Consider the following 72,089-nt stretch of genomic DNA (forward strand, 5'->3'; position numbering starts at 1 on the left):
TTCATTATAATACATACCAATCCTTTGATCGGATTCTGGTCTTTCATCCATTTTGTTAATTCTTCAGTTTACGTAAGTACATATGTCTGTCTTGCCTTTGTTTGACTCATTATTGGTTTGTATTTTTTTTTTTATATTACATTTGATTTTACCTGCAGCATCCATTTTATTCTTTATCAGATAAACCAATTACAGTCATTGCAATTCAACATCCGATCTGCTTTTATCTATTTTGACTTTGTGGATTTTGTTTTTTTTTTTAGTGTTGGTTGAATGGTAGATGGATCGTTAGCAATGGTTAACGGATGGAAAAAGTCTTTCTGAGTATGGGTTTTAGGGGGGTTTTAGAAAATAAGATATTATGTCCAATTCCTCTTATCGGTTTATGTTGCCCAGAGAGAGAGAGAGAGAGCCGATTGTCAATCCACTCAGTTAGGAAAAGAGTATAGATATTTTTCTGTTGGTTAATACAGTAACTCGCATGTTGAACTCGATGAATTCTAATAAGTTTTTCGCCAGAAAATCATGAGCCCTAGAAGTGTCGGCTATCAGAAGAGATGGGTTCTGATTAACCTCTGTTTTCAGACAGTAGTCATCCTATAGATGGTGACGCCTGCCTATTTAGTTATGATACAAAGAGTAGGGCCATAAAAAAGGTAGATCATTTAAAAGGGAGATGGAAGGCCCAGCATTACGTGATATCCAGGGTTAAAATAGCTGAAAGAGCTAAGCTGTGAATGTAAGCGGATGGTAGACCTTGTCATAGGTAGGAATCCTCAAGGTAAGACCTAAACCTCTGTAGTTTTTCACCAAGACATCCTTAAATGTTTGGATCTCTCTCTCAGAGATTAAGTAACCATGGCAATGGTAGCAAGTAGGCATGTCACAGTTATCTTTAAAATTGGGAAAATATTCATATAAAACCATAGCAGGAAGGACTAACTTGTATACAGCATCCTGACTTCAGCTTCAAAATTTTACGATCGACATGGTTGAGCATCTAGGAGACAAAAGGGTTATGGCAGTAAGACATCATCCAATTGGGTTAAGAAGTGAAAGAAGGGTTCACGTTTGGAGCAGCTCCTTGTGAAAACTGAGATATATTTCAATTTCAGGAAGTGTAAAATGGAGGATTCTACCCCTCTTAGAGTGCCATCAAACAGGGGAGCCCCATGCAATATCAATGATAAACAGAAAATAAATCATGACATTTACAGATGAGATCATCTCATCTGTATCACATCTGGGAAATGTTAAGCTGCCACTGTGAAACAAAAAAAAAAATCGAAAATGCCTACACAGGGAAGAGATGGAGCTCCCATAATCCTTCGCTGGCAGGAACCTTAAGCATGTCATATCAATCTTGCTGATGAAACACCTTCATTATTTATCTCTGCGATATCTTCTTTATATTTCAGAAATAATCAATGTTGCTGAAACAGCTGCTGATAAAGCAATGGAAAAGTTTGCTAAAGTTCACGTGCATAGCAATCTCTGTATGTTCAACATGTGCTTCCACTCAGATTGATGAAATTTCCACCTGTTTCTACTTTTCTTTTTCTTCTTTTTTTTTTCTTGCAAAATATCATAGCATCGTTTTGTACATCCTGTGTGATACTACCTGAAATTTCTGTGTATAGTTATTTGTGTATGATCCCATGTCTATACTTTCATGGCATATATATAAGTTCATGTATATTACTTCCTGTATTTCGCCTGCCATTTTCTTTTTACTTCTAGCTGTCACCGGCTGGAGATGGAAGAACATTACTTAAAGATAGTTTATACACAACCCCAGCCATACTTTGTATATCACTTGCTGTAATCTCCACGTCAGTACTGGCACAGTCCATCTCACCATACCGTAACTGCCAACAATCCACCCATCAACATTAGTAAAGTCCCTGTTTGCAGTATATATTCCCACAGCTGCTCCTGTGGCTTAGCCTACCCACTTACACTCCTCTGCATTTTTTTATTTTATATATCTTTGCACACTCTCACTTCCCTGTAACAGTCATGTTCACCTTGCTATGAGCCCTTGACAATAGCTCACGATGGCTGCAACTCACAGCACTCTTCCTTCACAAAACACTGTGTTTGCCACAGTATAAAAGTTGATATTATATCAACTTAACACCTCTTCCACTTACCATCCATGGCTGTCACTTGTTTTTAGCTCAGTTACAACACTACCAGCATACCCTGTCCACTACCAACATCATCCCCACCATCCATCTACAGCAACTCCCTGAGTTGCTGTGGCTTCACATTTGCTACAGCAGATCCACCGATGGCTGTGAGCTATCATCAACCCCACAACAAGCATAATTAGTTGTATTCATTAAGTACACCGCCCTTCACACCAACATTTACACCCTATCCCCTGTTTCACTTTTTTTTTTCTTCTTTCTTCTCTAGATGGCCTATTTCACATTGATTTCTGATTCATAGGTGATCTCCTGTTTTGAATTGTATTTGATTTATCTCTTGATCAGATGTTTCCTTGTGCTTGCATGTTAACCAAGACTCTTTGTGCTTCATTTCCTATGTACTATATCATCCAATCGAATGGCATCCACATTTATTCTTGATCCATCATCAACATTCTTCCACCAGCTGTTGTCACCAGCTGAAATGAAGACCTTCACTGCTGCACCTAAAAATTCATATTTCCCCAACACCATGTACCTCACTTTTTTTTATTTATCACAAACTGCCTTCATTACTGAAAGGGGTTGCTTGCAGCAACCTGGACATAATCTGTCCCTCAGCACATCTCTCCATTGAATATACCTCTATATGTATATATATGTACATATACCTATACATTGATATATATATATTTTTATGTGAATATACCTATATATATGTATGTATATATATGTATGTATATATATGCATGTAAGTATATAGATATCTTTTCCATCCTTTTATCATTTCCATCATTTAATTTTCATATATATATGATTTTCCCTTTTACTAACCTGGTTGTTTTACAGGAAATATGGAAAAGATATCATCACTTAGCGTTGTACACTTGATTTTATCCATTGTAATAGTTAGATTGGAATAAAAATTTACATTTCCTGCTTTAGGTAGAATGAATGAGCATTGTAAAATCATGATTTGCTTGTTTTCATGCATTTTTTTTTCATTTCTCAAATTCCCACAATGGTGAAACACGAATGGCACATGCACCATCTCATAAAAGGTAAGTTAATTCTAAGTTGATGATTTACACCAACGGCCATAGTCGGGGTGTAAACAAGACTTAGTATTCTTATCTTTTATGAAATAATACTGGATCTACATTGGATCCTCTTTCAAAAATCATCATATTCTTCAAATATTTCACCTTTTATCAGAGTTTAACTTAGAATTAATTCAATATATATACCAATGGCCATAGTCAGGGTATGTTGAGAGTTAATTCCATTTTAAACTCTATAAAAGCACAAAATATGTTTCATTCTTCACCTGAGTTTAAATATAGATTATTATATGATACATTCAATGACCATAGTCAAGGATGTATTATATCTTCAATCTTATTTCAATTCATGTAAAGAATGAAATACAATTTTCAAAATCTAATTTCAAAATTTAAATTCATTCATCATTCAGGGTAGAACTGCATCATATTTTCAAAACTTCCTTTTTAAAATTCCAAGTGTTTCTTCTTCTTCATCAGATCTTATTCAAATCCAATTCTATCTCACTTCAAGATTCAAGAATTCAATTTCAAAGACCAATTTGACTTTGAAATTTCAAAATCATTTCATATTCGAAACTTCAAATTTCCAACTCAAATCAAAATCCAAATTCAAAGTTCAATTTAACTTTGAAATTATCTCCTGATTTCAAAAACCAAGTTCATCCCCTTATCTTCAATCAAGGTTTAGATTCAAATCTCAAGTTTAAATTTGGGTTTCTAAAACCCAGATCCGTCTTTAAAGGTCCTATTTGGACTTTTCATAAACCAAATCCAAAATCAAATCCTAATCTCAACTTGGATCCAGATTTCCAAGTATAAATTCCATTCCACTTTGGATTTCCCATCACCATTTAGGATCCGAAACCTTATTCCACTTTTTTTTATCTCCAATCACAGATCCAAAATTCATCCAGATCCTCATTCTACCATTGGATCTCAGATTCAGATCCAAATTCCAATTCTTGGGATCCAGAATCCAACTCTGCTTTGGATCTCAGATTCAGATCCAAATTCCAAAAATTCTTAGGATCCAAATCCTTATCCCATTTTGGATCTCCCATCACGAATCCAAATTCCATCCAAATTCTTATTACACTTTTTTTGGATCTCCAATCATAGGTCCAAATTTCTTTTAGGGTCCAGATCCTCATTCTATCATTGGATCTCAGATTCAGATCCAAATTCCAATTCTCAAGATCCAGAAACCAATTCTACATTGGATCTCAGACTTCAGATCCAAATCCATTCTAGGGTCCAAAATCCAATTCTACTTTGGGTCTCAGACTTCAGATCCAATTCCATCTCGGGATCCAGAGTCCAACCCTATCTTGGATCTCAGATTTCGGATCAAAATACCATCTTGGATTCCAAACCTTGGATCCAATTCCATTCAAAATTCCAAAATCCAAATTTCACTTTAATTCCAACTCTTAAAATCAATTCCATTTCATTCCAGATTTCAAACCAAGTTCTCATTTCAGATCCTAAATTCAAAGCTCAAACTTTGAACTCTATTCAGAATCGAGATCTTGGATTCGGATTACATCTTGAAATTCCAAATCAATTCCATTTCCCAAATTTTATTCAGATTTCCCAATTCTATCTTTTCCTTCTAATTCAATTCCATTCTTTTCATTTCTATTCTGATTCAAAGTCCATTTATAAACTTTGAAATTTTCATTTCTTCTCTTTTATCTCAAAACTTCAAAATCACTTTCCAAAATCCAGATTTATTTTCCCGAGCTCTTGATTATTCTAAAAACTTAGAACTTTAATCTTAAGTTCTAAGTTAGAAAAACATTTCTTCACTTTATCAGATTCACTTGGAAATTCTTCAAAACATTTTCAAAAAGAGCATACATCTTTGCATATTGCACAAGCATGATTCATTGTGCATTTAAACTTAGGGCAAATTCTTAGCAAAGCAAAAGGCATAAAATTCGACCCTTGGTTCGATTACCCCTGGTAAAGGCGCCAGGAACGGTCGAACCTCGAACCGACGAGCGGATCCCGTCTCCCAGTTTTCCCGCAAATATTTCAAAAACGGAGGCGAGTTATTTCAAAAAAATTCAAAATTAAGGTCAAGTGAAAACCCGCAAAAGAATTCCTCTTTTCTCTTTCTTTCTTTTCTCTTCTCTCTTTCTTTTCTTTCTTTTATTTTACTCCCTTCAAAAAGGAGGAAAATAGAGGTTAGAAAAGGGAAGGAGAGGGAAGAGAAAGAAACCACGAGAGGAAAATTTTTGCGATGATCACAGTGTTGTTAATGCACGTACACATTGCTTACGTATATAGACAACTCCTACTAGTTTCATACGAACAAAATTACTGATCATGTTGCATTGTGAGAATTCATTGCGCATTTGTTTGATGTCCTCCAGGAGTGATTGACTAAGTTTTCGCCCAACTTCGTCGGTGGATGTTCTACTGAAATGAATAAGGACATTGCAATGAACGATATGGAAATTACATTATATAGTACACAACACAAAATCGCAAAAAACGGCATGAAAGAGACGGATTTTGTTGAAAATAGAAACGATGTGAAGACAATATACGCATGATTCACCATTGTTGGTCGTGTAGTTGTCTTCGTCTGCCTCACCGACCACAATTTTCTACGTTCGGGGGAGGAAGTCCAGGTTTATGAAGGAACCGTCGGTTTGATTGTTGCTGGTTCACGAAGTAGAAGATAATCACACCGTCCAGTACTTGTGCGACTATTTATGACCCAAAAGATCTACTGCTCAACCAACATGATCAATGAATAATGTACGACAAATCCAAAATTTATGGTCATCGGTTGGAATTGCGTAATTCTACTATATATTCGCTGCATAGCGAGTTGTGGTTATCGCGAAAAGCGATTTGTGTTGTAATACTCGGCCTTTGTAAATGGTGTTAGTCAACACCGAATTGCGGTGTTAAACGATACTAGTATAAAGCGATAATGAACGTTTGTTGATAAAAACCTGAGGGATCTGAACGATCCAACGTTAAGAACTCCAAAGCGATTGTGAGAAATTGTGGAGTACCACTCACACTTGCACTTCCACTGTTAAAGCGAACAAAGCTCCCCCTGTAAGAGATGAAGAGGTTTACTTACCTCTTAAGAAATGAAGTGAGGAAGAGAAAAGACACATTGATTAGCCTTTTATTTACAACATATGGCTAAAAGTTTTCACAAGATAACAATTAGAGGTGTTGGGAACACGAAAGAATTGATGGAGAAGAAGTTGAATCGACGCTACGTCATAGATTTACCAACCAACGTTGGTAAATTGACTGAAATTGCTTCTTTGTTCCATTGTTGATCTCTCTTCGTCCAGGAATGGCGTCGTTGAAATGTAAGCTTCGATTAGTACTTATCGCTTGGAGCTGCGTAAGTAGACTTCGTATTGGCTGCATAGCCAGTTGTGATTATCGCGGGAAAGCGATTGTGCTGTCAACTGGACAGGAATCTCGTGTGGGCTATTAGTTTAGTTGTCATGCCTCTTTGCATGACCCAATTTCAATATTGTCGGATTTGTTATGAGTTTATAGTGATTTGTCATCGACGACTTGCAGTCTGTGCTTGTATTTTTGCTTAAATCGATAGATAGCGATTTGTGGCTTATGCAGGAAGTCAATTCATGACATCACTGAATGGCGATTTTTTGGTTATCGTTGAATAGCGATATTTGGCATCGCAGCATAATGATTTGGGGGTATTGTTCGACTGTCAATCTAAGCGGGAAGCGAAGGGTTGTTCAAGTAAGTTTTTTTGGGGCATTGATCAAGGTTGCGCTTCATTTTATGATCTAAGTAGGATTTCACCTGCGCAGTGATAGCTTAATCAGATCATAAAATGAATCGCAACCTTGATCAATGCCCCATAAAAACTTACTTGAACAACCTTTCTCAGCCCGCTTAGATTGACATTCGAACAATACCCTCAAATCACTATGCTGCGATGCCACATATCGCTATTCAACGATAACCACAAATCGTCATTCAGTGATGTCATGAATCGACTTCCAGCAAAAGCCACAAATCGATATCTATCGATTTAAGCAAATACAAGCACGGACCGCAAGTCGTCGATGACAAATCACTATAAACTCGTAACAAATCCGACATTGTTGAAATCGGGTCATGCAAAGAGGCATGACAACTAAACTAATAGCCCACACGTGATTCTTGTGTCTCATACCCATCTGTCGAATGCATCAGAGCCTATCATGATAGAAAAAATATAAGACACTGCATTAAGTTTCACAAGAAATGCATACCTCCTCACCACATTGATTACATACCAATAGACTTGTAAAACTGAAGCGATCCTTGCTGAAAATCTGGTCGGGAGAAATGGAGGTTTCAACGTTTGCTGGTGCTTCTATAGGGTATTGCTGCATGTTGGACATTACATGAGTTAGATATTGACAAGCTTCATGTAATGGGAAGCAATATAATGTTTTACATACCTGTTCATTCGAAGGGCTTTGTTGTTTTTTATTACAGGGTGGTTGTTTCTTTGTCCTTTTCTTGCCAACCAATTCTAGTGCACCCTTTGCCCTCCGACGGCTGCGATCAGAAGCAGGTTTTCTTTTGATACCCTGCGCTTCATGAATATGTCCATTATAATCTACAATGTTCACTACTGACTTGTTGAAGATAATGTTTACGCTTCGGCGCAACTTCTCAGGAGTGTCAAGCGAAACATGGTTTTCACCTATGTTGTTCGATCCCATTATCTTCGACTGGCATTCATTCACTGCAACGGACTTAAGGTGAATTGACTCCACGTTTTCAAGTAACTCCATTGCAGCTTTTCTCACAGATACATAGCCTTCTTCACTTCTCGATGCCAAATCAGCAACATGCATGAATGACCTACACAGTTGTTGGTAACAAGAGGCTATGTGGCACTTCTGGTCAACACCAGATTTACTCGCATTGTCCATAACGAGCATTTCAATCTTTGCGCGTCTCTTCCATCTTCGCATTACGTAAGACTCAGGTATTTCTTGTATCTTCTCTTGATTGAGTGCCTTTAATGCATGACAGCATAGAATACCTTTGAATTCATACATTTTGCACGAACATTCAATTCTTCTATTGTCAACATTGTACGTGACATGTGCTTCTTGCCTTTCGTGATGGTTTTCGCCCTGCCATAAAATATGGTATTTGTGCATATTCTCGGTTTGCACGAGTCCTTCTATTTTGCAATTCATGACATGTAACACCTCTTTCTTGATCCATTCAAATACAGTTAGTGTATACAGAGTTGCAGGTCGCATCAATATTTTTATGCCAAGAGTTAGAGGTCGTGTATTGAAGCATTTCACGTCTTGTTCAAGCTCACTCTGTCTTAGACTGTCTATAAATAAATCATATTGTTCCATGAAACGAAATATTGTTAAACATGAATATAGGGTTTTCTTCAGCGTGGCATGCATAGATTCAGCTCTTTGTGTGCTTATCATACCTGCACAAAAGTATTGTCTTCCATATGCCAATGCCCACTTCTCTTTTTCTACATATAAATTTTGTAACCACAGACAGTCAATAAGGTCGTATGTCTTAATCATTTGCTCCCAATCTGACTTAAAGGTGACCTCATCTACGCTATGAAGTACACACCTTATAAACTTTTTGTCAAACCCTGTATTCTGATTAAATATATGTCCTATATTCCTTGCTGCATTTTGAAAGATATGTCACAAACATAGGCGATGATGTGCATCTGGCCACACATGAAGCACTGCAGCCGCAATTGCGTGATCACCATCTGTAAGTACAGTTTCAGGATGCTTCCCATTCATTGCCTGTGTAAATACTCTGAACAACCACTCAAAGCTTTCCTTGGTCTGGTCATACAAAAACGCCCCGCCTAATATACAACTTTGTGCGTAATGGTTCACTCCAACAAACTGCGCAAATGATCACTGTTCAGTATTAATCTTTACTGTAGTATCAAACACAAGCACATCATTGAAGCATTCATAATCTACTCTTGACTTTGAATCTGCCCAAAACATATTCACAGCATATCCATCTTCGTCCACTTGCATTGCACTAAAGAAACCATGTTCATTGCTTGATTTATTTTGTAAGTAATGAACCAAAGAACATATTTCTTTGTTCTTCATGTTTTTTGTCCTCTTCCTTCTCAAGTGGTTTCTTAGATCCAAAGATGTGAATGGCACATTTTCGCGACCACCATCTATGCGGGTAAACAAATTGTATGTCTTCCTTGGTGCAATATCGACGCTATCGGCTATTTCATCCATTGCAGCATGCGCTACAGTTACTTTACGATGTGACCTTAGCATAGGAGTCATAAATGATGCAGATAACTCATGATTATGATCACTGATTAAAGTACGCACGACAAATTTTTCATTCGGATGTCTTCTCAAAACCATTCTCGCTTGACATCCACATCTTGATTCTAGCATGCTCCTTGTTGGATTTCCCATTGATTTCTTTCAACCTTGCTTGGAACAAACATATGTTTTTCTAACCACGATACCATGTGCATTTTTTGACTAGGAAAACCTTCTCACACTGAAGCCAACTTTTAAGGCATAATCATTGTAAAATTATATGCAGCTTCCTCATTATTAAACTGCATTCCTTCTACAAGAACAGAGTCAAGTGTAATTCCATGTACATTCCCAGTTCCTACGCTTTTATTGTGTGTACTGACATAAAAATGTGTCTCATTATTGACTTGCATTTCTTCTATTGTAACATTCAAGTCAAGTGTACTTCCATGTACATTCCGAGTGCCTACACTTTTATTATGTGTACTGTCATGGTAGTCTACCTCATTATTGAATTGCATTTCTTCTACTGGAACATTCAAGTCAAGAGTGGGTCTAATGACTGCACCCTTCTTTTCATGTGCATCATTAGTGCAGATGTTCAATTTTTCGGTTGCATCAATAGTATAGATATTCAATTCTCCAGATCTTTCGATTGATTGAGCTACATCATCTTTATTACAACCTGATGATAAGCTCAACAATGTTTTAAGCAATATGTCAATTTGTGTTTGCAGCAAAATAGCAAACAAATCGATATTAACTAACAAAAATGTATCTCACAAAAACGGAAGTATGTTACTAATACAGGGGTTTGAGATACAATGCATATAATGAGTTAATGTAGGATACCTGATGGGGTAGAGGCCCTTCCTAGCATTTGTAAACAAGCATTCTTGTCAACAGGTCCTAGCGCCTTACAAATATCGATAAGTTTTCAATCATCGAAAGAACAAGATCTACCTACAATAAACAAACAATGCCTTAATTGCACACAACACGACATGCCTTCTTCCTCGATAGCATGATGAGATGGAAAGCTACTCACGCCGCCTTAATGGCACTGGTTGGAATGTTTGTGAATCATTATTTTCTTCCATAATGCCTACCAGCAACGAAAAAGAAGAGAAGATAGTGGAATGTTTTGTAAGCAATATATCAATTTGTGTTAGCAAGCGTATATGTTTACTACGGTTTAATCAGGATGCATATAACAACGGATACCGATAAGGTTAAGTAAGTCAAAGCAACGATTTAATGAATGACAGTACCAAAGCAAGTGTGGTTTGATGTTTGCTTATACTGAGCATCAAGTTGTCGCTTACCATGCCAATTGTAATACACATGTCGTACATGTGTGTTGACGATAACGCTCTTATTACATCCACTAGGCTCAAAAGCAAGTCCAATAGAAGTCGCTGAGAGAGCAGCGACATGCCTGCGAAAATCGCCCCCCCCCCCCCCCCATGCAAGTAACGATGTGTTTCTGCACGCACACGTTTTCAAAGTCTGTGTACAAATATCTTAGAAATACATATTACATAACATATAATATCTTATAAATCGATATACATATCGATTTGTAAGATATTGAAAATCGATACGGCAGTTCAGCATAATAACTTACAACTCGACAATCAAAACCATACTATCTAAAAGGTCGATAAATATATCGCACAATAAATTACAAATCGATAAGAAAGAAATTGAGCATAATAGCAAACAAATTGATACAATGCATGTAATGAGTTAATGTAGGATACCTGATGGGGTAGAGGCCCTTCCTAGCATTTGTAAACAAGCATTCTTGTCAACAGGTCCCAACGTCTTACAAATATCGATAAGTTTTCAACCATCGTAAGAACATGATCTACCTGCAATAACCAAACAATGCCTTAATGGCACACCAAATGACATGCCTTCTTCATCGATAGCATGATGAGATGAAAAGCTACTCACGCTGCCTTAATGGCATTGGTTGGAATGTTTGTGCAGCATTGCTTTCTTCCATAATGCCTAACGACAACAAAAATGAAGAAAAGACACAGGAATGTTTTGTAACACAAGGCAGGCACGAGAAGGCGACAATGTGTTGTAAAACAAGATAAAAAACAAGGCAAAAAACTCGACTGGAGACGAAGGCAAAGTTTGTGTTGATAATGGGAGCTATTGTTACAGCAGATGGCGCAGGAGTTTAATGAATAGGGAACGTCTCCACTTTAAATAGTTAACATCAAACTTTCTGGATGGAGGACTTTTTTGTTCGTTTCTCGAACCGGAGTTTCAGTACTCTTGAATAGAGGATATTTTTGTCATTTCCTCAAACTTTCTGGATAGAGGACTTTTTTGTCCTTTTCTCGAACGATCGTTTCACAGCTTTTGAATGGAGGATATTTTTGTCATTTCCTCGAACCGTCATTTCAGGGCAAGAAAAGCAAGTAAGGGTGATTAAGTCTTTGCAACAGCACCAGAGTCCGATGCAAAGGTATGTCAACATACACGGGCATACGAGCCCCATGTGCATCAATACCTGGTGCTCATTCGACCCCCCGAACACAGACGTGGGATTCAGTGAATCATCGAGGGCGAACATACACCACCCTCCCCCTATATGCTGATGAAACGACAAGGTTCAATTAAAGTAACGTTCCTGATCATTTCTAGGTTTGTGCCCCAAAACACTTGGAAGTTGACCAAGTCCAAGAGCTTCATAATGCACGTCAGCGTGCTTGCTTATATAAGCCCTAGGAAGGACGAAATTTTGGGCAAGCCCAGCAGCTTTTTGTTGATTTTTTCCTTCTCTGAACTGAACTACTATTTCGTTATTTGCAAGAAAGGGGCAAAGCAAACCGATGAGAAAAGGAGGCCCACAATTTCTTTACAGATAAATTCTTGTAGGTTTGTCGATCGCCCATCCCTCGACTCGTGTTCGTGGCAATTTGACTTGTGTGGTTTTATAAGTAGGTAGGCCCTGCAAATCCCCGTCAGCCTCTGAACTTTAGACCTACAAGGTTAGCCGCCATGGTATCTGTTTGGTTTCTTCACTCATTTTTTTTTTTCTTTTTCTTTTTCGACAGAGAAAGATGGGGTTAGGCTGACCCCTACCAGTTACACAAGCATACCATTTGGGGTTCGAACTTGCAACTTCCCAACACAAGGTGACGTTCTGTTTTGCATGAATGAATAGTGCGTGCAGTGGTCGCGAAGCTCTCTCTCTCTCTCTCTCTCTCTCTCTCTCTCTCTCTCTCTCTCTCCGGGGTTTCATGTTTTCCATTCATGATGTTGGTTTTAATGCTTGATAATGAAGCTGATTACAGGTTCCATGTCCTTATATTATAATAGGGCAAACCAAAACAAGCAAGAACTAAATAAGTATATTCAACAATGAAAAGGAGATCTAGAGAGAGAGAGAGAGATTCCTCGATAAATCTGTGTTCATTACTATAATGGTTTTCAAGACTAGAGTGATCAACCACTCAGACATCTCTCAAAGACAAGCCTCATTTTGTTTCCCTGAACAGAACATGGCCACGTGTTGATACCACATTTTGCAGAAATATCTGAGGTATGATATGAACATATTCTATGTTTTTTTTTTGACAGAGAAAGTTGGGGTTAGGCAGACCCCTACCAGTTATACAACCATACCATGGTGTTCGAACTTGCAACGTCCCAACAAGCGGAGCCCCCTGTTGATATGCACATTTTATATCTGGATCTATATTTTTATAATGTTTGCTGGAAGTGCAAGGGAGCCCCAGATTTCCTATATAACTAAAAGAGAGAGAGAGAGAGAAGCTCTGTCTCGAGAGAAGGAAAGATTCAAGCAGAAAGAATCAATCAATCAATTTGGCACTATATTTTGTTCACGGTTTTACCCTCGAGAGGCCAAACACGATTGGTTCCTGATGGTACGATATAGGAGAATGAATCAATTAACGAGGCGCTATCATCAATCATAACCTTGTCAAAACCTACACAGTGCGGTTAGAAAACATTCAATATGCACAAATATTTGTTCCATCATATTGCACGTAGGGGTGGCAATTTTTGACACGACCCGCCAACCCGCCTCTTAGGCGAGTTCGGGTTGGGCTTAAGCCAACCCGTTTAATAAACGGGTCGACCCGCGTAACCCGTTTATTAAACAGGTCGGGTTCGGGTTGGGGGTATGCCAACCCGGCTGACCCGTTTAATAAACGGGTTATGCAAGTGGGTCAACCCGCCAACCTGCCAACCCGATCCGTCAACCCGCCAACCTGACCTGCGAACCTGAAAACCCGTTTACCCAACCCAACCCATTTATTAAATGGGTTGGCGGGTCGTGTCGGGTTACCCGTTTATTAAACGGGTCGGGTTCGTGTTTGCCACAGCCGACCCGTTTAATAAACGGGTCGAGTTCGGGTTGAGGTATGCTGACCCGCCAACCCACCAACCCGACCCGATTGCCACCCCTAATTGCACCCGATCCGGACTCCCTACAGCACAACGTTCCTTGATGCCAGAGGGAACCCCCTGGGTCAAGATAATGCAACCCTCGCCATCCAACCATCACGACTCATCCCAAAAGTTTCAGCTTCTCATGGAGAGTTCTGAACTTCTGCAGTGACATTATATAAATGGGTTTAAGCGTTGAAGGTAGCGCCATGACAATATTGACTCTAATGATTACTTGGGATTTGGACCAAAGTTCTATGGGTTAAGAGGCTTCATTTAGTAAATGCATTAGCAAATCCAACGCCATTGGCATTACTGTTTCCACCAGAACTACCGATGATGAAAAATTATGACGTGTATCTATCTAATAATGAAACAGGAAACTGGCTAAAAGTCAAAGTTGTTAATGCTTCTATCATTTGTATAGGGAAAAAAAAACATCCATGCATGCTGAGATCATTTTGATCACCAATTTTACAAATGCAGTCACTGCATGACAGGCGTTTAACCAAGGCCTCCTGCTGGTTGCCTGCGTGGAGGATCAGCCTTGGCACGAGATGGCCTGATTATACGATCAATCAGCCCATATTCCAGAGCCTCTTGAGCATTGAATCGCTTCATTCGACTAAGATCCTTGTGTATCTGCATCATCCAAATACAAGTGTGGATATAGAAGAGTTCAAATTCTAACATAGGTAACATGGAGACAAACAGATTAGTCAAGTGGTAAAAAATAAAGAATATATCCCAACAGTTCATGATAGGGCTGCAGGTTTTAAAAATATTGTGTAAGGTACCTGATACAATAGACGTCAAATCCCTGAACATCTGATGCTGAAAGGTCACTTGATTTTTATTATTTATGATCTATTGTTCAATGTAGTGATTTAGTATTTAATATAAGTGACGACTATGGGAACGGTGAAACCAAGTTACTTGTGCATGTGGAAACCACCAGTCTTGGCAGCAAAACAACAACAGTAAAGTGAAACAATTGAGTGAATTCCCTACTGCATAAGGCAATAGACTCAAGCATAGAGGCATTTACACAAGATGATCAGTGGATCTCTTTTCAGAAGAAAACAGTGTAAGGCCAATCCTGCAACAACCCATGAACTAATACTACCAATGAAGGTTTCTCTCATTCACATCTACATGGTTGGTAAATTCAGTTTCATCTACAAAAACGGTCTTCAATCTCATTCCTTCTCTTAAACTCAATTATGCACTCCAGCAATAGCAGATACCAAAAATTTGACTCAATACAAAACCAAGTCCTCTAATGCCTGAGCCTGAGAAAAACTCAGAAACCACATCAACAACATCATTAACAGGTAATATTACTTCCTCAATGTGAATCCCATTGTTGCTTGACTAGTTCTTGTAAGGCCCATCTAACCATTTTCCAAATCAATCAGATACCACATAGCATTTTGCAACATCAGGCTGCACCAAAACCATGTGTCTTGCACCATTCTTTACCATCCAGCACAGCATGCCATGGCCCCAACGTGCTTGTATCGGAATCAGATCAGGTCATGCTGAACATGAGTGTTTTTGCTCATGCTAACATCGTGGTCGTCTGTTTGCATTTTGGATGAATGCCACGTAGTTTTGTTGACTTTTTAGCTTTTCAAAATACAAATCGGACGGCCACGATGTTGGCATGAGCAAAAACGCTCATGTTCAGCATGATCTGATCTGCTTCCGCTTGTATCATGGTCCTGTCACATGGGACTTGCATCTATTTCTCCTTAACCATTGCTGCCTCTATTTGCCTCAAAACTTTGGCCACCTCCATGACATAACAGAGATTGGGCTGCACCATGATAGAAAAGCAAGGTCTTTTCTCTTGAAGAGAAACATAACCAACAACCACTATGCAGATAATGAGCCATACCACAACAGGTGCATTGGTTCCATTCATCTAACTTCCATTTTCATATTCCAGTTAAAAAGATACATAAGTGCATCACTTGACTACCCACTTAAACTTCGCCGGAACCAATATATGGGAACATCTATACATAATCAAAGGAAGCACTTAGGTGCAGTGGGAAGCCTGCTTCCTGGAAATCGTGTTTTGAACTAGGCAGTGCCTGCTTCCTAAACTGAAGGAAGCAGCCAGGAACTTGGCTAATGATATTATAGATGTGAATTTCATGAGATTGAGGTATCAATATGCCCAAATCAATGGTTTCTTAAATTTATTAACATTTGTTTAACATAGAAAGTACAATACATACTCCTAATGCTTATTTAGATGTGTGAACAAACCTTATAGAACATGCATTAACTTCTTAAATTTATTAACATTTGTTCAACATAGAAAGTACAGTACATAGTCATAACGCTTATTTATGTGTGAGCAAACCTTATAGAACATGCATTAATTTTTGCATAACTTTTTTCTTGCTATTTTTAGTACCTTGAAGTACAAAGTAAGAATATTGTTCACAAAGGTCATTCTTAAATCAAATAAATCATATATAATTACTATTTTTAGATGTTGCAAGTATGTTTTCATTATATTCTTTCACTCAAGTGATCGGATTATGATTACTTTCACCATCACTTTGCACACAAATCCTATTTTTCTTCCCAAATTATTCTTCACCCTCCCCAACCCCTTCCCATTCATTTTTCATTAACGCTCCTCAAATCCTCTTAAAACTTAAATTTATCAGTTGTCACTTCCCGCCCCCAATTCCCATGTTGCTTCTTGCATTGGCAACTATTTACATGCCTCCCTCAAGTGATCTGAAGATTTCTTAATATAACTTATGGATTATGATTACTTTCACCATCGCTTTGCACACAAATCCTATTTTTCTTCCCAATTATTCTTCACCCTCCCCAACCCCTTCCCATTCATTTTTCATTATCGCTCCTCAAATCCTCTTAAAACTTAAATTATCAGTTGTCACTTCCCGCCCCCAATTCCCATGCTGCTTCTTGCATTGGCAACTATTTACATGCCTCCCTCAAACAATCACAATTAGCTTCTTCACTTATTTAGCTTCTCCAGCCAAGTCATCCAGAGAGAGACTGAACTTTTATACATTATTATTGTTTGCCCCACCTCAATGGCAAGCCAGCAAAGAAACAATGTTTCTTATAAAGATTGGTTGTTACGGACTTTAATAATGAAGAGATCTTAAGTATTTGTAATTATTCAGAGAATAGCTTAGTGAAAGTTGTAAGGAAACAAGGTCATCCGAAAATATTTACCAAAACAACAAAGTGGACACTCAAAAGAGTTCCACCAAAGCACCAAAAGAACATACACAATCCATAAAATGAGCTCACAAACAAATACCCACTAAAAGGGCAAACACAAGGAATAAAAATAATACTTTATTGAAAGACTCATGCAAGAAACATACATATTGGGGGGGGGGGGGGGGGGGGGGGGGGGGTTGCCCCTTATTTATACACAAAGTTGGAGCTCCAAAAGGGAGAGTCGTTGGGAGTCCAACCCAACGACTCTAACTAGTCGCATTCCAACTAAAAAACAAAAAGAAACATAACTAAACTAACCTAGTTACTATCCTAGTTATATATATAACACTCTCCCTCAAACTTACGGTTTGATAACCGAAAGTTTGCCTAAGAGAAAGTGAAATCTAGGAGCAACGAGAGGTTTTGTGAAAAAGTCTGTCAATTGATATTTTGAAGTAACATAGGAAAGATCAATGGTGCCACGTAGGTAATCCTTCGTACATAGTGACAGTTCATCTCAATGTGTTGGTTTCGTTTGTGGAAAGTCTGGTTGCTGGCGATGTAGATGAAACTTTTGTTGTCACATCATAGTCGTGATGCTCCATGAATTTGAACGCCTATATCAATCAGCAATCTTCTCAGTCAGACCACTTCCATAGTGGTTGTAGCTATGACTCGGTATCATTTGAATTTTTTTGAGGCCATGCAAAACCTTATTTAACCGAAGAACTTTTCTTTTAGGAATAATTATATCAAGCGGTGACTGCATATATACTTCAACTAATTTTTTATTTAGAAACGCATTCTTGACATCAATTTGATATATAGGTCATTTCTTTACAAAAGCAATGGCTACTACAGTTCTAACTATGGTCATCCAAGCAACTGAAAAAAAGGTTTCCTCATAATCTATTTCATACTTCTGAGAGTATCCCTTGGCAACTAACCTAACTTTGCATATTTCAAGAGTTTCATCACTCTTGGCTTTTATCTTATATACCCATTGACAATTTATGGGTTTCGTTCTTCAGGAAATATCTTGAACAGTCTAAGTATTCGCATTTTCTAAAGCATCAAATTCTACTCTCATGGCTTTTACCCACTCAAAATGTTTCTTGGATTAAGCATATTTTGAGGGTTCTATATAAGAATGTAATAAATGCAATGTAAGCTTGATACTTACGCAAAAATGATTCATAGGACACAAATTTCTCTGGAGGTTTAGATACTCTAGATGACCTTCTAGTTTGTATTTCTAGATAGTTTTCATCATTCGTATATTTTTCTAGGGCACATGAATATTGAATATAGTCCTGATTTTGAGATTGTTCTTTACTTATCTCATTAACATAACATTTTTCTTCACTTACCATATCATTCCTGATATCCTGATCTTCATCAGGATCACCAAACTTTGAAATTAAATCCAATAGAAATGAATACTCAGTTATTTCTTTAGGATTTTCAAATTCAAAGAATTTTTCCTTTTCTAAGAAAGACGCATTTATTGAAACATATAATTTCTTATTTTTAAAATCAAATAATCCATAGCCTTTTTGGTTATTTGCATATCCCAAAAAGACACAAGAAATGGTACGAGGAGAAAGTTTATCATTTTTATCAGTGAAAACAAAACATTTGCACCCAAAAACTCTTAATCTGTAATAATCAGGAGTAAGTTTAAAAAGTTTCTCAACTGATGATATATTTTTCAAGGTGACAGATGGCATTCTGTTAATAAGATAAACTGCACTCAATGTGGTTTCGGCCCAAAACACTTTAGGGACTTAATTTGAAATAAGTAAAGTTCTTGCGGTTTCCATGGTGTCTATATTTTCTTTCAGCCAAGCCATTTTGTTGTTAAGTGAAGGGACAAGTTTTTTTATATGTAATACCATTTGATTCCAAGTAATCTTTAAAATCCTTTTATACAAATTCTCCTTCTCAATTAGTGCGAAAGATAGAGACATCGTTTTGAAATTTATTTTTGACCAATTTGTGAAATATCTGAAAATAAGAAGACTTCAGACTTGTGTTTGAGAAAATAAATCCATGTGTATCTAGTAAAATCATCAACAAAGATGACATAATATGCAAACCCACCCTTAAATACAATAGGTGTTGGACCCCAAATATCTGAATGCACTAACTCAAATGGTTGTGTAGAGACAAAAGCAGAGTTACAGGAAACGCCAAAGAAAGTGGGGAAGCGTGTTTCGGAAGCGCGAAACGTGGCGCTTCTGAAACGCACTGGGAAGCATAAATTTTTTTTTGGAAGCACGGTTCCCCCTTTTTTCATTTTTTTGTATTTTTATTTTTTTTCTCTTTTTTCGCTTCCGGTTCGCTTCCTAGGTCGCTTTCGGTTCACTTCCGAGACAATTCATGATTCGTTTCTAAGTCGCCCCACGCTTCCTAAAAGTTTGAAAGTCCCTCGTTTTCCGCTTCCGCTTCCGCTTCTCGCTCCCGCTCCCGCTTCCTCGAATGGCAACTCTGGACAAAAGTTCTTTCTTGAAATGACAATCTTTTCATTTTGCCAAGAATACAATTTTCACACAAAATTTTCAAGATTACAAAAAAATTTCATATTTAAAAAGTGTTAGATTTTAGATACATTAGAATGGCCAAGTCTTTTATACCATAAATCCAAATCCAGTTTCTGAATATTAAAACAAAAGGTATTCTTAGGTATTTTCAAAAAATCCATGTAGTATAAGCCTCCTTCTCTATAGCCTTTCCCAATCAGCTTCCCTGACTAGCAATCCTGCACTCGACAACCAATAGAAGAAAAAGAAACATTATACCATGGTCAGATAATTGGGAGGCAGACAAAAGATTTAGGTTTAGCTTGGGAATATATCTAATTTTTTTAATACAAAAACCTTTTGAAATATTTTCAAAATTTTTGGTTCCCTTTATCTCAAGGGATGTCCCATAAGCAGTAAAAACATTTAACTCGCTTGAGTTACGACATTCAGATAGAATATCACCATTTGGTGTCATATGAAAATAGGCACCTAAGTTAAGAAGCCAAAGAGACTTACCAGGGTCAAAGATGCTAACAAAAGAGACTGACGCTCTAGTTGATGAAGCTTCTTTGAGTAGTGGTTGAAGAGCCTCTACAAGTCGAGTCAAGGACATTCTTGTGTAGCTTTGAACTCACTTGATTCTTATGCAACCAAGGCTACATTATTCTCATAGGGTTTCTTCAATTTAGGGCAATAAGTCTTGACATGTCCTGGTTCACGGCAATAATAAATAATTTTCTTCTTCTCAAACTCATTGCCTTATTTTTCATAGTTACCATTGTTGGATCTCCCATCATGTGGTGGTTTATAAGAATGGACATAGTTTTCTGGTCTAAACAAGGCTAAGACCGAATTATCATCTCTTTAGATGTCTTCTTTTTTACTCTATTTTCCTCCATACTTAGCTCTTCAATAGTATCCTCAATAAAAGGGATTTTTCCTCTATGAAGAAGAGCCGATTTAGTAGACTCAAATTTCAGTCTTAGACCATTGATGAATTGATAGAAATGTTTTGCATCAATTTGCTTTTAACGGAGTTCTATTTTTTCGAGATAATGCCATTGTGGCTCAAGAAGAGCCAACTCATTCCAAAGGTCAAACAACTCACTAAAGTATTCTCTAATACTTTTTCTCCTTGAGTCATAGTACGTACTTTGTCTTGCAAGTTGCAAATGTGAGCAATATCTTTAAGAGAATACATTCTCTTAAGATAGTCTCATGCTTTATTTGCATGTTCAAATTTAGCTAGACTGGAGCACTTCTTGATATCAACATTACTAATGAGCCAATACATAATCTTGGTATGCCCCATTATTCATTCTTTCCATTTTTTTCTCGTAAGTGACCATAGCCTTGATCTCTTCCGCCTCCATAAGAGGTACTTTTTCTCCTTCTATCTTAATAAGAAATAGTTTGGGTTTCAAATCCGACCCATCCACTAATCTCCATGATCATGCATAATATTCGCATGTCATTCATCTCTATTTATGCATGATCCATGGTAAAAAGTGCATTAAAAACCCATCTTTATTGTTGTTTTTGAGGTTTTGGTTTAAATAGAATTTTCAGAAAAACATCGCATTTTCTGATCCAGCCCTGCGTTTTGAGTGTTTTTATTAGTTTAAAGTTTTCTTAATTGTAGTTTAGTTAGGTTAGGCTTTAATTAACTAATTTTAGTTTGTTTAGGAATATTTAGTTTAGAAAAACACGTTTTCTAAGCAGAGACTATTTTGGAAATTTTTGAACAATCATTAGACACTTTTTAAAAAACATGTTTTTAACCTAATTTTTTGATTTAAATAGGAGATTAAGAGGAGGGGGGTGTCTCCCACCTTGAAATTCACGCCCCCCTCTGTCTCTTCTCTCCTCTTGTTCTACTTTCTTTCTCTCTCCCTCTCTCTCTTTTCCCAGTTGGTTTCTTCTTCTTCTTCTTTCTTCCACTTCTCTTCCTCTTTTTCTTTCTTTCCTTTACCATGTTTCCTCGTCGGTGTCTTCTTCTTCTTCTATCAAGGGGTGCAGTGTGACCCACGCATATCGTGGAGAGGCCGCTCTTCTTCTCAATCCGTCTGTCGGAGGCGAGCCGTTCGGTAAGTCTCTTCTCCCTCGCTTCTTTATTTTTTCATATTTAATTAGAATTCAATTTAGTTAAATGCATCGAGTCTGTTTTAGCATGATTCATTGTTCGTTAAGCGCATATAGATTCGAATAGGACTCATATTAAGATAACATCTAGTTAGTCTTTTTTTTTCTTTGGTGTTTTAGTTTAGTTTTTTTTTATTAGTTGTTTTTTTTAGCAAACACGCAGAGCGAATCTTGATCAGATCTGATCAGGATCGTTGAGCAAACCATCGTGTCCAGTACGATCACGCTAGTCGGCTGGAACCGGAACACCCAAACCGAGCCATTGGAACTAGGTCACATGGTTAAGTTGAACCGTGCATCGGTGAGAACTCAGATTCAGAGCAACCAAACTCAGCTCACACAGGTCTAGCACATACTCGGGCGACATTGCGTGTGTAGTAACGTTTAAAAGAAAAGGAAAAAAAAGAGGGATAAGAGGGTCTTGACGTTTGTCCAGCTGGTGTGTTTGAGTCAAGTAGGCTAGTATTGCATGTAGGTCGGTTTATAAACAGATTTTTTAGTCTGCATTATGGTCGTGTAGTTTATTTATTCATTTAGATGTCATAGTGTCATGGTTAGTAATTCTTGATTTCTTGCACAGTCGGGTATTTCTTTCGTTATTGATAGTTAGTAGCTTTTGTAAGGTTTGTTAATAATTAGTTTGTAGTCATTTTATTGCGGCATTTAGTTAGTTTAGATCATTTTAATCCATAGTGTATGGTTTTCTTGTTTTAAGTTGTTAGTTATTAATGTTAAAGTAGTTAGTAAATTCTTGATTCTTGTAATATCGTTAAGTTGTTAATAGTTGTCATAAATTAGTTCATAATTTGTTAAAGGTTGTTTTGTTATTTCGGCCTCTAGTGTAGTTAGTTTGTTTACCTTGTTTCAATTCTTGTTTGTTGAATTTTGTTGGAGAATCAAATATTAGATTTTGTTTAGTTTGGTCTCTTTTCTGCTGTGTTTTGTGTTTTTATTTTGAAGGAAAATGTACAGACGTGCGGTGAGCCCCTTTTTGAGCCCTCGAAGTACCTTTTGAGGTCCCTTTAGGCCCTCAATAGAGCCCCTCAGAGAGCCCTCAGAAATTCATTTATCAAACCATACAAAAGTGAACAAAGAGGCAAAGAAGGGACAAAAATAACAAAGGATTCGAAGCATTGAAGACCCTTTCTTTTATTTTTAGATTAGGGTTTATTTTACTTTATTCATTTAATTGGGTTTGTAATAAGGTCGTTATTCATTTGTTTAAAGTCCTTCGCAGAGGGTTGCACTCTCTTCCCTTATTCATTCAATTAATTGATTTTGTTGGCAATAAAGTGTAGTTAGATTGTGTGCTTGAATACGAAGTATTTTTTCGTTCCCTGAGATCGACCTGGACTTCACCACTCGTGCGAGCCGGTTTTTATATTTTTTGTGTCGGGCTTTCACTTGATTTTATTCAAAAATATCGTTTTAAAAATCATTTTCCAAAACTTACACCACTCCACAACCCTTTCCCCCATATAATGCTTCATGATTGAAGACCATGTTACAAAGTTTGTGTCAATGAGCATGATGGGTTTTAGGGTGACATTATCATTGTCATCCATGTTTACACGGGCTAAGAAAGAGAATAGAAGATTAAGAGGAAGAAAAAAAGAGAGGAGATAATAAGAAAAGAATCGCGAGCACTCCACCATCAAGAGAGTCTTTCCAATGAAGAGCACGAACACATGAGCACTTTACTACCAAGAAAGCGCCTCTAATGAACAACACGAACACATGAACACTTCACCACCAAGAGGGCACTACAATCTCACAAGCACTTAAATGGATTTTTCAAAAAAGATTTTATCTCTTCCAAATCTTGAGTAGCACTCTTCCCAATACACCAAAAAATCAATTTGATTTCAAAGCTCTGATACCATGTAAAGAAACAAGGTCCTTCGAAGATATTCACCAAAACAACAAAGTGGACACTCAAAAGAGTTTCACCAAAGCACCAAAAGAACATACACAAGTCATAAAACGAGCTCACACACAAACACCCACTAAAGGGGCAAACACAAGGAATGAAAATAATATTTTATTGATCAAGACTCATGCAAGAAACATACATATTGTGGTGGTTTTGCCCCCTATTTATACACAAAATTGGAGCTCCAAAAGGGAGAGTCGTTGGACTCCCGACTCTATGGGTTGACTAGTCTCATCCCAACTAAAAAACAAAAAGGAACCAAACTAAACTAACCTAGTTACTATCCTAGTTATATATATATATAACAAAAGTTTAATACTTTCCTCTGACCACATTGAAATTCCAAACCAATGTGTCAAGCTGGAAGTATATATGAGAACAAAAAAATTAAATGAACTCCATCAAGAGATATAGTATATACTATTTGACTTTGTAAAAAATTCAGACATAGACTGTTAAAACAAAAGCGGAGAGAAATTCAGTGAATTTTTCATCAGAAAGTCTAATGCATGATCTGCCATTCATAAAGGCAATTTGTAGCATAAAGGTGTGCCAAGAAAAGTGTTGTTACAGTTGCACTAGTCGGAAAAAATATTGAAACAAAAGATAAAAATAAAAAAAGATAAAAAAATTTTGCATCATAAGGTAAAAATATATACTATAACTTTATAAAATTGCAGGGAAATAGAACTCATACTTTCTCCATAGGTTGGCCAGTCTTTGCAGCTAGTTCCTGAAACAGATAGTCCCTGATTCTAAGGAGCTCATTGGCTTCATTTCGAATGTCATCGGCCTGTTGAAACAAAAAATAGAGACCACAGTAGATGCTAAGGGAATTATTGAGACAAAGTATGAATGGCTCCAACTCAGCAGATAAAAATTTCTTCAGACCTGACCACGAGCAGCCCCAGCAGGAGACTGCAATGCAATTCTTGATAGAGGCATGGCAAGGCGACTACCCTGTTTAATGAAGCATGACAAGGATCAAAAATCAAGGTGGTTTCTGAAATTTGATTTCCTAAAGTTTGCATAAAGGATTTCTCAAATAATAGTGGGACCTTTTCTCCAGCTGCAAGAAGAAACCCTGCCATATTATAAGCATAGCCAACACACCTCGTGCCAACAGGACTTTTCAAGCTCTGTATGGTATCATATAATGCCATGCTGGGGGTTAACTGTCAAAAGCACCAAAGAAAAAAAGGAAAAGAAATCATTGATGAACATATGTCCATAATTTGATATCTTAAAAGAACCTGCTTAGCATAAACAAAAACTCACATCACCACCAGGACCATTGATATATAAGTACAGCTTTTCAGAAGACTCCAAACTATCTAGGTAGAGCATTGTAGCCAGTATCTGATTACTGAACTCCTCATCAATATGTTGCCCAATAAAGATGACACGCTCCCTGTACTGCAAGTAAAATTTTCCAAAGGTCTAAATTATCCTGCAACATGTAGCATCAAAGATATGTTCAACTGTGTGCTATTACTTACAAGTGCGTTCCACAAGTCAACCCATTGCCATGTACCTTCACCAGGAGTTCTGTAGGGTACTCTGGGTGTGCCTATTGGCATCATCCTAACACGTGCACGTGTTGCTTTCCTGTTTGTAAGACTGCACCCAAATTCATAGTCAGATATCAATTTTTTTCTTTTCTTTTTTTGTAAGTCAGAGAAAGAGCAGGCACCGTGTTTCAGCAAGTCCAAAGCAATTTACCAGAAAATAGGCAATCCAGGCAGATGCACACATATAAAGAAAATATTGGTTGCACCTAACTACACCTTTCTTTCCACTAGAAACCATCCATTTTTCAAGTTTTCTTGATTTTTTTTTATCAATCCCTATAGATACGATCTACATTAGTTTGTTCAATCAAAAAATGCTTTGGATAATTTGACCGTTTTGTTTAAACAGGTTTTTAGAGCTTCAAAAATCAACAGCTCAAAATGCACCAATAAAAATTTGTCTACACCAAAACTAGTCAATCCTAGTCAAACCACGTCAAATGGACTGTGAGGTCACATTGAACATATGAAGCATTTTTTCTATTGAGAAGGAACATGCATGACTAGGAGCAAAGGTCACTTAATGGGCATCCCCTTCAGAGACATCGAACATATAAAGCTTGCAATCATAAGATTTTGCCACAGAGAATCGTACAGTCAAGTGTAGCCAATGAAGTCATGTATTATTTGACTTTTTACACTACATTCAGCCACAAAAGCTTTAACATCAACACAATGGACCCCACACAAGGTGGAATTTTCCCCCGAAGTGGCATCTTGGATTTGGAGCACAAATCCTAGGGCGTCTTTCACAATATGGGATATATAACAAGTGTTGAGAATGACTCCTAGATCTTGACCAGTATAGACCTGACTCACTACTCTATAAATAAATTGACTACAAAATAATATCAAAACTCGATGTCCAGCTACACCCTCTCCATTGGAGCCAAAAATCGAAACATCAAATCCTACTGAGATCAAAAGAACATCAAAACAAATTGGGGCCAATTTAGGACTGTAACAGTAGGTATGGACATGTGTAGTGCAACAGAATATTGACTACAAAATCAGATTCTTCTCCATATTATCATTTCCTTAAGAAGAACAGCAAATGGAAGGAAGAAATATTTAGTACCGGAGCAATAAAAAATATAAAATTAAAGAGACCACGCAGCCACTTCACAGTGCTAAGGCAAAATAACAGCAACAATAACGTGCTAGAAAAAACATACAAAAGGGGAAAAAATCATCCAAGCTAAAAACTCGAGCCTATTAAGGGAAAGATATATGCAGTGAAACTTAGATTTCACTCGATCAATAATTACTTCTTTAAGAATATGAGTTGTCATTTTCTGACTTCAGAAACAGTACATAAGATTCTCAGAAAGTGTTCTTTTCTCTCCTCATCAAGTAGAAGGCGAAAACCATAAAATAAGCTAACAAAACTTGCTTCTGGAAGATCCACAAATTTAGAAACCAAAGAAGTTTAGAATGTGAAAATTAAATTGTTCAAGGTACCTTGATTTGAGACTTTGTTGCACCTTATCATGAAATTCAACAGTCAAATTAGGTTTTCCTGAAACAAAATCACAAGCACAATTCAGAAACTAGCATTTCTACCTGCCATCAACAAGTTTGATTTAAACTATATGCACATTGACATTTTAGATGAAAAATACAACAATTGGTGGAGAACACCGCAAACTAGAACTTCTAAAGACCCAGGTTCTTTGCAGTTCTCTGCCAAAGCAAAACACATCATTTTGCTTCTTATCGTCTCAAAAATAAACCAGATTGCGTGAAAGGTTCTAAATAAGAACAGCGGAAGCTAAGGACAGCAGCATACATATATGAAGCACAATGTCATGGACTTTGTCGAGTGCTACTAAGTTTGAGCACGCTATGGGGGATTGTGTATGTGTATACTAAGATTAAAGGCTCCCAATTATTAGGAATCACTTTACAAGAAAACCTAACAACCCAAAAGAAATCTACTGCCAAATATATGCACTAATGGCAAAAACAAGTTTCCGAAAGCCATTTATTCAAACAAGACTCTAATTGCAGCGGAGCAACCACTGCCACTAATACTGAACCAAAAACCAGAGAAGATGAAGCGAAAGCAAAAATGAAGAGGGAAGATACGCGAAAACAGTGTTTGTGTACCAGTCGCATGGGGCCTCAATCCAACGAATACCTTGGTCATGCAACTGCGAGAAGAAGAATCATGTCATTTCATTCGTTCCTCCGCTCGTAGCGGTTGATCTTTCTTTCACCGTAACACGAATAGAAGAGAAAGAGGAACCTAAAAAGAGCAAAGACTGACCTGACAGAAAGATGGGAATCGCCAGCCGGGGAGTAAAGACAGGACGAACCCATCGAGTGAACGGCAACCGCCATCCCCGCAAGAACAAGAAACTCAGAGAGAGAGAAGGGCCTTGGGTTCCCGCTGCGAAATCAAAAGCTAAGCCAACATCCTCACCCCTTCTGCATTTGCGACTGCTGCTACCTTCTCTCGCATTTATTCTCTCTCAGCGCTCGGCAGGGGATGAAAGGCAGCAACAAGGCCCCCACCGTTTGGGCTTTTGATAAAAAAAAAAATTGGGGATTAAAGAGGATGGCAGATTCCCTCATAAGCCTTATCACCATCCATCGGTAATAAGGCATCAACACTGAGCATTTCCGGCCCACTGGCCGCTGCAATGGGTGTGATGAGACACCAGCAAAGACACCTCCAGTCAAAATTATCGTTAGCCAAGCGCAACAAACTGGGGCGTTGACCCGGACAAAGGGTCGACACAATCAGAAACCCCCAAGGCGTGTCATGTCTGAATTGCTCGTTACAATTTACAAATACACGAACAAGAACAAGGAAAGGAGTAGTGAATAGGTGATTGATGAACGTGCTTGATCAGCCCTTTTTCATTTTATTTTTAAATTATGACAGGATGTGATCTATGTACTTGATTAATTACAACGCATCGGTGGGTTTTGATAAGGTTGGAAAAATCAATTGTCCAAAATCTTTATAAATTTTTGAGACTCAGGTGTGGATTCTTATTAAATGGACCATGACCAACACATTTATAGAGCCGAAACTGCACAAAAAACACCCAAAAAGCCAAAAACCCCACAAAACACGTCCATCAAGACTACTCGAACAAGTTTCCTTACTGGTGTACAAACCTTGTCTGTTTCGGGTTCTCCAAACACATGAACTAAGATGCCCCTTGTCGTACTGGATCGTCCTGCAAGTTTCATAATCTACCACACCAAGGAACATTGGTTACAACTTACAACCTCAAATTCTGGGGCTAAAGTTTGTCCAATGTGAACATGACCCAGTTTTGATTAAATAATGATAAAAGGTCGAAGCTGAATATATACTCTCCAGTGGGCATAGAGAAACATTGTGCAGTCAAAGAATTTTCTTTCCCCTGCTCTAGCAGAAGCCAAAAAGTTCTTCTCCCATGAAAGCACCCTCTTAATGAGCTTCTATGTCATGCTTTGTGTCATACCAACTTTGATATTCGACACTTTGTTTTATGTTTCCTCAAAAGAGCGGGGGGAAAAAACGCTTCGTTTTATGTTATCCTCTCACTGAGGCCATCATATCTTGTTTTAACATGGTGTCAAGCTCGGACTAGATTTATTTTCCAACATATATCCTTCTCCGGAATTTCTCGGTGAGGGAAAATCTCGGTAGATTTTAGAAAAAGTAGTTTCTCTCGAAAAATCTCTGTAAATTTGAAAAAAATGTAAAAAAAAATAAAAATGAAAAATAAAAATATATTATTTTATATTTCTAAACACAAAAAATTATTTAACAAGAAGAATCAAGCTGCTCTCAATATTAAAAATTTGACATCAGAGTATTTATAACTGTAATAATGCCCTTTTGAAGCAACTATTTGTAAATTTGGCACAATCTTTTGGGGTTTTATAATCAATTATAGAAATTGTTTAGCTCATGGTGTCTTTGTCTTTCCACAGGCAGACTTCAGATTCCTCAAAAATAATTATGCATTTTGATAATCCTCAAATTCATTAAACTCAAACAAAACCAAAGTCAGAATAATAGCACCACAGTAAAAAATAGAACATGAAAATGAGAAGGGCCACCGTCCGGTGACCCCTTACTTCTTTTTCTTAAAAACAGAACATGAAAAAGAGATTGGAATCAAAATGTATTTGGAAACCCCATTCCTCCTGAATACTGACTTTCCCTCCCAAATCAAGTCTAGATCCCTAAGATCAGACTCAGAGAGAGAGAGAGGAACTTCAAGGGTGCGATTTGCAGAGGGACCAGGCAACGCTCAGGCCATGGAGATTTGCAGAAGGGTCTGACGATAAAGGTTGCAGAGGATGAGAAGCATGCCCTACCCGTTTGACAGCCTGCATTTGAGGTTAATTTGTTTTGAGCTTTTGCATAAGTAGGAAATAAATGTAAATCTGTTACATCCAACTACATTTGGGTTTAAAGGTTTATGAATAAACCCATATCGACCGTGCGTGGAGAGTAGTAATAACTCCATGCCTATTAAATGACTTCGCGCAAAAATAAAGGACCTTGAAACATAAGTTTCTTGCAATGAAAAAATGTGCGTTTCATTTTGGTCTTTTATCGTGATTTATTAGAAGGAAAATGATTACGTGTTTCTAAATACGCCTCATAATTTTTTAATTTTGCCTCATGTCCGAATTGGAAAATGCCTGACTTTTTTAGAACCTTTTTTACTTTTGCATGAGATGATTTCATGGATCTCACAAAGTTTGTGAACCTCATGTAACTTGAAATTTAAGTACCCTTATAAATATTGCACTAAGTTTGCATTTATATATATACACACCTGTGTGTGTGGCATTTGCGAGCTACCGTGTAAATCTTCTTTAAGTAACTAATTGTCAAAGAGGTTTGCAAAATTGTGACGACATTCGCATATTAATGCTTGTGAATGCCTTCGACATTTGCACTCTAGTCGATCTTAGCAAATAAGGTACTACATTAGCATATATAGTGCAATATTCACGAACTACCATATGAATCTCCTTTAAGTAAATTACGACATTCGCGAGCTACCATGTGAATCTCCTTTAAGTAAATTATCCTCAATGAGGCCCACAAATGTACGATGACATTTATATCTAATTTTTATGAATTTCCTTGACCTTCGCATTTTGTCATTACGAATTTGCTCTGTATATGCAAAAGTAATGAGTCATTTGCTGAATTTTTGAGCATTCCCAAATTTGAGGAATGACTTGCCAACGAATTTTCTTAGTTTTTGTGAATATTTGTATGAGCATTAAATGCGACGATCGTCAATATAAAAGTGATAGTTTGCATTCCATGAATATTTTTTAATAAACTAGTGTTTTTTTGTGGTCCCAAACATTTTTCTCCTAGCAAAATTCTCTGGCAACTATTTTCAACGATTCATCGGTGGTGACACTTCCTAGATGACTTTTTTGGAATCATCAATGATGAGTTTTTTCGATAAACGCATCTTTAATAGTTGAATCATTTATTTTTTGAAACAACGACATAAATCAATAAATAACTGAAACATTAGCATGAGTCAGTTATTTTGTGTAAGAATTACGTGGTTTTCAAGTTATCTTTGCATGTTTAATAGTGTATTATTTTTTTCTTTGTTTAAATCATTTGATAGTGAGTGCCTATTTGTTGCTTTATTTCTTGAACGATTGATATGTCTCTATCATCGAATTTAGTTGTTTATTTGTTGTGTATCTTTTATTATAAACATAAATGAAAACACTTGCAATGTTTTTGACTTTTTTTTCATTTTCAATAGCTTATTCTATTTGGTTTTTTTAATGTTTTTCAATAGCCAAATTCATGTATTTGTTGCCCGCTTGCTTACCTTTATTCATCGCACGAGAATCTATTGAACGAGAACCTATTCAACTACGTCTCATTAGTGTAAAAATATAAAACAGTTTCACTGCCTAACAAATGCTCATATAGCTTATACAACAAACCAAGTGTTTGGCTTCTCAATTACCATTTGTGCATCATTTTCCTCTGTCATTATTTGTCCAATATCATTGGTGTCTTGATTTGACTCAACCAACATAGTATAGTCATCATAATCAATGTCATATGATTGTCCACTGTCAACGTGATCGTTGGTACCAATAATTAAATGTTCGATTGCACAAACTAAATCAAAATTTGTTATCAACATTCTTGCATTTTCAACTTTCAAGATTAATCATAAAAATAACACATCCATTATCATACCTATATTTCAAACATACATTACAAAGTCTAGCAACTTATACATAGTTATGTCATTCGCCCTCGAAGGTCGCATGTCATTCAAATTACAGTGATGAAGATCAATAGCACTGGTTTACCCACATTGTTCCATATTCTCTACAGTGATACTTTGATCATGCACATCAATTGTTTGTGAAGTTCTTCATTGCATGCATGTAAAACATTTATATCCGTAATTGGTTCAGGTAATTGCATGCCCTCTGCGTGTCTGAGTTCAATGTTTAGGACATTAATATTGCCAATTGTTTTAAATAGTTAAATGTTTGCCAAAAGATTGAGCTGAATAGATGGTGACTAAGATATATGCACATCCTCTATAGGATTTTCATTATTTCATTCATCAACAACTTCATGTACATCAATTCTAATTGTTTCTTGTTTAACTTTGCGAGCAACTAAGTAAATGTCGCTGCTAAATAACATCAACTCTACATCATCATCGTCCAAAACATCTATTCATATATCTTGGCTACCTACTTTAGGAGAATAATTATATCGAAGGCTTAATAACTCTTTTGCATATTCAATTTTTTGAAACATCAAAGCCATAAATTCTTTAAAGCTATTATTTTTTTTAGGCAGTATAGATCTTCAAATAGGGTGATCAGTATTATAGTAATGTACATTAACTATTTCATAGGTCATCATTAATTGCCTATAGCAACCACACAATATATGATTCATATACCCTTCATACATTCAATTAACAAAACTAACTACCCACAATGACCCCTAACCCTGATTCAATGCTTGTGCACAATCAACCCAACCCAATCACACTAATTGAATGCTTGTGCGCAATCAACCCTAGCTTCATTAGACCACGACAAAACCATAAATATTAAATAAAGGACAAGCAAACGAACAAACATCATCTAAAATATGAACAAATATATATGAAAAAAAATCTAAACGGTAAATTTGATACCAAATATTAAATAAAACACAAAAAACACAAAAAACATACATAAAACATCCACAACAACAACCAAACAAACATACTATAAGGCTATTAAATGCTTATATCTACAAAAAAAAGAAAAAAGTTTGGAATGAAATAAAACAATATGCCTATATATTATTTGTATGAAACTCACCTTTCGACTTAACCGGAGAAGTCAATGAGAAGGATACTACAACCTCATTGAAATGGAGCAAAAAGATTTTTCGAAAATCACAGCAAGGAGGGAGTGAAAAGGGTTAGGGGTTCTACAGAAAAACGGCTTAGGGTTATTTCTAGAAACAATAAAAAAATGAAAAAACAACAACTTTATATATGATTCAGCAAGCATGCAAATGTATGTAAATTCGCATGATAAAAATTTTTGCTTGTCAACACAAATTTGCGGATCTCATTGAAGAGAATTTAGTTCAGGAAAATTCGCAAGCACTTATAGCGAAGGTCGTAAATTATTTGCAATCTTCATATAAGAGTGTAAAGGTTGAGGACATTCACAAAAATTATATGTGAATGTCATCACAAGTTTGCGAACCTCCTTGAGGATCATTTACTTTAAAGAGATTCGCATGGTAGCTCGCAAATGTCGTACTATATATGCGAAAGTAGTATCTTATTTGCGAAGATCAATCAGAGTACGAAGGTCAAGGATATTGACAAACATTAGTATGTGAATGTCATTACACATTTGCAAACCTTCTTGAAGATCAATTACTTAAATGAGATTCACACATCGTCTCCCGAATGTCATCTATATATATGAATTTCATACGGTATTTGTGAATGTATGCAAATTTCAATTACAAAAGGTTCAAAAATTTGGTTATGCAAACTTCGTGTAGTCCGCAAAGTCATCGTGCAAATATACTTTTTAGTAAGCGGTTGCAAGATCAAGACAACCTACCTATATATATCACGCAAACCTCTGGAGGTTTGCTTGTGCAAAATGTAAAAATGTCCTAAAAAAGTCAGGACATGAAACAAATTTCAAAACTTATAAGGCATTTCAAGAAACATGTCATTTCGGTGTGCTTTGCCATCATTTTCCATTTATTAAAAAACTCATGAAAAAAAACATGAGATTTTAAAGAGGTATTTTTCTTTAAATGTCACATTTTAAATAGGAAAGTTGCGACAATCATATTGTTTGCATTTTTTTTATGAGAAAATGAAAATCTCACCAAGATTTGTGTCTATGTTTTCTAAGCATACAACTCAGAGAGAGAGAGAGAGAGTAATGATAAACGAAATACTAACACCTTGTTGTTTGAAGTTTAAACTCAATCAGGAATACCACTGAAAGTCCGAAAACTTGGAATATTGTTACGAAGTACTCACGGGCTAGCCCCAAAGATGATTGGCATAGTGAGATGGGGCCTAGGCCGCTAAACAGGCGGTATAGGTTCAAATCATATGAGCGTCAGCCCTTGTGCAAGCCGAAGCATGGTGACTCCCTGAGGGCAAGAAGTAAGCCCACGGAGTTTCATGCTGCAAAGACTGACGGTAAATATGACAGACAGAGCGATTTTTCCATATAAATATAAAAAAAATACTCATGGGCCAAGACAATCATAATAACATTGTGAGACTTCCAGAATCTTACCTATTTTTAATGTCACATGATATGTATGTATAAACTTAAAATTGCACCTATTCTCAATATCTATCATTTTTTTTTTAAATTATTCATTCCAGTTTGCTTTATGTTTCTAATGTTATATCCCACATTAAGTCCCCATATTTTTCCCCCAAAAATGAATTTGTCGCAATATTCTCTTTGGACCCAAAAAACTGGTAAGCAAGAGATTTGTAACCATGGTAAACCTTCACTAGCTTCGTAGAGAAATGGAGATATGCAACATCAGGCATTTAACCAAAAAAAAAGCTCTTTCACTGTCTCTCTCTCCACAAACCTTTTCGATTGCACTCACCTAATAAAGGGAGACCTCTCGGTGTAAAGTCCTCGATGATTTTGAGGTGATATTATGCAAAGTGTTGTTGTGAATGAAAATTTCTTGTTGATTCGCAAACTTTTCATGTTGTACCTTTGTAGATATACGAAGTTGGAAATCGCATAAGCTTAATCTAAATAGCAATTGAGGAAAATCCGTGATGAATTAACCTTTGAAATTTTAAGTGTAAGTTTATTATATGTACATTTGGGTTGTCCCCAAATTTGAGACCTAAACGATGGAAAACCCTCGTCAGTGCATGTGATTTATGGGAGACCGCTTAGCAATTTAACGAGGGCTTATACGAGAGCCATTTCGTAAGAAGAGAAATTTTTTCTCTTGGATAGGGTTGGATAGATAATGGTATTGAAAATTTAAAACCGAAATAAGGTATATGACGTAGTTAATTTTAATCTTAAGAAAATAAATTATAAAACTTTCTTCTTTTTTTTGAGATAAGTAGTCAAGGGTCGACCAAGTCCTTGGTCGACCACTTGGAACTACACCGGGATGATTTTGGCCATGAGACCAGCTGGTCAAGTTGACCAGTTGGGATAATGGCAGTTTGGATATTTGTGTGGGCCGAATTCATGAGGGTGGGCCACGGTTGGCCCAGCCCACCATCAGCGTGACCTCACAATGAGGCATGAAGTCTCATTATGAGGGTTGGGCACCCTCCAAGGCAAGGGCTTAGGATGGCGCCCCAAGGGATTTCGAAAATCCTGTTCTCTCATTTTCTTCAAGAAGGCAATTATGAGGGTGGTGACGCCTCATTGGGTGCATGGGGCGGCAGCCCCATGGCACCCTTGCAATTTGTAAAGAACATTTCAAATCCCTTTTTCCTAGTGGAAGAGCTGGGCGGCTGTGGGAAGTCGTGACCCACTCCCAGCCCTTCATCCTAATAAGTAAATCCTAATCGTCCATTCAGCCCACCTACCTACTTAAACCTCTTTGAAAAAAACGAGAAGCCCAAAGGGCGGTTGTTTTTAGACTCTCTCTCTCTCTCTCCCATTCTCAGTCTTCTCCTCCCTTAGCCATGTGGTGTGGCTCAGCCACCATTGGCGTGGAGCTTTTGCAACCTAACCCACCTCTTCCGAACATTCAAGGTGCAAAGTTAAACAAGAAGTTGGAGGATGCATAGTTAAACATCAGGTGATAGTCCCAAGTAATATACAAGACATGGTTGAAAGTGATGTACAAGAATAGAATGATGAAAATCTTGTGGATAATATCCATCTATCACAGCCACCTGCTATTGAGCTCACTTCTCACATAAACATTCTATTGTTCCCAATATTTAATGATGAGAGAATCATTGTAAATAATATGAAACTACTTGGGCAAACTAGTATAGGTGATCTTTATCGTCGGATGTTATATGACACCCAAGCTTCCAATGCAGATAGCAAATCTAGGTAAAGGTTGACGGTCATTCTAATTTATGCTTGAACTAGATGTACTACTTTTTTGGTTAATCTTGAAAGTTGAAAACACAAAAATATTGCATTTTTTAAAACAAAGAAAACATAGATAAGATGAGTTTTTATTTATTTTATGTAGTCGATCAATCATTTTGCGCTATCAGTGATGACAATGTAGAATCTGCTGATAGCAATTATTCTAAGTATACTATGTAGAACTGCACAACTACCTTAACACTTATTTATGTTGCAGATTTTGATTCCTATAAATTGAAGCAATTATCACTTGGTTCTTTGAGAGATGAATATGAAAGCAAAGGAGTTAAGGTTGTAGAATGCCATAGATACGGTACACAATGTTATTACCTATTCAATATTGTACTTCTTTTGTTCAAGTACTCATTTGATTTAATGTTGTGTTGCAGGTTCATTTTTTTTAGTAAGGGTTGATTATGATATTTACACAGAATGGTCGACTACTATTGTGCAAGACATTCCTAAGCAATCAAACTAGTAATTATTTTTTTACATGTTTATTAATTCATTTTATACATATTTATTCACTTGGTATTTTAATGTTACAGGTATGATTGTCAAATATATATTTTTTTATATGCAATACTTGAGATTAGGTGAACCATTAAATTTCACATAAGTATACTATGTTGTTGATCATGTTTTATTTTTTTTATGATATTTGTCACACATTTACTGAATGACCTTTTTTCAGGATCATGCAACTGCAATTAGGCGTCGAATGATAAAGTTATATAAACGTGAAAGAAAGATCATTTGTGAGGAGTGAAAGAAAATGAGGGTTGAGCTTGTGGCAATGAATGTTGATGAAGAGTCTAAGTCTGATAATACACTTGTGTTTGTGGATGTAAAGATGACAATTGAGGTATCGAATGGCAATAAGAGTTTATAAAAGCTTTGGACACTCATGGGTACTGTTTGTTGATGGTTGTGTATATAATAACTTTATAATTTTGACAAAATTAATAATGAACAAATTTTATGAAATTTATATTTATTGTGAATGTTTTGTATTGACTAAATTTTATGTAAATGACTATGCAAATTTTAAACTATAAATGTGAACAGGGTATTATGTATTGACTATGGATATAAAAAAGTACATATAAATTTTTAAATTTATGTGGATGACTATGCAGATTTTTTACCATGAATGTGGATGACTATGCGAATTTTTGTTGGAAAGTTCGTACGTACCTTGAGAATTTTTTTTCTGATTTAAAAAGAATGAACAAAAATTCACCAAAATATTCGATTAAATGTCATTGGAAGACTGCCAAAAAATTAGGGACCACAAGAAACCTAGGGTTCTTGTGTGCTAATATTTTGGTTGCAAAAATAAGAGTATGATATTTCAAAATTTCATAAAAATTCATGTGATACTCCTTCAGAATTTTGCAAGGTATGAACTTTCAATACTTAAACGGATTTTTGCAACGTGTCTTGTGATACTCGTTCACAATTTCATAATGATCACACTTTATGATTTTTGCAGGTGCGTGCAAAACTCGTCTTAAGTTTTGCAATTTTTTTGAAATTTCGCAATATCACAATATCTGATGCGATTTTGTTCACAAGTTTCATGAGTATATTACTTTAACGTCCTGATGCATGAAAATTGAAAATTCACATTTGCAAGGGGTAAAAGCATCCAAAAAAATTGAAAACCTGAAGTAATGTCCATTCGACGAATTTGGTAAATTGTGGAGTGACTTTAGAAACACATCATTTTTGTCGTACAATACGGTCATTTTTCATTTCTCAAATTTATCTGATAAAATCTCAACTAATACAAGCAAATTTGATATAAAAACAATATTATGATTTAAAATCATTTAAAAGAGCAAACAAAAAAATTTCTGCAAAAAAAAAAAACATTTTTTGTGGTACTTTCATATTAACAGTAAAATGACGATATTTTCAATACATTGAGGTTTAATTCAGCATGAAAGCCATGAAGGTCATTGCCTGGACGGACCTAGCGGGCTCGAGTGGAGTCCAGGGACCTGAGAAGTTGATCCACTCTATTAGGATGAACCAAAGTACCGAATGGCAGGTGAACGTGATTGGACAAAGAATGGCTGAGACCAGAGGGCCACACCCAGTGCAGCCCTGTGTTTCGAGTGCTGGGGAGAAGCAGACAGGAGCCAGCCTAGGCTAACTTTTTTTTCAAAAAAGAAAAAGTGGCTGCCACACACTTGACAATCTTATGGAATCCAGGTTTGATGGATATTCAAAACTGATTACATGAAAAAATTGGATTTAGCATGAACTTTTCATCATCTGAATCCATATCCGTGTAACCAAATTACCTGGGTGTAGCATTTGGCCATATCCAACCCGAATACAAACCATTTACATCCCTACTACATCTCAGATTCTCAATCCCATTTTATTGTCACCTACCAACTTAGTGCAAGCTGCTTTGTATGACTGCAGAATCAGAGTTTCAGATGAAATTCAGGGTGTAAACAGATCGGACAAGACTATCATGGTTGATACGAATCCACTTATTCATCTGGGTCTGCAGGGCCTGCAGGGTACTGCTGGCATGAGAGAGAGAGAGAGACTTGGAAGCTCTGAACTTTTTCCTCCAGGGAGTTCACATCTGTAGCTACTAATATCCATCCATTTCCCTGACTCAAAAATGTGGAAATTCCCACACAGAATCTTTCATCTTTTAGAAGGGCAAATGGAATAAAGAATGAACGTCTTGAATTTATACAGAATGAATGAACTTGCAACAAACATCTCCCCACCAAGGCAAAAATCTGGCTCACGCAACCATCACATGGATGCTCATCCCTTGGGTTGTGCCACCAAGTAGCATGCTGATTGGGCACTAGATGACGCATTCAAATATCAGTGATGACTGAGTCTGTGTTTTCAGGGATCATGCAAAGCATCCCATGACCATCTTTGTGTTCCAAAGGATAGAGTGCTGCACCTTTAACATATTTTTGATGCTCAACTGCTGCCCGCCTTAATCCAGAAAATTTCGGGCTCTCGGTAGACCTTTTGGTGATCGAACATGCTGCAAGGTGATCACCCCTGCTCACGCCGTTGTTCCTGTTTGAGGCAGACTTTGCGTAAACATAAGCTGTTGGAGTGGATGGTGCATAGGCCTGACTTATGTTCAAGCAGTAGCAACTTACCCCAACATCTTCTCTGAAGAAACTCGTGCAACATGCAAAGTATCTCGACTAGGAACCCAATGAACGACGCGATTGAAGTCTGCTCTCATTGGAGAGTGAATTTTGACAAGCTTAGATGAAACATCATATACATAATTTTAGATTCCCAACTACAATGGAAAAATTAGCTGAAGCAACAAGTTTGAAGAGATTAAAATAGTTTAAGAGGCAGAACTTACTCCTAGGCACTCCATCATTTGATAGTATGCTCTTCCCTGCAACGTAGTGTGGCCCTGTCTGGACTCCGAGAAGTACCTGGTCCTGAAAGAGGAAAAAAAAAACAGAGCAAACAGCAACCCGAACCGTTAGTCTGACAAACAAGCAAATGGAGTAGACTGAAAATCATGTTGATGGACACGGAAAGCCCAGACAAAGTCCTATAGGCCATCCACACAACTGGAATTAAGCCACCCAAGACACAAGGAAGCTGGGAAGGTTGACTTGACCCAAATAGGATGAAACAGGCACAGGTACTCAGAGCCAAGTCAATATACCAAGTAGATAACTTGAAAAAGAAAGTATGACATCGTACCATTCTTTATATCCTGGATCCACAGTAAAGCCATACATGTCCACAGAGTCGCAGACAGAGAGAGCAAATTCAAGTGCTTTGAGACCTGTTCCTTTGGCAGATGAACCAAAGGATGCACCCAACATGAGATATACAGGATTTTGAATAGGAACCTCCTGCAGAGATCATATAGAGAAGTGTAAGACGGAGATACAGGCTGGATGAACTAAACATTTTCTGAAATTTCAATATGAAAAGTTACATTAAAAAAGCATGTCAAGCTTTGTAGAACACACAACCTCAATTAACACTACTTCGACAACTTTTCTCTGCTATTAGCATGCATTTTTACCGAAAATTCATGTAAAACATATGGCAGGTAAATAGCAAGAGTAAAAACATCAACTGCACAAACATGGATGCAAGCAATCAATTAAAAAGATTCATTTGTTTGGGAAAGAGCAAAAATATGATGTAATTAGAAATTATTTATGTAGGTGAATGTTATATGGATGTCGGTTTTTGATATTTCACACCTTAGAATTTGGTGTTAAGAATATAATGAATTGAACTGTTCTCATTTATGGTCTATGAATATGCCAAAAGCATTCAAACGCATCCACCACAGAAAAATGCACAACCTCTACCAAAGATAATATAATGAAGAAAAATGTGTACACACCCGAATCATTTTGCTCATGATATCATGGATTGTAGTTTTGATGATCAACACCTCCTTCCCCGTCCCTGGGTAAAGAAAAACTTTAGCACGTCTACAACTGAACAATAAAGTTCTTCAAAAAGTTTTCTAAGTGACCAAACCATCTAATTCTGCAACTTTGTCAAGGGCCTTTGCAGATCCACGATTGAGAAGCCGAAATGTCCTTTTGCTACCCACGTACCTTGTATAATTCTGTTGCATAATGATGACAAGCCACCAAATCAAAAGGCAGGAAGAAACAATAATTAATGCCAATGAATCAAGAAGAAAGCATGCAGACCTGGATTGGAGCCCCGTTCTCACGAACAATGGCATCATAGCCATCAATCTCTTCTCCAAAGCTCGTTTGCAGAAGATCGCCTGAGTTACCAATAACAGCACAATGGCCAAATTGACGGGGCACAAAAGGTGGTGTTTCTGGAAGCACCAAAGCAAGTTTTTCCATGCATAGTGTCTTATTCTCACATTTGTTTCTGTAAATAAAATTATATCAAAACGATAAAGGTCAGCTACCAATCAGAAAAGTAAACCTGAAAAGAAACTGAGTATATTGCATCTGGCAATTCAACTCAAATTCAAACAAATATTTGAAGTATGATACAGAAAGATCTTGGTTAATTTACACTTGGTGGTAACACCAAGATAATGTTTGCAACTTTGCATTAATCTGCCTAGCTTTGTGGTTAACTGGAAATATCCTAATTGACAAAGAAGGTACCTTTTGATATGGAGTTCTATAAGTAACTCTAATTCAAAAACTTATTGTAAACTATGTCACATAGGTGCGGGTGCGGGTGCGAGTGCGGATGCGGATGCGAGTGCAGGTACGGCGATGCGGCACTTTAAAAAAACTTGGGCACCAGGGGTGCGGGGAGGATATATATATATATATATATATATATATATATATATATATATATATATATATATATATATATATATATATATATATATAACAGTTTTAAGTTAACACTACGTGTATTTGTGTGCATTTATGTATTTATATATATAATATAGATAAAAATGGACTTGATTAGGGTTAACTGAATCTACTTTTGGATAGAAATGGACCTGTGGTTGACTTCACCTAACACAAAGGAAGCTGTGTCCAAGTGTCGCACCCGCCCGGGTGCGGGTGTGGTGCCATGTTAGAAGAGTTCGTGTGACATAGATTGTAAAGGATAATAAGATATAAGTGCCCTTGAAATACCATCTATGGAATCTAAAGTAGGTGTTGCATTGGTCACAAATATTACTAAAAAACATGTATTCATTAAGACGAGAAGCATCATATTCGAAGATTCTTGGCTTTGTAGCTGATTTATTGCTAGGTTGATTCCTTACATCTCCTTAGATGTTATGCCATTATTCTAGCCTTTTTCACCTCCAGTTAATGCAGACTACTAGTCTTCCAGAGTTACTAACGGTAGAAACCAACATCAATCATGAATGCTTACAGAAGAATGCCTTTGTTGATTCTACGCCATGCATACTCCTCCCATCCATTTGGAAAAGCATCAATGAACTCCTTGGTGAGTAGAGTGGTGCTATTGCGTACCTGCATCAATATCATGTTTGAATCAAGCAACTTGCACAATAATAATGAAAACCTTGACTAACCTTGGAGCCTAAAAATAGAACAAGGACAAGAGGAAAGAAGGAAGCATATGCATTAATAAATGCAATAAGTACTATGCTAAAGGGTATAATGATTAAGAAAAAAGCAAATGTAGCAAGCTATTACCTTAAAAGTTCCAAAGGTAATCCATGAGGATTCTCACATAAAATGTGTAAATGCACATTACTAGGAACAAAAATATCTATGAGCAAATAATTAATGCCAAGACAGAACTAGCATGAGCTATTTGTCCAAGATGATCGTGATGTTCTAATGATGCGAATTCCTTATTTTTATATCACGCTAGGTACTATAAAACAAAATTAGTGACACATAAAGACTGGCACCTATCGATCCAGCAGTGTTGCTAGGTGAGTACTAAATTAAAATACCAATAATCAGTGAGCAAACAAACAAATAAAAGACTGAAAAGATAATTAGAAAATGGAAAATCAATATAAAGCGCCTCACACTCTAAATGATAAACTGGCCTGTACACCAAAATACTCCAGCAAGAAGAAAGGATGCATCAAAGAAGAAAAGGGCTGAAAGGTGTGATTCCCAATGTGGGTCGTGGCCTGGGATCTCTTCTATTTATATTAACCTTTACAAAAATTACATGTACTAAAATACCCCTAGTTACACAAAACAAATAAAGATACAAGAGGTAATAAAAACAATAAGCAAATAAAATATAAACACAATAGAAACTGAACCATGATCCAAGAATCCAAGTTCCAAAGCCTAATGCTTCTTCATAAAGTGGTAGAGAAAGTCAAAAGTCATACATAACTGGATACTGCTAGTTTCCATGACAATGGATGATATCGATCAACAGAATCTCACCTGCTCCCATGTGGCTAATGCTTCACAAAGGTTGAACTCATATGACAGACCTTCAAGCTCTCCAGTATTAGGATCTTTCTGTTGAATTGTTAGCATTTTTATTAATAAAAAGGAAGCAAACCACAAAATTGCAACTAAAGAAAAGAAAATATTTTGGCAAAATAAGACATCAAACTAAAGGAACTAAAAACATACCCACTTGGGCAAGGTATCATGAGGGAAATGCATAATAACTTGACAGTAGTCCTTTCGTTCAGCTCGTAAGCCTAGTCCATTTGTACTCTGCACCAACCCAAACACCCAGATAAGATAATGAACTTTCAAAGGCATGATTTCTTTCAAACACATGGCAAAAAATGGCTCTACTTCACAACTAATAATCCAAAAGTTTTGCAAGGAAGAGCATCAAAATGTAACAAATAACAATGTATGGCGTCTAACTCCATCTACAGGGCTATGTGTGCATTTTTTTCCCCTTTCCCTTATTCAACAGCAAGCACAAGCCAAATTTAGCAACATGGTCACTTCACTGTAGTTAACCTGGCAATGCAACATTTCAGTCAAAGATCTCAAGAACATTATTTTAGCTACACTTGAAGCAGAGAATGATTGTATCAATCACACAAGCAGAACCAAATTGCAGACTTGGCCTCTCAAGAACTAAAAGTAGAACCTATCATTTTGAAAAGAAAACTTCCACAATTCAGGATCATTCAAAAAGGAAACTGACCTATCAGATAGTTGAGGAATGAAGTGAAATTGATTGAATGGAAGCTAGCATGCATAGCAATTTATGTAGGAGGCAATCCATGGTGCAACAGTGATATCCATTAGCAAACCTCACAGAGATGGGGGTAACCCCTGGTGGGATTCAAATCTGAGATCCCCTGGGCTAAAGAAGTGAGACTCCTGCTAATCAAGCTATGGTATTCAGGAATGCGTTCGAACAAATGAGCCATAACCACTCTACGCTAAAAAAAGGAAAGGACAAATTTATGAGCAAGAACTTGAATAGCTTGATGTCATATTTGCCATTTATTGTGCATAAAGACAGAGGATCAAACCGCTGCAAAGACAGAACTATATGATACTCCATGTGCTAAAAGCAGAAAAAAAATACTCAGAATGCTAATTTAAGCGCAAAATTCAACTAGGTCTTTGTCGGAACTCAACTTTAGTGCACATAAAGTTGAGAATGAAATCAACGAAACTGATGAGATCTAAATTATTATTTACCCACTAAAAAACAGGTAAATCATCCAAAAAGGCATAACGTTAATCTGTTGCCTCGGTGTGATATTTTCATTAACAAGTTCTCAAAAGTGATGATGAAAAGAATCTTACTACATAAGCAGAACCTGAACTGAAGGAAATAGCTAAAACACAAACAAACGAGGGCCAAACAACGAATCAAATACCCGAAAAATGCAAGTCGAGAACAGCACAATTAGCCACATTTCAGAATGACGAAACAATTGTTCAGAAAAACTCACCACGCACTTCTCGAAATGGACGTACAGGGATCTCAGAGATTCGATGTCCTCATCCGAGATCGCAAACTTCTGATCTAGCGAATGAGATCAAGAAAACACAAGATCTAGCTAATTAGAAACCAAAACGTAAGAGAAAAGCGCTAGAAGTTTGCGGAAGCAAAAGGATCGGTTTGCAGAGGAGAAAAGGGATTAGGGCGTACCGAATGTAGAGACTCCGGCCATGTAGATGAGAGTCGCGACGAACCCGGAGGCCGTCGCGAAGACAAGGCAGAACTGCAAGGTCCTCATCTCACCGGAAATGGCAAAGCCCGCCGGGAAAACGGAGGACGCGAGAAGCGACGTCGAGTGAAGAGTGAGAATTTCGCACTCCTTTGTCGCCACTCGCCACGGTGATGCGCTATTAATAGCGTCGGTGGGGCTCCATGCAGTCACGGATCTGGACTGGGAACCGGGATTTGTAATCTACTCCGTCCGGATCATTCAAATGCTCCAGTGCTAATCCAGATCTAAATGTCTAAAGACACGAATGAGCCTTGGGTATAGTTTGGTTACATAAAGGTCAATATATACCAAATTTTATATTTGGGTTGGATCAGTGCATGTCCAATCCATTCATATTTAGACTCGGATCACATCAGATGCAAGCAAACATGCTCTGTGAGTTTTTGTTTTTTCATCAATGAATTGGAGTCAAGATCTAATCATATTTCCATCTAGCTATTTGGCTGCAAAATTATTTTTTTATTGTTTTTTAACCCATATATAAGCAATCATACTCATCTAACACTTCAAATAAAAAAAGGTAAGACCATCCTCCCCGTGTGTGTCAGGCATCACTTAGCGTCGGAGTTTGGTGCAATTGCAAAGACTTAAGTACCCTTTCACGCCATTCTCGCCATGAAACGATGGTTCAAAAAAAAAACAAAAATGTCCATCTAGAAAAGGGAGAATGATCTTAACTCTTCAAAAAGTCCAAATGTTCCATTTTTGCCCTAAGTAGTAAACTCCTATGTTGCCAGCAGATCACTCTTTGACCACGTACCATCTGCTGTAACAGGAGCTTCCTTTGACGATGCACCATTTACCGTCATCTGTTGTCGCCGAAGCACCCTTTGCCGTCGTCTCGAGTCCAGGTTTCCACCTTGGTTTTTAGCTTGCGTTACAACACATTGCCGCCTTCTCGTTCCTGCCTTGTGTTACAAAACATTCTCGGGTTTGTTCCTACCTCATGGAGATAACTATAAATCGATCGACTAGTTCGATCATTGGTGGGCGTCATAGGAGCATTTGTCGGCCATCTCTTTTTACAGTCTTTTCTTCTTATTCATTTTCGTTAGGCAGTATAGAAAAAAACAATTATGCACAAATATTCCAACAAGTGTCATTAAGGCATCGTGAGTATCATTCCATGTCATCATGCTATTGTTGAAGAATGTATGTTGTCGTGAGTGCCATTAAGGCGTTGTTTTGTTATTGCAGGTGGATGTTGTCTTTTTGACGGTTGAAAAATTAAAGATATTTATAAGACGTTGGGACCTGTTGACAATAATGCTTGTTTACAGATGCGAGGAAGGGCCTCTACCCCATCCGGTATCGTCCATTCACTCATATATGCAATGTAACACAAATCGCGGTTGTAGTAACATACTACCGATTTGTGAGATATTATTTTGTTTGTTAATGTCGGTTTATAAGCTATTATGCTGAATTTTTGTATCGATTTGCAATATATTATGCGATATGTATATCGATTTGTAAGATATTATCGTGTCAATTTGTAAGTTATTATACTGAATTGTCGTATCGATTTGTAATATATTATATGATATGTATATCGATTTATAAGATATTATGTATTTTCTAGTATCGATTTGTAAGATATTTGTAGTATGATTTTAAAACGTGTACGTGCGGAAATACATTGTTGCGTTCTTGCGATGGCGATTTGCATATTCAAATCGCTGCTCATTTAGCAATTTCTATTGAAATTGCTTCACAGCGTCGTAGATATAATTAAATTGTTATCACGTGAATCGCTATCATCAACACACATATACATTAAATCATTTCTTTTATTGGCATGATAAATAACAACTCAATGCATAATATAAGCAAATAACAAATCGTTGTTGCTTTTATACTGTGATTCACTCAACCGTTTCTTTGACTTGCTTAACCTTATCGGTGCTGTTGTTATATGCATCTTGAATAAATCGTAGTAAATGTATGCATTGGCTAACGCAAATTGATATTTTGCTTATGACAGTGGTGAACTTATCATCTGGTTGCAATGAAGATGATGTATCTCAATCATTGAAAAGTTATGAAGAAGTGAACATTTGTACTAATGACGCACCTGAAGAAGTGAACATGTGCACTAATGATGCACATGATAAGAAGGGTGCAGGCATTAAATTCACTCTTGACTTGAATGTTCTAGCAGAAAAAATGCAATTCGATATTGAGGTAGATGATCATGACAATACACTTGATAAAGGTGCATGCACTGAGAATGTACATGATAGTACACTTGACTCTGTTCTCGTAGAAGGAATGCAATTTAATAATGAGGAAGCTGTATATAAATTTTACAATGATTATGTCTTAAAACTTGGCTTCAGTGTTAGAAGGTATTCTTGGTTAAAAAATGCACAAGGTGTCATGGTGAGAAAGACATGTTTATTCTAAGGAAGGTTGAAAGAAGTCAAGTGAAAATCCAACAAGGAGCAAGCCAGATTCAAGATATGGATGTCCACCGAGAATGGCGTTAAGAAGACTTTCGAATGAGAAATATGTAATTCATACTTTAATCAGTGATCATAACCATGAATTAGTAGCTTCATTTATAACTCCTATATTAAGGTCATATCGTAAAGTAACTAAAACGCATACTGCAATTGCTGAAATAACTGATATCGCCAACATTGCACCAAGAAAGACATACAATTTATGCGCGCACAAGATGGTGGTCACGAGAATGTGCCATTTACACCTATGGATCTAAGAAACCACTTGAGAAGAAAGATGACAGATAAGATAAAGAATGGAGAAATATGTTCTTTGATTGATTACATACAGAAGAAAACAAGCAATGATCCTGGTTTCTTTAGTGCAATGCAACTGGATGAAGATGGATATGCTGTGAATATGTTTGAGGCAAATTCAAAGTCAAGAGTAGATTATGAATCTTGAATGATGTGCTTGTTTTTAATATGACAGTGAAAATTAATATTGAATAGTGGCCATTTGTGTAGTTTGTCGGAGTGAACCATCACTCATAGAGTTGTATATTAGGCATCGCTTTTTGTATGACCAGACCAAGGAAAGCTTTGAGTGGTTGTTCAGAGTATTTACACAGGCAATGAATGGGAAGCAACCTGAAGTTATACTTATAGATGGTGATCACACAATTACGGCTACAGTGTCTCATGTATGGCTAGATGTACATCATCGCCTATGTTTATGGCATATCTTTCAAATTGCAACAAAGAACATAGGACCCATATTTAATTAGAAGACAGAGTTTGACAAAAAGTTTATAAGGTATGTGATGTCCTTTTGAAGAAATTATAGTTTTGAAAAGATTTTTAAATGAAAGCAATATGAAAACTAAACATCAAATAATAAAAACCGGTTCTCACTAGTGGTATAGACTGGGTCGAACTCAGGGAATGGGAATACTTTGTATTCAAACAAGCAACTAAACTACTCTTTATTGCCAAAATAAAAAATTACAAGAAAAGTAAATCTAATTAACTATTACAACAAATAAATACCCTACGCAGAGGGCTTAAAATGGTTTTATTACAACCCAAATTTAAATTCCTAAATTCTAAAAGAAAGCAGAAAGTCTTCTTTGCTTGTTCTTCCGTGTCACTTATTCGCTTATGCTCTACTCCGTGCTATCCTGCACAAATCTAAAGAACACGAGCAACACAAGATAATAATAGAGACTACACTAAGCAAAATATACTAATTGAATGCTAAAACAATGAAAAATAATGTGAAAGAAATGAATTAGCAAATAAAACTAAACTCAACCTATAATGCTAATATATGTAAACTAACTACTAGCTACTAACATGAATGAATGTAAAGTAATATTACTAAACACCTAATTAACAATGCTAATTATTTCAAATCAACTAAGTAATCTAATTACAAAACAACTAACAACTAACTAATCCCTTAACTGATAGCTAACAGTTTAACAACATTGCATTAAAAATTTCCAGAAATCACCTAATAGTAAATCTTTGAATTGATCTAAGAATTCTATATGTAGCATTTCATTAAAAACTTAGTAACATTCAAATCACACTAGCTAGAATTTGAGACATTCAGCAAATTGAAATCCAAAGATCAACACTTAATCAACAGTAAATTTGAAATTCAATTTGATCCATAGATCAACATTTCATCAAACAGTTAATAGCTCTCGATATTCACAATAACCCTTGTCAGAAATCAAAGAACAGTAACCCTCGATTTTCAATGATTTTCAGCAATAAAATGTGGGATGCCAACGATTTCCAGCCCGAAATCAGTGAAAACACAATGCTCAGCCAGATCTCATTGGACCTCACCATAGCACAATAAACACACAATGCTCACCAGAAAACTTCAAATCAACATTCGTCGGATATCGGATTTTCGTTGAAGATCAGTGAAAGCACTCAGAAATTGATAACAGTTGACGGGAATTACTGATCAACTTTGAAATTAAAACTCGCCGAAAAAGCACAGTAATCATTGATTCAAAAATCAGTAATCTCAACATTCACATCAGATTCAGACATTTGATTGAATCAGTATTCATCAAAAATAAGGTAAACAACAAATACAAAACTCAGCTCAGTAGTGATTGGAACAACATCAATGTTGATCAAAAGCAAACCATGACAAAAATTTCAACAGCAGCCATCCTCCACCGGAAACAACAATAGCGTTAGAAATCCTCACTATAAATGTGAAGTTTCTGGCTTAAGCAGGGGATTCCAACAAGCTATCCATGGCAGATCCAGAGAATTCAAGTTTCTCGGCAATCTATGACAGATCTAGAGCTTTGATTAGTACCAAAAATCTTAATATCCAGATGATCAAAGTAACAAAATCACAAATCTGTCATCGTATTTCTGATTTCATTGTACGCGCACTGCAATGCTGAAGGAAAAACTTAAAAAAAAAAACAGACAGGAAGCAAAAACGAAATAAAACTAATGCACAAAATGAATCGACGAAGAACTATTCTAATTAAAAGGAAATATGCAGAAAGCCTAGATGATAATGCTAATGTTACATACGATAAATTCAAAATGTAACACGGAATTGGAATCACACATGCTATCTACTAATTTCAACAAATCAAATTAAAGAAACAGAAAAAGAAGAAGAAGAATAGAAGAAAAGGAGAAGAAGAAGAGAAAAGGATTTCTCACTCTTGATTTGGTTGAGAAGAGAGTTGGAATCCTCCTTCTTGCATCGCCGCCGGATTGCATCACTCCGCCGGAAAGAGGAAAGAGAAAAGAGGAGAAAAAGAGGGAGAAGGAGAAGAAGAGGAGTAAGAGGTGGAGAGGAAGGGGAAGAAGAGAAGGCAAACATGCAATTCGTGAAAGGCCCTTTTCTCAAACCCTACGTATGGGATTTAAAGAAAAAATTGTTTCATGAGAGTCCTATTCTTTTCTGAAAATTCCATTTAAAACCTCTCCTACAAAAAGTTATTTACAAAACACCTCATTTTGAAAAAATCTAAACTAACTCTATTTTAACTCTAATTTTTTTATTATTTTTAAAAACTAAAACTACTACATTAATGACAATCACTAAAATATACACTAAATTGCAAAATAAAACTAATTTTCAAGCATTTTCTATTTTTAATCATTTTAGCACATTTACTCAAAACTAGCATAAAATTGGGGTTTTAATACATTTTCTCATGAAATCATGCATATTTTAATATGAAATAAACCCTAAATATATGCATGATCAATGTGTACTTGAGAGCGTAGTCGAGGTGACCTTTATGTCTAATTAGGAGAAAATGATTCATATGTACGACCTTAAAGACTCTGTGTGGTTATAAAATTTATATGCAGACAAAGAGAAGTGGGCATTGGCATATGAAAGACAATACTTTTGTGTAGGTATGATAAGCATATAAAGAGTTGAATCTATGCATGTCACACTGAAGAAAACCTTGTATTCATGTTTAACAATGTTTCGCTTCATGAAACAATATGAATTATTTATAGACGGTCTTAGATAAAATGAGCTTGAACAAGATGTGAAATGCTTTAATACATGTCATGTAACTTTGGGCATGAAAATATTGATGCAACCTACAAATCTGTATATACTAATTGTATTTGAATGAATTAAGAAGAAGGTTATACAGGTCATGAATTACAACATAAAAGAAAGTGTGCAAACCGATAATATGCACAAATACCATATTGTATGAGAGGACAAAGAGCATCCCAAAAGGCAAGAAACACATGTTACATACAATATTGACAACGAAACAATTGAATGTATGTGCAAAATATATGAATTCAAAGGTATTTTATGTTGTCATGCATTAAAAGCACTTAATCAAGAGAAGATACATGAAATACCTGAGTCATATTTAATGCGAAGATGGACGAGACAAGCAAATATTGAACTGCTAGATACAGATAATATCAGTCAATCTGGTATTGATGGGAAGTGTCATATAGTCTCCCGTTACCAACAACTATGTAGGTCATTTTTATGCATATTGCAGATTTGGCATCGAAAAGTGAAGGAGCCTATGTATGCATGAGAAAAGTGTCAGGAGAGTTACTTGAAAACATGCAGTTAATTCACCATCAGTCTGTTGCAGCTCATGAAGACTAGTCCAAGAAAATGGAAGCAAACAACGGAGGTAAAAATCATGCTTTCCTTGACACTCATGAGAAGTTGCGCCGAAGCGTAAGCATCATCTTCAATAAGTCAAGAGTCAATATTATAGATTATGATAGAAAAATTCACCTAGCGAAGGGTATCAAAAGGAAACCTACCTCTGATTGTAGTCATCGAAGGACAAAGGGTGTATTAGAATTGGTTGGCAAGAAAAAGTCTAAGAAACAACTAACCTCTAAGCAAAAACGACCAAGCCCTTCGCATGAACAGGTATGTAATACATTATATTGCTTCCCATATAAATTGCATTACATGCAGCTTATCAATATCTAACTTATATAACTTCTAACATGCAACAATACCCTACAGACGTACACTATAACGTTGGAATCTTTAATCCTCCCTACATGTTTGAGTGGAACGATATCATCAGTTTTATAAGTCTTTTGGTATGTAATCAATGTTGGGAGAATGTTTGCATTTCTTGTAAAACTTAATATAGTGTCTTATATTGTTTTGTTTGATGACAAACTCAGTTCAATTTGAAAGTGAGCTATAGAACACGAGAATCGTGTGTGAATTTTGTTTAATAATGTATCTTTTACATGTATAAATCGTTGTAATATGTATCCTTCACATGTATAAATCGTTGTAATATGTATCTTTTACATGTATAAATCATCGTCTCATCTAGCCTACAGAGCTACAATTTTGATACTGTAGGTAAATCGCCATTGTTCAATGCTTATACCTTTAGTAAAAATCATTGTCTCATCTAGCCTTCATATATACAAATCGTTATACATATACTGTAGTTGAATCATTGCGCAAAAAGTTCTGTAAATAAACTATCTTAAATTTAAAAAAGTTATTGCATTTACCACCTGTGCACGATCGTTGTTAAATTGTTGTAGCTTAATTTTTATACCATTAGTAAATTGCCTCTATGGTGATATATTTGGTATATAAATCGTTATACCATGTAGTGTCCTATCGCGATTTACACAAGCTAATATTTTTGTTAAATGAATATGGTTATAAATCATGCGGATTTGTAGTTAAGAAGTTACCACAACAACAATATGTCTTTGTGAATGAAATCGATTGTATTTAAGAAGTTAACATGATTTATATCGTTGAAGTTACCTCGATTTATACTTTATTAATTCTAAACAGGACGTCGATTTGAACCGTTGAAGCAGTCATTGTGTAAATCGCGATAAGAAATATCGTTGACATAGACATAGCCCAAAAAAGCAAATCGCGATAGCACGTAGCCTTCATACGTACAAATTGTTTCAACCTTTTATCAATCATTGTGTAAATCGCGATAGGAAGACAGTAAAAGCAAATCATAATTTCCACTATACACAATGCTAATCACTTTTACAATTTTTATTTATGAAGGCCGAACATTACAATGATTTGTAGTGTACTACGTCTAAACATCATGTCGATTTGTTTATTATTTTTTCTTTTCGCCTTTTATGAATCAGTCATTATGTAAATCGTGATACAACATGTCGTTCACATAGACAAAGCTGCTTAAGTATAAATTGATGTGATTTACAACTATATTCATTTATAAAAAATATTAGTATTTAGTTACAATGCATCATGACCAATGGTTTGGCTTATTTAAAATAAATGACCATCATCATTTGTGACAACGATATGTCTTTATTTATTTTTGTGAACGATATCGATATATAATATCGCAATTTACTTATATCGGTTTACAACTGTTACTAAAATGTTATGAACGAAATAGTGAAATTGATTTATAACTGTTACTTAAATCGATTTTTACTTTACTAAGTCTAAACATCGTGTTGATTTGTGTACATGTGCGTAAAACCCTAGTATATGTAAAACCCTAATACAGATATGTGTAAAACCCTATTCTTTATAAAACCCGACCTGACCCGTTGTCGAGGTCTAAAACCCGACCCATTGTCGAGGTCTAAAACCCTAATCTATTTAACCTCTCTTTCTCTTTTCTGTGGCAGCGCAACTTATTCTTCTTCTTCTTTTTTCTCCTCCTTCATCTTCTTCTTCTTCTTCTTATTCCTTGTATTTTTCTTTCTTCTTTGTTCTTCTATGTTCCTCCTACCTGTGCTTGATAGATGGGGTTTAATGTTGACAATGTAGTTGTTTCACACTGTGTGTAAAGATCTGTATAATCTTCGATGATGATTATGGTGGTTATCTTCTATATATACATCAATATATTCATGACACTATTATCATCACAAAAATTTTCTCCTCCCTCTGCGAGAGAGAGAAACGATTCTGCGAGTCAAACTCGACCAAAGTTTTGAAAATTGGTTTTTGAAAATTGGTTTTTGAAAATAACTCACTTTCGTTTTTTGAAATTTGCAGGAAAATTCCGTAGAATGGGATCCGCCTGTCAATATGAGGTTCAACCGTTCCTGGTGCCTTTACCAGAGGTAATTGAATCAAGGATCAATAGTGTGCTTTAACTAAGTTCAATTATCTGAATCATGCCCTATTTTTCTAAAATGCATAGAGAATCAGGCATGTGCTATGAAGTTCTGAAAAGATGCACATTTTGAATAATATGATGTTTGCTTCTGAGATTTTGAAATTCTTGGAAAAACAATTCATTGAAAATCAAGAATTGCATTGGAAAATAACTTTTGAAGGGAAAATTGATTCTCAGAAAGATTGGAGCTTTGAGAAAATTGATTTTTGAGATTTGAACTACTTTTTCTAAGAAAACCGATTTCTAAAGAGGATTTGAGAATTCTGAGAAAACCAATTTCCGAAGTAATGCAAAGATTTTGAGAAAATCGATTTGTGAACTTTTAAAATGAAATTAAGGATGTTAAAATATTAAAAAATCATGATTTGAACTTGGGAAATACTTGAAACATCATTTGAAAACTCAGAGTTTTTGAGAAAATCAATTCCTGAGAAAGACTTACAAAATTTTGAGAAAATCGATTTCTCTTAATTGAATTGAAAGCATATGATTGTTTGAAATGAATGGATATGGATTTGAAAGATACTTTTTGAGAGAATTGAGAAAATTCTTTTGAGAAATGCAGTGCATTTTGAAGTTAGCCTAAGAGTGTAGGCTGAATGTGGCTAATACGAAGATCACAAATTTGGGTTTCATCTGTATTCTGACTATGACCATAAATACGAATTCTACTAAGTTTGTCAACTCCCTAGGAGATTGTGCATGTACCATTCGTGTCAACCATAGTGGATTTGAAAAAATGTGCATAAATCATATATCAAATATTGAAATTATAAGAAAGCAAACTATATGCAATGCATCCTATTCTAAGCAGAAATGTAACTCTTATTCCAAATTTATTTATAATTTACATCACTAATTGAATTTAAATAAAAGAAAACAAAAATAAATACAGCCTTGAATAATTTTGCAAAACTAGAAAACTTGTTAGTGAAGATATGTTGGCTTTTTTAGATTTATCCAGCAATATTTGGAAATTACTGGATTTATCTAAATATAAGCCTTTTTCCATGTTTTCCTGAGATAAACATAATGAAATATGAAATAAAATTGAAGAAATAATAAAGGTAAATAATTTTGAAATTTGGAATTTGGGAAAAATTGACAAAAATACCCTTGAAAACAAGACTATGGCCTTAAAATCAGAGTTTTTTCAAAAAATATTTTGGTAAAACTTTGGATTTAGGGTTTAAAAAGACTCAAATCAAATCAAAATCTAATATGCAATATCCTAGCATGATTCCAAATATGTACAAACCCTAAAAACATGAACTTTTATATAAAAAAAATCTGAAATATCATGAAAAACATTATTTTGCCAATATTTCGAGATCCTGCGGGCACCCTGTTTTGCAATTTAATCAATCCAAGCATCAAATGAGTTCCAAAATTAATAAAAATAGATACATGCACTTATAATAACTCTAAAATTAAACTAAAATCATACAAATCTATTTTTGACATCATTTAAATATAAAAATTACATAAAAATCCTAAAATATGCTATTTTTACCCACAAGCACGTACCTGTCATAGTGTCAGACTCGAGTCAGGGGTCAAATCACCATAGAAATCCCTAACAATTTACAAAGGGATAATAGACAAAAAAATATAGATTCTCCATTTTACAGATCAGAAAAATCATCTTCGGTTAGGGAGATATCGTTCCGGCAATCCATGCTTGAATTTAATGAATATAAAATATGTTAAAACAGGTGCTTCCAGTTTCGGGTACAGAGAAAAATAGTAAACTTCATTCAAAATTTTTGAAATTTAAGCAGTGAATATCAGAAATATAGAGAAAGAGTTCCCTTTTTACAGATTGTCAATCAAATCTTCGGTTAAGGAGATACAATTGACAAGTTGAGTTACGGTTTTAATGAAGCATAACAAGTTCTGAAAATTGATCTTATCTTCTGTCAGAGGAAAAATAGAAGACAGATATAGAAAAATATAAGAAAATCATAGAAAATAATAGACATCAATATGAAACTACTTTAATTTACGGATTGCAAATCGAATTTTGGATGACCGAAATATCACATCTGCAAGTTACACCTGAATATCAATAGCGATTTTAAGAAACAAGGTCCACGATTCGACTTTGTATTTTTCTGACAGGGTTCCCGAACCCAAAAACATCTGAATTTTTTATAGGGGGTTACTAAAAAATCCATGGACATACCATAAAAAGATCATAATTTTCTACTGAAGATTTAAACATGAAATAGCATGATTTTTACAGACCTAGAATCAAAACACACGAATATCCACTAAAACACTAAAAAACCTAATTCTAACATGAAAAATAATGAGAAGATAGGCAAACAATACAAGAAAATTTAATTTAATATTGTAACATATAAAATAAACATCAATATGACAAGAAAATAAAAAAACATACAAAGAATCCATGGTTGAATTTAATTTACCCTTTGAAAAGATGGATTTAGCCCATTTAACGTGCAAATCGCACCTTTCTTCGGTTAAGAATATAAAAATCGACACTCTAAACGATTCCAACGGATTGGAATCCTAGAAAAAATCATCAAATAGGGTTAGATCATCTTCTTGGATTGATCTTGAGGTTCTTAAATGAAATCCATGGTGAACAATGCATAAAATCCATGAACTAGGGGGTACCCATGGTGGAATCCATGTTAAAATTACAAAAAAAAAATTAAATTATGAAAGAAGGGTTAGGATTTTACCTTGGCTGGCTGCAACTGCTAAGGAGGAAGGAGAGGGTGCTGGGAGGAGAGAGAAGCTCCAAGAAAATCCAAGAGAGAGAGTAGGGGTCGACCCCCCTTGGGCTCTCTTTAAATAGAAAAAAATTAGGTTTTTCTTAGGAGAAATTCTAATTTAATTAGAACTCTCAAAAGATAGACCAAATGTGTGTGTGTGTGGGGGGGGGGGATTTCTATGGGAGATTACTATCTTACCCCTAGCCCTAACTACCTAATATGAGTTCTAATAAAACCCTAAAAGGTCCAAATGTGGCGCCACCTAGTGTGGGCCCACATTGGATTTTTAAAACTTTAATTTAAAACTTTTAAAAACCACTGATTAAAAACCTAAATAAAAATGGATTTTCAAAATTGATTTTGACTCTTCTAAACTCCTAATCTAACTAGAACACTAACTAACCCTAGTCTAACCCTGACTTCTACAAATGTGGCACCACCCCGAGTGGGCCCCATTTGTTTTTTCAGAAATGATTTTAAAACTTGAAAACGAGAGGTTTTTCAAAATATATTCAAAAGTAGACTTGAAATTGAAAGTTTTGAAATGACACAGAGTTCTAACTAAGTTAGAACTCCTCCAGATATGACACCAAATGAGTGAGCCCCACATCGAAGTTTTGAAAAAGTCAAAATAAAGAATGAAAAAGGCTTTAAAAAGGAGTTAAAATCTACAGATGAAATTCAAAAGTTTTGAAAGCAGTCCTAAGTGAACTGAAACTCTGGACCAGAGTCCCGAACCAATTAAGACTCTAAGATTTAGGTTTTTGAAAGTCAAATGAAGGGATTTTTGAAAGATTTTAGCAAGACTAGTGAAAATAAGTCAGAAAATGCAGTCAGGGTTAGAATCATAACTCAACTGAAACTCTAAAATAGAGTCCTGAATCAACCAGAACTCTGTAAAATAGACCAATTTTGGGAAAAATAAATGGAAAAAATAGAAATGTAGGTAGAGACAAGATTCAGAATAGAGTCCTAATCAGATTAGGACTCTGAGACAAAGTCCAGATCGGACTAAAACTCTAGTTTTTGGGGTCTTTTCTGAAAAACAAATAAGAGAATTTGCGAAAACCCATGAAAATGGCAACAATTAGTGAAATTAGAACAGAGTTCTGATCCAGCTAGGATTTTGACGATAGAGTCCTAATTCGACCAGGACTCTTAAAAGTTTGGATTTTTGAGAAAACAAATGAGAAGAGTTTGAAAATGGGTGAAAATAAGGTGAAAATTGAAGTCTGGTTTAGAGTCCTGATCTGACTAGGACTCTGAGAAAGAGTTTTAATTCGACTAGGTCTCTGAGGATTTTTTATTTTCAAGAAAACAAATGATGAGATTTCAAAAAGAACTTTTGAAAACAAATGAAAATAAAGTGAGAAAATGAACTCGGGATAAAGTCTTGATTTGATCAGGACTCTGGGACAGAATCCTGATTCAATCAGAACTCTTGGATAGAATCCCAGAATTTTGAAACCCTGTGATAGAAGTGTAGCAATTTTGGTTTCTGAAGAGATAGATGAGGAGATTTTTAAAAGATTCTCTCAAAATTGAAATTAGGGTCAAAGTCCTGATCCAACTAGGACTCTAAAAAAAAAAGAGTCCTGGTTCAACTAAAACTTTAAGTTTTGACTCCTTTTAAAATATTTTGAAGAAATTGGTTGAAAACTGGTAAAATAGCAACGAAAGATAGAGTCCTGATTCGACTGAGACTCTATAATTCTGGCTCTTTTGAAAATCAGATGAGAAGGTTTTCGAAAACAGGTGAAGAATAGGAGTAAAGAATGAAACCAGGATAAAGTCCTGATTCGATTAGGACTCTGAGAAAGAGTCCTAATTCGACTAAGACTCTAGAATTTTGGTCAAAATGAAGGATTTTGAAAGATTTTCTCAAAAACACGTAAAATAGTAGTAAAAGGTAGAGTTTTGATTCGATTAGGACTGAAAAAAGAGTCCTGATCCAACTAGGACTCTAAGATTTTGGTCAAAATGTCAGAAATCAACAGGGGATGAGATCACCTTTGATTTAAAATCAAAATGGAGTTTTGAAAAGGTTTAAAAAGATGAAAAGACAGAGTCCTGATCTAACTAGGACTCTACAATTTTTGAAAAATTTGATAAATGAAAAAATCCAGAAGCGACACCACCTAGATGGGTCTCATTTGAGGATTAAAATCAGTTAAAATTGAGTTTAAAATGAATCCAGATTATTTTTCTGAAGAAAATGCTTTTGAAATAAGAAATACAAAGCCCTAGGTGTTGGCAAATGGCACAATATCGATTTAAAACCCTAGGTATTTGAAATTGGTTTTGAAATAAAAGTTTCAAAACTCAAATCTGGATTCAATATTTTGAAAACAGAAGTGCTGGATCTCAACAATGACATGTAATGACACGTAATGGCATGCAATGTTATGAAGTGATATGCAATGTTATATGAAATATAAACACTAGATGAGGGTAAAAATTTGGGATGTTTACATATGCTCCTCTTTGCTACTAAGTAGGTTGAAGGCCGAGCTTAGTGGCAAAGAAAAACACACCAAATTTGGACTATAAAAATTCCCCACTTGGAAGAATCTGACTGGAAGTGAAAGGATTAGCTCTGGTGATTATGATAGATATGGGATAGAGAATAACGAATAAAATTCATCTGATCGAGACGAGGCTCAGTCTTAGCCCTTAACCTGGATGGGACGAGAAATACCTCGTGGAAGAACGCGGTTCAGGCTCAACTCTTATCCTGAAGGGGACGATACCTCATGAAAAAAATGAGGTTCAGACTTGACCCTTAACCTAAAAGGGATGATACCTCGTGGAAAAATGAGGTTCAGGCTTGACCCTTAACCTGAAGGGATGATACCTCGTAGAAAAATGAGGTTGGGATGGCGGAATCCTCGAAAGAAGAAACCATGATGGGACCTTCGAATCTTGCACAATAAATCCGAGAAGAGTTTACAAAAGGAATAAAGGGGGTTGAAAATGATAAATGTCATTTGTAGAAGGTAAATTCGAGGGTGAATAAGACAACTTTCTTGAAGAGTTATAAGGCAACTCTTTCGTCAACGCGAAAGGCGGACAAGGTAATCCTTTCAAAGAACAGTAAGGCAACTCTTTTGACAATGCGAAAGACGAACAAGGTGATTTTTTTCAAAGAGAAATAAAGTAGCTCTTTTGACAACGCGAAAGATGAACAAAGCAATTTTTTAAAGAGGAATAAGGCAACTCTTTTGACAACACGAAAGATGATAAAGGCTATCCTTTCAGAGCGAAGGTAAGGCGAATCTTTCAATAACGCGAAATATGACTAAGGCTATTCTTTCAGAGAGAAGGTTAATCTTTCAACAACACAAAAGATTACAAAGGCTATCCTTTCAGAGAGAAGGCTAATCTTTCAACAACGCGAAAGACGATAAAGGCTATCCTTTCGAAGAGAAGGCTAATCTTTCAACAACGCGAGAGACGACAAAGGCTATCCTTTCGGAGAGAAGGCTAATCTTTCAACAATGTGAAAGACAACAAAGGCTATCCTTTTCGGAGAAAAGGCTAATCTTTCAACAACGTGAAAGATGACTATGACTATCCTTTCAGAGAGAAGGTTAATCTTTCAACAATGCGAAAGATTACAAAGGCTATCCTTTCAAAGAGAAGGCTGATCTTTCAATAATGCGAAAGACAAAGGCTATCTTTTTGGAGAGAAGGCTGATCTTTCAATAACGCGAGAGACGACAAAGGCTATCCTTTCGGAGAGAAGGCCAACCTTTCAACAACGCAAAAGATGACAAAGGCTATCCTTTTTGGAGAGAAGGCTAATCTTTCAACAACGTGAAAGATGACTGTAAACACCCCAAATTTTCACCATCATTCATAAACACCTGCCTCCTGCCACTGGGACCCACTCTCTGTAGTCTTCAGGGAACCAGCCGGTCGATCTTTGAGCCAGGGTTGTTCATAGCCCAAATTTTATAATAAATTTCAAGTACTTCATCTAATTATCAAGATTCAATCCTTGTTTTGACTCTATTTCAATTGTCAATTCTCATCCTTAGATGAGAATCTCCAAATTCTTTATCTTTGTCTGGAGTCCGGGATTTCAAGTCCCTCATCCAGAGTTTACATTTCATGTGTCGTTGCATGCCACTGCATGCATTTGGCATATCATTTCATATCATTTTATGGCATTGCATCTCATTTTCGAGTGCCAACACTCCTATTTTTCAAAATCTTTGAATCTAGATTTGAGTTTTTAAACTTTTCTTTTTAAATCAATTTCAAAACTAGGGTTTTGAATCAATATTTTCCATTTGTTAACCCCCAAGGATCTTATTTTCTTCAAAAAAACAATCTGGATTTGTTCTAAAGTCAATTTCAACTGATTTTAATCCTCAGTTGAGACCCATTTAGGTGGTGTCGCTTCTGGATTCCTTCACTTATCAAACTTTTCAAAAACTTCAAAGTCCTAATTGAATTAGGACTCTGTCTTTTTATCTTTTTAACCCTTTTTAAAACTCCATTTTGATTTTAAATCAGAGGTGATCTCATCCTCTGCTCATTTTTAACATTTTGGCCAAAATCTCAAAGTCCTAGTTGGATCAGGACTCTTTTTCTAGAGTCCCAGTCGGATCAAAACTCTACCTTTTACTACCATTTTACCTGTTTTTGAGAAAATCTTTCATCTTGGCCAAAATCTTAGAGTTCTAGTCGAATTAGAACTCTTTCTCAGAGTCCTAATTGGATCAGGATTCTATCCCAATTTCATTTTTTACTCTTGTTCTTCACCTGTTTTCGAAAACCTTCTTATCTGACTTTCAAAATAGCCAAAACCTCAGAGTCTCAGTTGGATTAAGACTCTTTTTCAGAGTTTCAGTCGGATTAGGACTCTATCTTTCGTTGTAATTTTTATCTTTTTTCAACCAAATTCTTCAAAATCTTTCGAAAGGAGTAAAAAACTTAGAGTTTTAGTTGAATCAGGACTCTATTTAAAGAGTATTAGTAGGATCAAAACTTTGAACCTGACCTCAATTTTAAGAGAATCTTTCAAAAATCTCTTCATTTATCTTTTAAAAAACCAAAGCTGTTACACTTTATCACAGAGTTTTAAAATTCTGAGACTCTATCCCAGAGTCCTGATCGAATCAGGACTCTATCCTGATTTCATTTTCTGAATCCATTTTCACCTGTTTTCAAAAGTTCTTTTTAAAATTTCATCATTTGTTTTCTCAGAAAATCCAGAATTATGAGTCCTAGTCAAATTAGGACTCTGTCCCCAGAGTCCCAGTTGGACCAGAAATCTATTTCATTTCACTACTTGTTGCCATTTTCATTGGTTTTCGCAAATCCTTTCATCTGTTTTTCAGAAAAGACCAAAAAATTAGAGTTTCAGTCTGATCAAGACTCTGTTTCAAAGTCCCAATTTGATCAGAACTCTATTATGGATCTTGTTTTTACCTCTATTTCTCATTTCTCCATTTTATTTTCGAAAATTAGTCTATTTTGCAGAGTTTCAGTTGATTCAGGACTCTATTTCAGAGTTTCGGTTGAGTTAGGACTCTAACCCTAACTGTATTTTCTGACTTATTTTTACCAGTTCTCCTAAAATCTTTCAAAAACTTCTTTATTTGGCTTTCAAAAATCTAAAATCTTAGAGTCCTAGTTGGTTTAGGACTCTGGTCTAGAGTTTCAGTTCGCTTAGAACTCTATTTTCAAAACCTTTGAATTTCATCTGTTGATTTTAACTCATTTTCAAAGTCATTTTTAGTCTTCATTTCAAATCTTTTAAAACCCTGATGTGGGGCCCACTCAGTTGTCGCCATATCTAGAGGAGTTTTGACTCAGTCAGGATTCGGTGACATTTCAAAACTTTCAATTTCAAGTCTACTTTTGAATCTCTTTTTAAAAACCACTTATTTTCAAGTTTTAAAATCATTTCTGAAAATTGAAGTGGGGCCCACTTTGGATGGTGCCACATTTGAAGAAGACAGGGTTAGACTAGGGTTAGTCAGTATCCTAGTTAGGTTAGGAGTTTAGAAGAGTCAAAAACTTGATTTTAAAACCCCATATTCACTTTAGATTTTAACTTAGGTTTTTAAAGTTTTAAAAAATAGGGTTTTAAAAACCAAATGTGGCACCACATTTGAGAAGTTTTCTAAAACATTTAGAAGTTTAATTAAGGTTAGTTAGAGTCTATTTAGGGTTAGGATCCTCATGAAAATCATCCCCTTTTAGTGGTTTTAGATAGAGTTTGAAAAAGTCAAAGTTAGGTATTAATTAAGCCCTAATTACATGGATTTTCAAAAAGCTATAAAAGGGGCTCTTTAGAGGGGTCAAGGGAATCTTTCTCTCTCTCTTTCCCCTCTCAATTTTCGTGCAGCTCTCCTTCTTCTCCAGCAGCTCTCCCTCCTCCATTGTTGCAGCAACCCCCAAGGTAGGTCTTCTATATTTTATTTTAATATTTTCATTAAAATTTTATGCTTTTTCCTTAGTTTTCACCATTGTCGCCCTTCCTTCGTTGGATTTGACCATGGTTTTCATTCAAGAACCTCAAAATCAGTTCAAGAAGATGATCTAAATCTGTTTGATAGTATTTTTTAGAATTCCAATCCATTAGAATTGTTTATAAATCTATTATTTATGTTCTTAACCAATAAAAGATGAGATTTGCCTGTTAAATGGGCTAAATCCATCTTTTAAAAGGGTAATTCAAATTCAGCCATGGATTCCCTATATTTTTTTTATTTTTTTGTCATATTAGTGTTTATTTCACATGTTCCAGCATCTATTTCAATTTTTTTATGCTGTTTACATTATTTTTTATTAATTCTCATGTTTAAATCATAGTTTTTAGTGTTTTATTGGATATTCACATGTTTTGATTTTAGGTCTATAAAAATCATGCTATTTCGTGTTTAAATCTTTAGTAGAAAATTCTAATTTTTTTTATGGTTGGTCCACGGATTTGTCAGTAAGTCCCTGTAAAAAATTCAGATGTTTTTGGGTTTGGAAACTCTGTGAGAAAAATATAAAGTCGAACCGTGATTCCTGTTCCTTAAAATCACTATTGAAATTTAAGTATATATTTCAGATGTGATATTTCTGTCATTCGAGGTCCGATTTATGATCCGTAAATTACAGTAGCTTTGTATTAATGTTTATTTGTTGTAATTTTCTCATAATTTTATGTCTTTGTCTACTATTTTTCCTTTGTCATAAGGTAGGATCAACTTCTCAGAACTCGTTATGCTTTCTTTAAACCTTAAAATGACTTGTGTCAATCGTATCTCCCTAACCGAAGATCCGATTGACAATCTGTAAAAAGGGAAAATCCTTGTCTACATGTCTGATATTCACTACTCAAATTCTAGAATTTTTGAATGAAGTTTACTATTTTTCTCTATGCTCGAAACAGGAAGCACCCGTTTTAATCTATTTTATATTCGTTAAATTAAAGAACAGATTGTCGGAATGATATCTCCCTAACTGGAGATGATTTTTTCAATCTGTAAAAGAGAGAATCTCTTTTTTTATGTCTAGTATTTCTTTGTAAAATTTTATAAATTTCTATAATGATTTGACTCCTCTTTCATGTCTAACACTGTGACAGGTATGTGCCTGCGGGTAAAAATAGCCTATTTTGGGGTTTTGTGCAAATTTCAAATTGGAATAATATCAAAAATAGATTTTTATGATTCTAATTTAATTTTAGGGTTATCAAAAGTGCATGTGTCAATTTTTATTAATTTTGGAACTCATTTGATGCTTGAATTGATTATATTGCAAAATAGGGTGCCCAAAGGATCCCGAAACACTGGCAAAATTATGTTTTTTGTGTTATTTTTTATTTTTTTCATAAAAGTTCATGTTTTTAGGGTTTGTTTATGTTTATAATTATGATAGGACATTCCATATTTGATTTGACTTTGATTTGAGTCTTTTTAAACCCTAAATCCAAAGTTTTACCAAAATATTTTCTAAAAAACCTTAATTTCAAGGCCATAGTCTTGTTTTTAGGGGTATTTTTGTCAAATTTTACCCAAATCCGAATTTCAAAGTTGTTTATCTTTATTATTTCTTCAATTTTATTTTATATTTTATTATGTTTATATCAGGAAAAATATGGAAAAATGCTTATATCTAGATAAATCCAGTGATTTCCATATATTACTGGATAAATCTAGAAAAGCCAACATATCTTCACTAAAAAGTTTTCTAGTTTTATAGGGACATTCAAAGCCATATTTTTTCTTTTATTTTTCTTTATTTAAATTCAATTAGTGATGTAAATTATAAATAAATTTAGAATAAGAATTTAAATTCCTGCTTAAAATTAGGGTTTGCATTGCATATAGTTTAAATTTTGATATATAATTGTTATGTTTGTCATTCATGCACATATTTCAATTCCACCATGATCTACATGAATGTCATGTGCACTAGCTTTTAGGAAGTTGGTAAACTCGATTGAGTTTGTATTTATGACCATAGTCAGAATACGGACAAAATCCAGATTTACCATCTCCTTTTAAGCCACAATCAGCCTACACTCTTAGGTTATCTTAAAAAACCATTGCATATTTTAATCTTTTAAATGTTTTTATCCTTTTATAATCAAATGAGTTATATTCAATCCATATCTGTGGCCACAGTCAGGGATATGAGGCGAATTTACTTCATTAAAGCTCTATAAGGCACAAAAATTCTTTTATCAATGATTTCTCAAAATTTCTTCAAAAAAATATCTTTGATAAATTGCATTCATGCATCATCTAGGTATAGAGAGTATCATGAACATATTTTACAGAGACACACGCCCATTCTTTTGATGTATTTTCCAAATTCCATCTCATAAAATCAATTTTCTCAAATTGGCCCTGATTTTCCTCAAAATCAATTTTCTCAAAAACCTTTGGTTTTTCAAAGATTTCTCAAGTATTTTCCAAGCTCAATTCATGATTTTCCAAGTTATACTCTCAATTCTGAAGTTTAAATGTATAGAAATCAACTTTTTCTAAGTCATTCTGAGTTTTATCAGAAATCAATTTTTTTTCAAAACTTCAAGATTTCTTCAGAAATCAATCTTCTTTTTCTTCAAAAATATTCTCTCAACAAGGCTCACAATTTTCAAAGAATTATTTTTTCCAAGGATTTTTTAAGTATTTCAAATCTTTAAGGCAAACATCAAGTTTTCAAAACTGCATTTTCCGAAATTTATAACACATGCCTGATTCTTTGTGCATTTAGGAAATAGAGCATCGATTTAGACAAGTTGGGCAAAGCAAAGCACATGATTGATTCTTGGTTCAATTACTCCTGGTAAAGGTGCCAGAAATGGTTGAACCTTGTACCGTCAGGCGAGTTCCATTCCACAAAAAATTTCCGCATTTTAAAACGGAGGCGAGTTATTTTCAAAATCTTTTTTAAAGGTCAGTTTGACTTGCAAAAGTAAAATTTTGCAATGATAACAGGTTTGGCGACCGTGATGGGACCTGTTTTCGCCCGATTAATCGAGTGCTTTCCTCTATTCAATTTGTCAAAATCGTGTTCTACAAATGTCAGCTTTTATTTCATGATATTATGTGAACCTAGGGGCCTAGAATCAAACCCAGCTGACATGGATTGCATGTAGACTAGGCATGGTTTGGTAGAACCAATTGAGGAGACTTTATTCATGCTCACATAGACTTAAGTCTCATACAACACTCCTCAATCTAGGATATGTATGCAAACATTGTTTGCTTCTTTAAAGTTTTCAAAAATCTACTTCTTTAGGTCATTAGAGTCTTCTGATTTGCTTGTATGTGATCATTTTTCAAAAAACTACCCCACCTATTTCTACTTGGTCTTCACGTTGCTAGGCTTTCTTCCAGAACCATAGTTTGGGACAAAGCCTCACAATTAGGCCACTTATTTGGGCTGATGCCCCCCTGCCACGTACCAAGGGCCATAGTCCAACGTGTATCAGCAGACACACTCAAGGATGTTGGAAAACATGAGCCTAAAACCAGAGAAATTGACTTTATGCCACGTAATCGGGCCTCAGCTTGAGTATATCGGCATAGCATGATTGGACACAACTAATATGTGACTAGAGTCAGGATTAGGATCCTATAGCTCTTTCAAAATTGATACATTTAGAGTCAGCTTTTTAGGGAATGTTGTATGTGCATAATTGTTTGTGCAGGATGTGATGTATTGTAATCATTTTTTCTTTATTTTCCCACATTTCCTCAATTTTTCCAAAATACTGGATGATTTTCCAAAATACCTCATTTTCCAATTTATAAAGCATTTCTTGCTATTTTCTCAAAACCCTGGATGATTTTCCCAAATTATCTACTTTTCTTCAAAACTCCAGGTGATTTTCCATCCTTTCATTCTTCTGGATCTCGAATTTCCAGCTTTATTTTTATCTTGCCTGCAATTTTCAAAATTTCTGTATTTTCCCAAGTCTCATTCTAATTTTTCCTGTTTTTTAGTCTGATGGCATCCAGTCAACTCGATTCTGTCTTTTCTGAGGTTCACATCTCCTACGAAGTGCGACAAAGTCTTCCTGAGCATCAAACTCTTAGCATCGGATCCTTCATTCCCCGGTGATATTATTCAAGGCTCAGGAATTTCTCTCATATGTTTCCAGACCATTTGAGCGATTGTGGGTTAGAACTGGCATCCGTAGTGGGGAAGCAGACAATCAACAACAATTTGATCCATGCACTAGCAGAGCGGTGGAACCCGCACACTTGTACCTTCTGGTTTCCATGGGGAGAGATGACCCTGTTGATGGCTGAATTTTCAAAAATCATGGGATTGCCCGAGCCTGCCGGTCAGCCTGGAGATCCATTGGAGCAATAATTTTTTATCAATGTCAAGGGTCTAGATCCCTGAGACGCTTTAACTCGCGTGACAGGATGTAAGTTTTGGTTGCTGATCGAGGAAAATAGAAATGAATATATGGATTTGCTCGAGATCTATCGACAATATGGGACATTTGTAGAAGTCAGATCACTATCCAGAACAACTCGAGAGAGAATTCAACACACAATGGTCTTATGCACTGTGGGACTGGCCTTCTTTCGAGACAGAAAGAATTATATGAACATCAGAATAGTTCCGCTTCTGCGAAGGTGGGGAGGTCGACAGACCAACCGCCTCTCTATAGTCATGGTCGCACTTGCTTTCTTGTACCGAGGGTTGACTCGTTTCACACTCGGAGAATCAATTCTAGTTGAAGGGTGCACCTATGCCTTGCAGTCCTGGTTCTACCGACATGTGCCCACCAGAGCTAGTTCATTCAGATACAATGGCAAAAAGCTTCTTTCAGTTGCACGATACTGATTTTTGATTGATAACCTTCAAGAGGAAGAGGTCGTGTGGGACTACTTTGATCAGCAAGAGTCATCTCCCAGATACACTTATGCATATGGCAAGCAGTTCAAGCTAGTTGGCCCATTCTTCTGCACTTACTACCATCCAAAGCGATGCATCAGACAATTTTCTCAGAGGCAGAAGCGCGTAGAAGCTCGGCTACTGTAAAAAATTATGCCAGAGTTCGATCTCACATCAACGTAGTGGTTCAGAGTATACCATTCTACCAGATATGGCTAAGATTCTTTTGTTACCCTCACTCTTTTTCCAGGTCCTCGAGTGTTTGCTAATTATCAAGAGTGGTGGAAAATTGTTTGTCCCCCTCCTCTTTGTCAAGCTTAATATTAATAATAAAATCATATTTTTCTTCAATAAAATTCCTCCAGTTTTCATTTTATCATGGTTTAACGACATCGCCTAGGTAACAAGGCACATTTTCAGTTGTTTATTTTACAAAGAATAGCAACACAATTGTTGTGACTCCAACAACAACTCAGTCCCTAATAATGAGATATTCTTCCAATTGTCTACCAAATTCCCAACAAATATTTTAATCTCATTCAAAATCAAAACCTAACCCTCAGTTTTGCTCTGCAGAGAGCATCTACAATTCTTCATGGTGTTGACAAGGTCCGACAAGAAGACTGCACCCATTGATCACTCTTCTGCGTCTGAGCAGAAAATGTCATCTCAACGATCTTCCAAGGGTCAGGGTCAGTAGGACAATGATGGTGTTGATGCTCAGATGTATGCCCTTTTTTAGAAAATGATGAAAAAGATGATGAGTGAACAAGTTGGAGCTAGCTTAGAGAAGATCTCCACCAAGAAGAAGGCCAAGGGACGAAAACTGAAAAACCAAGTGAAGATGTCTAAAAAGTGTATCCAACATGAGAATACATCTGATGAATCAGAATCAGTGGGTAATACCGATGAAGAGTTTGAGACTCAGCAAGCATTTCGCAAGTCGACTCAATAATAGGGGTCGGCCCACAAATTCAAAGATCAATCTGTCAATGATTCTGACCAACCACAACTCAGGGATGTGGTCAGGATGGTCAAAGATCTGCAGGCCCGCGATAAGGGCAAGAAAGTCTTTACGAGCAAAGACTTCTATGATAGTTTGGATGGAGATGACAATCTCAACAATCTTCCCAGAAAATTTATCAAGTTTGATGGTTCTGGCGATCCAAAGGCACACCTCGCCATGTTTTTTGCTGAATGTGCAAAATTCAAGCGAGACAATCGAGCCCTCTTATTTTGTTTCCCTCGCAGCATGGAGGAAATAGCTGCAAAATGATACTCGGAACACATAAACCCAATTGAATTGAAAGAGTTCGACAAGGTGGTGAATTTGCTCATCGAACGATTCTTTTTCAATGCCGAGACACTTTTGACTCTCAACCATCTCTGTGGCCTCAAGCAGAAAGAAAATGAGAAGGCTAGAGATTTTATTCATCGATGGAGGTCAGCTTGCAATAAGATGAGGGACCCAATATCAGAAAGCCATGCATTGTCACTGATCTTAAATAATTTTTCGCAACCCCTGAGAGGTCTTATTTCCACCGCACCGTCAAGAACTTTCATTGAATTAACAGAACGAGCCGAATGGCTCGAGCTGAGCATGAAAAATAAAGTCTATAAAGGCTTCATCTTTACCTAGAACAACAATCAGAATGAGAAGAAAAAGAAGACTCACTTCACTCTTTTTGCCAGTGATGACAAAGGCAACACGAAAAATCATGATAATAATTTAGAGGGATCCAAGGGCCAAAAAGGAAAGTTCTCTAACAATGATAAGCCTCTTCAATCTAGTCCTCAGCATAAAGAGAAAGATCAAGAAAAATCAAAGCGCAAGGATTAGAGTACTGACCGAAAGTTCACCCCTCTGGACCAGACACTCGAGAGTGTTCTGGAATACATGCTCACGAGAGATATGATCTGTTTGCCTAAAGCAGCTGATCCCACAATCGTCATAGGTAGATTCAAAGAGCAGTTTTGCAAATTTTATCAGGCAGTAGGACATGAAACCGAGAATTGTTTCAGCTTGAAGAACATCATCCAAGATTGCATCAACAAGAATCTCCTTATTGAAGATGAGGAAGACACCAGTCGACCATCCTGATCAAGTTTTTCTAAGAAATTGACAATGTCAAGGCTATGCCACTTCTATCATTTTGATTTTTTATCATTTTGAAAGGACAATGTAGTCCCCAGTTCTTTTATCGATCTGTTATTTCTCTCTTCAATGCATTAATAAATTTATCAATTTTTCTCATGGCTTGGTGCCATCTTTTATATTCCTTCTTCGCAAAATGTTTAATGACTTCTTACAAGGAGTGACCTCTTTCAGAGTAACTCCCAAATCAATCAAGAAGCTCACAGTTAGTTTTTACCCTGTTACCTTCAAAGAGCTTTCGACAAATATCAATCCTTTAGACCAACATCTTACACCCAAGTTATACTGAGGTATTTTTCTTGAAAAATTGTTTTCAAAATGTCTTGTATGCGGTCAAGACCAAACAAAATCTTTCATTATTCATTTGCATATATCAGCATTCATCTGCATATATTTGCATTCACCTGCATTCATATGAATCAACTTCATCTTCCTGCTCAGGTTAAGGGATAAACCTGAACCCCCCATTCAGGATAAGGGGATAATCCTAAAAGCAGGCTACGTACGGCTGACTACGATGGTCCATTCAAATCATGAATTAAGATTTTTTCGTCAAGAGTCTCCATTTCCTAAAATTCAACCTGCAAGTTAAACCAATCTCCTTCTTAAATTATGATCCTTAGGTTGAACCCCTATGGAATGGATAGTTTGTAGGTTGAACCCCTGCTAAACCGATGTGATCCTTAGGTTGAACCACTATAGAATCGATAGTTTGTAGGTTGAACCCCAGCTAAATCGGTGTGATCCTTAGGTTGAACCTCTATGAAATCGATAGTTTGTAGGTTGAACCCCGGCTAAATCGATGTGATCCTTAGGTTAAACCCCTATGGAATCAATAGTTTGTAGGTTGAACCCCTGCTAAACCGATGTGATCCTTAGGTTGAACCCCTATGGAATCGATAGTTTGTAGGTTGAACCAATGCTAAATCGATGTGATCCTTAGGTTGAACCCCTATGAAATCGATAGTTTATAGGTTGAACCCCTGCTAAACCGATGTGATCCTTAAGTTGAACCCCTATGAAATATGCTAAACTGATGTGATCCTTAGGTTGAACCCCTATGGAATCGATAGTTTATAGGTTGAACCCCTGCTAAACTGATGTGATCTTTAGATTGAACCCATATGGAATCGATAGTTTGTAGGTTGAACCCCTGTCAAACCAATATGGCTCATAGATTGAACCCCTTTGTGGACAAAAAATCCGTCTCAACCCAGTGGTTCTTAGGTTGAATTACTTTTGAACCAATTTCATTTTGAAAAATGTGATCTGTGGGTTGAATTCCGACTAATCCGCGGTTCTTAGGTTGAACACCTTTTGAACCAATCTCATTGTAAAAAACATTGATCTGTAGGTTGAATTCCTCCTGATCCAATATTCTTTACAGTCCTTAGGTTGAACCTCTTTCGGATTGGTGTTTTTCAAAAATATGATCTGTAGGTTGAATTCCTTCTGATCCAAGTTTCTTAGGCTGAATCCTTATTGAACCAATGTTGTTCCCAGTGAACCTATGTTGTTCTTAATTAAACCTATGTTCTTCCTAATCAAACCAATGTTGTTCTTAAAACAAACCTATGATGGTTCTTAAGTGAACCTATGTTGTTCTTAAGTGAACCAATGATGTTCTTAGTTGAACCGATTCGAGTTCCTACTTGAACTTTTCAGTTCTCCTTCGAAGATCCAAGTTTTGACTCAGACTTTCTTCTCAAAACTCAACTTTTGAGTTGATCTTTTATCAAATATTGAGTCTTTTTAAGGCTCAATCTAACCAGGGATATGTCATTTAGACCTCAAGCGATTTCTTTCACCAAGGGTTCCAAGAATATTTTGCCAATTTGTTATCAAAATAGTTGTTAATCCCAAAATCTTTATTGCATAAAATTTTACCTCATATTACCTTCAGTATTCCTTCTAAAAGGACAAAGCTTTTGCGAAGAAAGATTCAAAATTTAAGTTTTTCTGTTGGTCAACCAAAAGGATGAAGAAAAATCTTTGATATGATGGACAAAGGAAAAGATCAATGATGTTGAGAAGCCATAAGTTAATCAGTATTGATCATAGCTATGGCACATTTTTA

At 36.0% G+C, this 72,089-nt stretch overlaps 2 protein-coding genes across 3 annotated transcripts; both read right to left on the minus strand.

Moving 5' to 3' along the window:
• Positions 1-14,348: 14,348 nt before the first annotated feature.
• On the minus strand, positions 14,349-27,881 carry LOC149851198 (ATP-dependent Clp protease proteolytic subunit-related protein 2, chloroplastic-like). Of its 2 annotated transcripts, XM_090014064.1 has the most exons (9): positions 27,625-27,881; positions 27,465-27,508; positions 26,817-26,874; positions 25,284-25,404; positions 25,063-25,200; positions 24,843-24,959; positions 24,676-24,744; positions 24,482-24,577; positions 14,349-14,604 (listed from the first exon to the last, which is right to left on the minus strand). In XM_090014064.1, exons 1-9 carry the CDS (start codon positions 27,696-27,698, stop codon positions 14,467-14,469), a joined length of 855 nt encoding a protein of 284 aa, XP_089870190.1. In that variant the 5' UTR covers positions 27,699-27,881; the 3' UTR covers positions 14,349-14,466. The 2 variants fall into 2 exon arrangements, with proteins under 2 accessions (XP_089870190.1, XP_089870197.1); XM_090014071.1 differs by lacking the exons at positions 24,482-24,577; positions 24,676-24,744.
• A 10,918-nt stretch (positions 27,882-38,799) lies between these two features.
• Positions 38,800-44,640, minus strand: LOC149851199 (sialyltransferase-like protein 2). Its single transcript, XM_090007945.1, has 12 exons — positions 44,553-44,640; positions 44,353-44,426; positions 43,055-43,141; positions 42,860-42,937; positions 41,853-41,953; positions 40,676-40,868; positions 40,497-40,587; positions 40,357-40,421; positions 39,696-39,850; positions 39,343-39,424; positions 39,125-39,234; positions 38,800-39,038 (listed from the first exon to the last, which is right to left on the minus strand). The coding sequence occupies exons 1-12, from the start codon at positions 44,638-44,640 to the stop codon at positions 38,825-38,827; spliced, it is 1,338 nt and encodes a 445-aa protein (XP_089864071.1). The 3' UTR covers positions 38,800-38,824.
• Between the last annotated feature and the right edge of the window lie 27,449 nt (positions 44,641-72,089).

Source organism: Nuphar pumila, chromosome 1, assembly GCF_984573655.1.
Source record: "Nuphar pumila chromosome 1, dmNupPumi1.hap1.1, whole genome shotgun sequence".
NCBI lineage: Eukaryota > Viridiplantae > Streptophyta > Magnoliopsida > Nymphaeales > Nymphaeaceae > Nuphar > Nuphar pumila.

Bases quoted from the DNA above. Each gene is read 5' to 3' on its own strand.
- LOC149851198 (XM_090014064.1), bottom strand. From the start codon at position 27,698: ATGGCGGTTGCCGTTCACTCGATGGGTTCGTCCTGTCTTTACTCCCCG. The intron at 24,960-25,062 runs GTGAGTTTTTGT...TGCTTTTGACAG, and splicing joins TCAATGGTCCTGGTGGTGAT to TTAACCCCCAGCATGGCATT. The intron at 24,578-24,675 runs GTCTGAAGAAAT...TTGTTTCAACAG, and splicing joins CTGGGGCTGCTCGTGGTCAG to GCCGATGACATTCGAAATGA.
- LOC149851199 (XM_090007945.1), bottom strand. From the start codon at position 44,640: ATGAGGACCTTGCAGTTCTGCCTTGTCTTCGCGACGGCCTCCGGGTTC. The intron at 41,954-42,859 runs GTGAGATTCTGT...ATATTGATGCAG, and splicing joins CATTAGCCACATGGGAGCAG to GTACGCAATAGCACCACTCT. The intron at 39,039-39,124 runs GTAAGTTGCTAC...TGCCTCAAACAG, and splicing joins TCTTCAGAGAAGATGTTGGG to GAACAACGGCGTGAGCAGGG.